The following is a 72,089-nucleotide window of genomic DNA, read 5'->3' on the forward strand; positions in this document are numbered from 1 at the left end:
AAAGTGTGTCTGTTGTGTGTGTGGAGGGAGAGAGAGAGAGAGAGAGAGAGAGAGAGAGAGAGATAGATTTTGTCACAAATTGCAGAATTCTGAAAATATATATGTAGACTTAAGGAGAACACAACTGTTTAAAGCTAGAGTATATGCTAGAAGGTGGCTCCATTAGTAATATTTAGTATAGTGTCTATGTAATAGTATATATAGTGAAATGGGGAAAGATAAGAATCTCAATTCCATGAGAGTGTGTGGATGTGTGTGTGTAAGAGAGTGTGTTTTAGCGTGAGGGAATGTGGGACGTCCTCTTTCTTCTAAGCACCCTCAGTCTCCTCTTCCTCGAACTCGCCCTCTTCATCAGCAGAGGCATCTTGATATTGCTGATACTCAGACACGAGATCATTCATGTTGCTCTCCGCCTCCGTAAACTCCATCTCGTCCATGCCTTCACCTGTGTACCAGTGCAAGAAAGCCTTGCGTCGGAACATGGCCGTGAATTGCTCGCTCACACGCTTGAACATCTCCTGAATGGATGTGGAGTTGCCAATGAAGGTCGCCGACATCTTGAGGCCCTTGGGTGGGATGTCGCATACGCTGGACTTCACATTGTTCGGGATCCATTCCACGAAGTACGACGAGTTCTTGTTCTGCACATTCAGCATCTGCTCATCCACTTCCTTGGTGGACATGCGTCCTCTAAACATTGCGGATGCTGTCAAGTATCTGCATGATATATCCCACATGCCAAAATGATCATATGGATGTATGTGTTGAGCAATTATAACACACACATACACATAACATACATACACTCACACTATCACGCATGTGCACATACATATAACACACAGTGCATTCACATGCACATACATGCACGTGTTTCAATTATAACATACATATGCACATACACTCACACCCGTGCACATACATGTGTGTGTTTCAATTATAACATACATATACACATAACACTCATATACATAGCACTCACATGCACATACATTACCAATTGCACGCAAGTATGTCTATTCAACAATAATGGTGCAAATTCATTGCATACATACACAAAGTGAATGCCTGCATTTCACAAGTGATGGCATTACCTGCCATGGCGAGGATCAGCGGCACACATCATGTTCTTGGCATCCCACATCTGTTGCGTGAGCTCCGGAACGGTGAGGGCACGGTATTGCTGGGAGCCACGGGAGGTGAGAGGAGCGAAGCCCACCATGAAGAAATGCAACCGTGGGAAGGGTACCAAGTTCACCGCAAGCTTGCGAAGGTCCGAGTTCAGCTGACCAGGGAACCGAAGGCAGCATGTCACCCCACTCATGGTTGCCGATATCAGGTGGTTGAGGTCACCGACTGCATTTAATCTAGTCACATACTAGCTTGTGCATCAAAAAGGACATGTGTAGTATGCATGTGCATATATATATCAATGTGCATACATATGTATGTGTTCATATATATATATATATATATATCAATGCATACATATCAATGATATACATATATATGTAAAGTATGTATGTGCATACATATATCTCACATATGCATGTATGTATGCACATAGTTTATCTACAAACATAGATGTATCTCACATACCCTTCAGATTGACATACACCCACACACACACACACACCCTTACAGACTCTTTATATATCATGTGTCATGCATGAGAGGAAAACATGAGTAGACACTTTACAAGTTGGTGTGGTGAGCTTCAATGTCCTGAAGCAGATGTCGTAAAGCGCTTCGTTGTCCAAAACCATGCACTCATCAGCATTCTCCACAAGCTGGTGGACAGAGAGGGTGGCATTGTAAGGCTCAACGACGGTATCGGACACCTTGGGTGAGGGCACGACTGAGAAGGTCACCATCATTCTGTCAGGGTACTCTTCTCGGATCTTGGAAATCAAAAGGGTGCCCATGCCGGAACCGGTGCCTCCGCCCATGGAGTGGCATACTTGAAAACCTGAAGAATTTGTACAAAATTGAAAGAGAATTAATGTTGCTCAATAGCATGATTAAAACCAGATTAATATTGCTCATTAGCATGCCCAATGCCCAGACAGGATTAGTGTTCCTCATTAGAATGATTAAAACCAGATTAAAATTGAAAGAGAATTAATGTTGCTCAATAGCATGATTAAAACCAGATTAATGTTGCTCATTAGAATGATTAAAACCAGATTAATATTGCTCATTAGCATGCCCAATGCCCAGACAGGATTAGTGTTCCTCATTAGAATGATTAGAACCAGATTAATGTTGCTCATTAGCATGTCCACACACAAATCTGTGCGTCAAATTGAACATGGAAAAGTATATGAGACATACTACTGACCTTGCAGACAATCGCAGCTCTCCGCTTCTTTGCGCACAACATCAAGCACAGAGTCGATGAGCTCCGCCCCCTCTGTGTAGTGGCCCTTTGCCCAATTGTTACCAGCACCTGTCTGGCCGAAGACGAAGTTGTCTGGGCGGAAGATTTGGCCATAGGGGCCGGAGCGGACACTGTCCATGGTGCCTGGCTCGAGGTCCATGAGGACGGCACGAGGTACATAACGACCGCCGCTGGCCTCATTAAAATACACATTGATGCGCTCTAACTGCAGGTCGGAGTCACCATGGTAGGTGCCGGTGGGGTCGATGCCGTGCTCGTCGCAGACAACCTCCCAGAATTTGGCTCCAATTTGGTTGCCGCATTGCCCACCCTGGATGTGCAGAATCTCTCTCATTGTCGCTGTGGGTGGGGGTGGTGGGGGGGGGGGGGGGGGGCGATGCGTGTGTGTGTGTGTGTGTGTGTAAAGAAAGAAAGGAACCCTACTCCTATGTAGCAAGCTACCTGCTGCGTATGGCGACCTTGGGCGTAACTGCGATCCTGGAGAGGGGGACTCTATTATCGCTGCGTGGCTAAGATATGGAACGAGGCTGCGGGTGGCTTAGTAGCGGTTGGATGCTCGCCCCAACTGTAACCGTCTTGCCTCGTCCCTCCGCATTTTGTTCTAATAAGCTCAACATAGGCCTATATGCGCTCTTTGTTAGGGCCAAGTTCCAACCCATATTTACTTGGTGAGCCTAAGATGGTTTTCCGAATTCTTGAGCCAAAAAGAGGCCGCTTGGCATGATCTCAGCCATTAGCTTTAACCCGAATCGCAGGCAAGCAGCTCCCAAGGAGGTTTTTTTGTCTTTTCTTGACCGTGCACTCGTAATTGCTTTTTTTTCCCCCCCAACACCCTGCACGCACAACAGAGCCCCTCCACTTCTCCTAAACTATGCCTTGATTGACATTCGTCTACCTGCAGGTCCCATGCTAGAAATTTTGCCAGGCAGCAAGGCGATATGAGGAAGCTCGAACCGAACACACACACACACACACACACACACACACACACACATGTGGGCTTCAAAGGAGCATGTTCCCAACAACGACATGGCCAGGAAGCTCTGGGCTGTTTTTAGCGGATGCGAAACGAGGGCATTTTCCCAGATGTAATCACCTATGCTTGCATCTTGGAGGCATGGCCCTACGCAAGAATCTAATATGGGTAATGTTGATACTGTGAGACAGGCTTGCATGCTTGGCACTACCTTGATCGACATGTATGTCAGATGCGATGTGCTTCAAAAAGCACAAAAGGTTCTTGAGGAGCTACCTTCACGGAATGATAAGTCTAAGAATGCACTAATTGCGGGATTTGCTAAACAGGAGCAAGGCCAGGAAGGTATGGGTTGTTTTCAGCTAATGCAAAGCAAGTGCATCTCTCTTTACATCTTGAAGGCATGTGGCAATTTGGAAGACACTAAGATGGACAAAAGAACTCATGCCGATATTGTTAGTCAAGGCTGTTGAAAAAAAAAAAAGTCATGCTTGGCACTGTCTTGGTTGACATGTATGCCAAATGTGGTAGATCCGAGAATCCTCGGGTTGTTTTTAGCAAATCTGAAGTGACCAAATCTCTCCAGATGCAATCCCCTATGCTTTGGACTGTGACACTATGCAAGACGCTGATATTGGCAAGAAAATTCACGATGGTATTGCTAGTCAGGGCTGCTACAAAAAGAAGTTGCGCTTGGCATTTCCTTGGTCGCCATGTATGCCAAATACGGTGTACTTCAAAAAGAAAAATAATTACTTGAAAAGCTTCTTGTCCAGATGTGAACTCTTGGAACACGCTGATTACAAGATATGTAGAACAAGGCTTGATTAGGAAGCTCTGGGTTGTTTTCGGCAGATGCAAAGTGAGACCGTCTCTCTGAATGGAATCACCTATGCTTTTCCTTCTAGTCTATGGTTACATCTTGAATTTCACAGGGGCTGTGTGCTTGGCATTGCCTTGATTGACATGTTGCGTACCCTGTTTTTGCTAGATATTATGTAACCTATGTCGATCTCCCTGAATCAATTTCTTCAATCAGTAGACATGGATTAAACATCACAACTTCATGTGGATGATCAATTCAAACATTGAAGGGCATGTGCGAAATGGTCAAAGCCCACATCTAAAGACATGTGGCATTACACAAGATGTTGATATGGGAAAAGGAATTCACTATGATATTTTATGGCAAGGGCTGTTAAAAAAAGACATCTTGCTTGGAAATGCCTTGGTTGACATGTATGCCAAATAATTTGGAAAGCTCAATAAAGTTCTTGACAAGCTTCCTGTCTAGAACATTGTCTCTTGGAACGCATTGATTGCGAGATGTTCTCGACAAGGACAGGGCCAGGAAGCTCTTGGTTGTTTTTAGCGGATGCGAAACAAGGGCATTTCCCCAAATGTAATCACCTATGCGTGCATCTTGGAGGCATGTGCCCCTATGAAGGAGTCCAATATGGGCATTGATATGCTGTGAGACAGGGGCTGTGTGCTGGGCACTACCTTGATCAACATGTATGCTAGATGCGGTGTGCTTCAAAAAGCACAAAAGGTTCTTGAGGAGCTGCCTTCACGGAATGATAAGTGTAAGAATGCACTGATTGCAGGATACGCTAAACACAAGCGAGGCCAAGAAGCTATGGGTTGTTTTCAGCTAATGCAAAGCAAGTGCATCTCTCTTTACATCTTGAAGGCATGTGGCAATTTGGAAGACGCTAAGATGGACAAAAGAACTCATGACGATATTGTTAGTCACAGGCTGTTGAAAAAAAAATGTTATGCTTGGCACTACCTTGGTCGACATGTATGCCAAATGTGGTGGGGCCAGGAATCCTCGCGTTGTTTTCGGCAAGTCTGAAGCGAGCAAATCTCTCCGGATGCAATCACCTATGCTTTTTTCTCGAAGGCATGTGACACTATGCAAGACACTGATATGGGAAAATTCACGATGTTATCACTAGTCAGGGATTGCCTCAGCCTGCTAAAAAAAGAAATTGCCTTGTTCGCCATGTCTGCCAAATATGGTGTACTTCAAAAGCACAAAAACTACTTGAGGAGCTTCTTGTGGGATGTGAACTCTTGGAATGCATTGATTACAATATATGTGGAACAGGGCATGACCAAGAAGCTCTCGGCTGTTTTCAGTAGATGCAAAGTGAGATAGTCTCTCCAAATGAAATCACCTATGATATGGTCTTCAAGGCTATGCTTACATCTTCAATTTCACAGGGGGTATGGTCTGCAAGGCTACGCTTCCATCCGGGCAGATCTCTTGGATGCTTTATTTGCAAACCATGAAGCCATCCGGGAGGTGATACAGTTACATTAGTGGCTGAATGTGAGGAGGGAAATGACAGAGGAGAGTAGTCAATATGGAGGTGCCAGCCTCCATGAGAGCAAGCGTGTGAAGTTGAGTTGTTGCGTTTAATTCTATTGATGTGGTCATCGAGATTCGGGTTGGCTCTACAGTAGTCCTACGTGCTCTATTTTATTGCAACTTCATTTTTCACGGCAATTGTCGGGCAACAATCTGTTGCAGTTGCTCGCTCATGCCGAGGTCGCTTGGTGATGGGAGTTTTCCCCATGGCTCTTGTGCTAGTCTGGGCATCTTTAAAAAAAAAAAAGTGTTTTGAGGTGGTTTAGCACGACATAAAGATCAAAAGCAAAGTGCATCAAAATAAATAATAATAAACAAGAAAAATTTGTTTCTTCTTCTTGGGTCATCGTAAAGTTACTCAATCCCTACATTTTGAGTTGACGACATGTTTTTTGTAGATCCTGAAGGTCCATTTTTCTCCCACTCCTTCAAGCTCCTCCACGACTCATTGGATAGATCTTTGAGGTCGATGGCATAATTACTTCTATGTTAAATTTCTAATTCTTCTTCTAGCTATAGTCTTTTTTTAATAAACTCCTAGAGGGTCTCTAGGGATCACTTTTATACTCTTAAAGTCTTCTTTGTGCCCTTGACTCTTACTTTGACCCGATCACTTTTAATCACACTGTTAGAATCTTATTGTCTGTCATTCTGATATGATTATGCAGACCTCGATTTTTAAATTTTGTGTTTGAAAGATGACGATGTTTTGTGCCACTTGGGTATTTTCTTTTTTCCACGTCATCCCTAGAGCTTCGTGTTTACTATCCATTGGATTCTTTTTGTCGTCAAATTTACCTGCGCTCACCAATTGGATGTTACGCACTTCTTTCACGTGAACTAATGCAACGTTGGTCTTAACGCGTGTTTTCTATCTGACAGAGACAAGATATATTCACAACAGTGGACATTTCAACTGCACAAGCATGACTCCAACTCAACAACACTGCAAGGTCCGTTATTTGCATTCAATTCCCCATGACTATGGGTTTGCTTGGCGCAACACATAAATGCTACAGGGTAGGGCACGGCTTCCGTTTCTTATAATTTTTGGAGAGACCACAGTGCCAACTCTCCACCATACTTTTGTATGGCACTTTTGCATGACGTGCACCATATACTTTGCATTTTCAATATGTGATCCTTCATTGCAAGACAAATGTTTAACTATTCACATTGCTTTTCTGTAGCTTCACTCAAATATCGGCCTACAATTTGGACAATCGAAACATCCCTATACATCATTACAAGTCAGTAAAACATTTTATTTCTTATTGCAGTTCATTGATGCTTTATCCAATTGCTTGTTATAGAATTTTACACATTGCTTCCTTTAGTTTCGTTTACATGCATGTTCAGAACTTTACACTCAATGTCGATTAGCATCTGCACATATTAATTAGAGACGCAAGTCTTTGCATACAATTGCTAGCCAATGCATGTAATGTACTACAATAGTGAATGCACCTTGTGTATCTTTACTTTAATTCTAAATAATTGATGCCACGCTATATATATATATCCTTGTCTCTCCTATACCAAGTCTATCAAAATCATGTTTGTTTAATGTTTCCTTAAGTTTAGTTTAGCTACATGTTTTCCTCACTAGTACATACTCAATCTCAATCATCATATCTATATATCAATATATACACACTTCTTTTCTCACACATGCTTGATGTCAATATGTGTATGCCACATTATGTTTTATAGATGTTCTATAGCAAAGCCCACCAAGCAAGACTAGTTAGTGCAATTTGAAGGTAAGAAATAAACTCCCTATGTGTGTGTGTGAAAGAGGGGAGGGGGGGGGGGGGGGGGTGGGGTTGGGGGTTGTGTTCTTTGGTTTAGTTCAACTGCGATGGACCAAAGAGTGTAAGTGAGTTTTGACAAAAGAGAAGTCTTTTTTATGACTTAAATTACCCTTCTGTCTACTAAGCTGGCTACCACTCTTACTCGTTTAGACGTTTCTTGTGAGTTGAACCTAACACTTTGGGGATGTGTTTGATTTTGTTCATACGCTCTAGATCAAAGAGTGTAAGTGTGTTTCGATAAAAAGGCAATCCCTTTTAGGACTTAAATTACCCCTCTTCTTAACTAATTACCTCTTGTTGGGCTAGCAGTGCAAAAGACTTCAAATCGACTCAATTTATCTTATAAAGTTTTCCTCGCGTAGATTTTTCAAGTTTTGAGAGAAAGTGTTTTTGACCACTTCAAGTCTTTAATTTCATTGATTCGTGGGACAATTACCCAAATCCCCATGAAATTTGTAAACATTTCCAATATACCCTTAGCCTTCAAAGATTGAGAAATATCCCCCATTTACCAAAATGGCCATTCAATATTCCCAAAATACCCCCAATAAGTCCCACAAACATCTCTCAGGGCATTGATTTGCGCTGCTTTTCATTGTAAGATAGGTTCTAACTTCTCTCTTAACAAAAGCTCACAAACCTAAAATATTTGATGATATTGTGAGCTATGCTATTGAGCCTAGACTCTAGTGATGCGTGTTCCACTAGAGGGGAAGGGCACTTGAGCAAGACACTTAGTATGAAAGGATCAAAGAGCAAGAGGTGTTATGTCATTCATTGTACATTAGAGTAGAAGTTTGGAATAGGACACCTATACGTAAAGATTTTGCTAGGAAAAATATTGAGGTTGGTGTTAGAAAAAAAACCGGGGTACAATGTATTTTAACCGGCTAAAATCATAAAATCCCGGTTAGATTTTGAGCTTGCCTTGAAGAAAACCAACAAATTTACACAAGTTTTAGTATAAATACCAGCAAAAGCTTCAAATTTTGACCTACAAACTTGTAGAATTTCAAGTTTGCCCTTATTTTCTTCGATTAGGAAAAATGTATTTTTCTAGCCCTGATTAAGGTGTATGTGCCCATGTGTCTGGCTGGTTACACTTCTCGGCATCCTCCTTTATTTCCTATAAACGAGTAGAGTGATAAGGAGAAGACATCGTGTTCTTGTCTGAACATGTATTCCACATTGGTGGGGACACAAGGTACCCTCGAGCCTCTATTCTTGCCTAAGGGCTCGTTCAAACTGTGCGTGCATCCATGGCATGACACCCCTTTTTCACTCTCCAACTCATTCACATTGCTGGACATTCAAATATTATGCTAAAAGCATAAACTTAAAGCACCCAATGGCGATGGGCAAGCTGATTACACTAATGGCTTGGGAGTTGTAGATCTAAGGATCGACGCATGCCCGTGTTTCCCGTTCCAACAATGAAGCTAGAAGTCCTTTTGTTCCGGGGGTTGGAGGCCGTCCGAATTTGTGGCGAGTCCGAAACACTGTTGCAAATTTTTTTGCGAATCGCGAGCTGGCACGTCTACGGCGAACACCATTGTTGAGGCAATCTAAACGCTACCTAAGTATTCTCGTTCCTTATTAATTTTTGCTTTTGCTTCTCATTTATTGGTTCTAACATGTGCATAATGAGCCATCCCACCTCCCCTTTCCCTTCATATGAAGCGGCTTCAATGCATTCTGAGTTAAATGAGCACACGTTGGTCCCACACATAGAGCTAATTCTAACCACAAGATCAAATATACTGATGCACATTAATACTACCAAGTAGCATCTCATTGGGTATCTTTCTTAGAAAAACTACTTACATTATCGAGTTGAGTTGATTCCAAGGTCCACCCACGTGACTAAAGAGCATGGGGTCTTCAATGAAGACCCCATCATGGAATCGACTGCAGGCATACGCGTGCATCTCAAGGACGATTGGCGGCCAACCAAAAAGCGAGGTCAATGTTGTTGGGGTTGATGGTGTGTGTGTGTGTGTGTGCAGACATAACTTACACAATGAGAGAGAGAGAGAGAGAGAGAGAGAGAGAGAGAGAGAGAGACTACTCGTGATTTTGACTCAAAAGGTGTTACATTAAAAGTACATACCATAGCATAAAAATATGTACATAGAGGGCTTTATTTATAAGCCTGGAGTAGATATCCGGCTGGACTCGCTCCTCCCTTTCTACTTAGCTTACACATAGCCATACAGCACATAGGCCAAATGCCAAACACTAAGCTATACAACTGGAGAGGTGTTTCCCATGGTTACAAAAGGACATGTCTATCCCAACAAATGTCGCCCCTGCAATTTGAACCCACGACCTAGGCCATGGCAGCCGTGCATTTCATTGTCCTCAAGGTGCGAAATAAACCCTATAAGGTAAACTCCTGCAGGGAAAAGTAAACCAGGGCAAAAAAAGTAAATTCAAACACGTCCGTTTAAAATAGGATGTCCGAGCCTACCTCGCCTTTTGCACGCATAGTTCCTTACCATGGATCCCATGACAGGATCTTCATTCAAGACCCCGTGTTATTTAGTCGTGAGGAAGGTCCACCCCAAAAGTTTTACAGGTCTACTTTCTGAAGGCATATTCACTTGGCCTAATCATTTCAAAAATGTGGCCCATTATTATTTATTATAGGTGGGATGATAATTGCAAAGCTCTCAAAGTGTAGAAATTATTGGAAGGAGTGGCTAAATCTTTGGTTTTTCCAAAAATCTAACATGGTGAAGGTATAATAGCATTTAATTAAACATCAGTTAAACCAAAATTTTGAACATCAAAACCTTACACAATCAACACTTCATCAACTTAATCAATTGAGATAAAAGCTTCACGAGCCGATCGCTTAGCCTTCACTGATGAAGAATCTCAAGGAACGTAACAAAGAGTATATTGATTAGTGCACAATGGAAAGATAAGTTAGCCCTAGGGCAATGGGCTTATATACAATGCACGGGGGAAAAACCTCCTAGTGAGGGAAAAAATGCCCCAGCGGTCATAAGTTTGTTCACACACAATCACTACCACATGTATATGGTAACAAATCCCCCCTAGGAGTGATGTGCCATGCCCTGAGTGCATGATCATTCACAAAGGGAAGCAAGACCAAAGCTTTGCAAAAAGCTTCAAACTTCTCATAAGGCAATGCCTTTGTGAACAAATTTGCAAGGTTGGCTTATGCGCCATCATGAGGCAATGCCTTTGTGAACAAATCTGCGAGGTTGTCCTATGTCGGCACATAAGCCAAGTTGATCTCTCCCGTTGAGAGTCTCTCTTTGACATAGTGATAATGCACCTCAATGTGCTTTGTGCTGTTACCATATACATGTGGTAGTGATGTGTGTGAACACACTAGGACCGCCGGGGCATTTTTTCCCTCTTTAGGAGGTTTTTTTCCCCCGTGCATTGTATATACGCCCATCACTCTAGGGCTATCTATCTTTCCATTGCACACTAAGGAATACACTCTCTATTGTGTGCCTTGAGCTTCCTTCGTCTTCTCCAAGCTGTGTGTGTTTCTCTGCAACCCTAATTCCAACAATTGGTATCAGAGCAGGTCACGTCCTCCCGGGCTTAGTCGCCAGCTGCTCCAGCACACGCCTGCTCACTTTCTCCGATTTCAGTGAGCTTTGGCAAGCGTTCGCAGGTCGACAAATTTTTTGGGAGAGCTCGAAGAGCTTGGTCTGCTCAGAATTTTGATTTGGGCTCATTTCGGCCTCCGTTTCCACTACGGGCAGTACTGCACAGGTTATTTCGTCATTTTGTGCAGATTTTCTGTCAGTGTCGTTTTCTGCAGAACAGGTTCCTTATAGTCTTCTACGGTTTGTGCTATATAGCACAAGTTGTTCCCGCTCCATTTCTCCTATTTTCGGGCAGTTTTCACATCAGGTGCAGCATTTACCATGGCTGACAACAACAACACAGATGTGTTCAAGATGTTTGCTGCTGAGGACAGGTTGGATGGGGACAACTACCCTATGTGGGCTTATATGATGCAACACGTTCTTGTGTCAAAAGGTGTCTGGAACATTGTGCAGGGCATTGATGTACGTCCTGGTTCTGAAGATGTAGGCGATATTGAGGATGTTGCAGGTCTTGCTGCAAGGATTGCAGCTGTTAGAGTGGTTTTGCCTACAGCAGAACAAGCTCGTTGGGATGTTAAGGATGCGCAGGCTCATGCATTGATTGCGTTGTCTGTGAAGCGCACCATTATTCCTCACATCCGTTCAGCAAAATCTGCAAAACAGGCTTGGGATATTCTAGCAGGTCTTTATGCAAGCCGCAATGAGGCTAAAATTGCTTTGCTGCGTAAAGAGCTAGAGTCGAAGATTATGCATGAGGAAGATGATATGGACACTTTCCTTGCTAGTGTCAAGGATATCAATGAGCAACTCATTTCTGCAGGTGAAGTCATTTCTGACAGTTCCCTTGTGCAGACTGTTCTTGATGCCTTACCAGATTCCTACCAGACTTTTGCTAGTACTTGGAGACTGATGACCCAAGGAAATCCTGAAGTTGTCAAGTTTGATGCATTATGCACATTGCTGTTGCAAGAGTCACTTTCTAGAAAAAACAGGACTAGGCAGCGTGCAGTTGAACAGGCTTTTATTGCTTCTCAAAGAAAGGGTGGTAACAGTAATGCAGCCACTTCTTATGGTTCTGCTGCGAGTGGCAAAAATTATGTTCCTAATGCTTCTGCTGGCAGCACTTCGTCTGGCAATTCTGGTGATAAGGGCAAAAAGAAGATGCGTTGCCATTATTGTAAAGCCAATGATCACTTGATCAAGTCGTGTCCTAAGTTGAAGGCCAAAGAGGCTAAGAAGAAAGAGGGTGGTTCCACTGCAAATGCTGGTTCCACTACAAATGCAGCCATTGTTGAGTCTTCTGTGAAAGGAGATTGTGATGCTGATGTTGATGCAGAATGGGCTTTTAGCGCAGAGTGCACTTACAATCCTGCAGTCCATGATGCATGCTTGTCAGTTGCTGCAGATTCACATGTGTGGTATTTCGACAGTGGTGCTACAAAGCACATTACCTCACATCGTGAATTGTTTACCTCTCTCGAGTCTGTCCCTCATGGGAATTCAGTCACTTGTGCCAACAACGCCTCTTATCCAGTTCAGGGAGTTGGAAAGATTGTGCTCACTGCTGCTAATGGCAGTTCCTTCACACTTGTTGATGCACTTTATGTACCTGGGATCAAGAAGAATCTCTTGTCTGCATCCGCACTTGCTAGACTTGGACTTGTAGTCAAATTTGTGGATGACAGATGTACAGTTCATGATCTCAGTTTTGGTGATGAAATTGTTGCATCTGGGCTTTTGTGCCGTGGGCTGTATAAGCTCACTTTGTATGACAAGTGTGGACAAAATTTTGCAAATGCTGTTGCAGATTCAAGGGCTATTTCAGATGCAAAACTTTGGCATGCACGTTTTGGTCATCTGAATTTTGCCAGTTTGCTGCGTTTGCAGAAATCTGATATGGTTGCTTCTTTGCCGCCTCTTGAAGCACCTATCAAACATGTTTGTGAAGGCTGTATTCTGGGTAAAATGCAGCGTTCTAAGTTTCCAAAGGATGGTTCAGTTAGGGCCACATGCAGGTTGCAGCTTGTGCATAAATACGTTTGTGGGCCCATGCAAACTCCGTCCTTGGGCAATTACCTGTACTTCGTGACTTTCATTGATGATTACTCCAGGCATGCATGGGTATTTCCGCTTAAAGCAAAGTCCGAAGTTTTTATGTGCTTCAAACAATTTTTGGCTATGGCTGAAAATGTCTCAAAATGTACTATGGGCACCCTCCGTTCCGATCGAGGGGGGGAGTATATGTCTCATGAATTTAATGCATTTCTGGCTAGTCGTGGGATAAAACACCAATGTACAGTGCCTTATACACCTCAGCAAAATGGTGTTGCTGAGAGGAAAAACAGGTCACTAACGGAAATGGCACGATGTATGGTCAAAAGTCAAGCTTTGCCGCATTCTTTTTGGCTTGAGGCCATCATGTGTGCCACTTATGTACTTAACAGGTGTCCTACGAAAGCTTTGCAGTCTATTACTCCATATGAAGCATGGCATGATAGAAAACCTTCTATTGAGCACATGCGTGTTTTTGGCTGTTTGGCATATGCTTTGGTGCCACAAGTGCAGCGCAGAAAATTGGATGATAAGGCTGTCAAATGTATTTTTGTTGGTTATAGTGCTGAAAGCAAAGGTTACAGGTTGTATCATCCGCAAACAAAACGTATTTTGGTTTCACGGGATGTAGTGTTTGTGGAAGATTCTGTTCAACCCTTGCTGTCATGTACTAGAGACAGTAATGTAAGCTCACAGGACATTTATGACACTTTGTTGCCTCTTTTCAGTGGTGGAAATACGAATGTAAGTTCCAATGAGGTAAATGTACAGCCTATGGGGGTTTCTGAAAATGTTTTAGAACAGCCTATTACTGATGCAGATGTACATGATGTACTTGATGAGGAAAGGGCTGAAAATGAGCAGGCTAGAGGTATGCCAAAATGGCTGGTGCACACTTTGCGTGACAGTAAATTGGATGCACCTTTATCTAGTCGTACTCGTTCAGGCTCTCGCCATGCATCTTATGCGTCAGATTGTTATGCTTTGGCTGTGTCTAGTTTACATGATGTTGAGGAGCCTCTGTCTTTTGATGAAGCACAGAATTCAGAAAATTGGATTGCTGCCATGAAATCAGAATATGATGCACTTATAGAGAATGACACATGGACTTTATGTGATTTGCCTCCTGGCAAAAAGGCCATTGGTACCAAGTGGGTTTACAAGTTGAAACGCAAGCCGGATGGTGAGATCGATCGCCATAAGGCTCGACTTGTTGCAAAGGGTTATGCACAACAAAAAGGCATAGATTATGAAGAGACTTTTGCTCCCACTTGTCGTATGACTACTGTGCGTTTTCTATGTGCATTGGCAGCTCATTTTGGTTGGGATGTACATCAATCAGACATTGTTACTGCTTTCTTGAATGGTGACATATTTGAGGAAGTTTATGTAACGCAGCCTCGCGGTTTTGTCATAAAAGGACAAGAGGACAAAGTGTGCAAATGTAAGAAGGCTTTGTATGGGTTGAAGCAATCTCCTCGTGCTTGGTATGAGAAAGCTGACACTCATTTGGTTAAACGAGGCTTTCGTAACAGTCCAACAGAAAGCACATTGTATGTAAAGCGTGAGGATGATGTATTTCTCATTGTGGTTCTTTATGTTGATGATTTGCTGATCACTGGACCAAATGAGAGACATATTGCTGAATTTAAGGCTGATTTGAATGCTACTTTCAAGATGAAAGATTTGGGGCTGTTGCATCATTACTTGGGTATACAGTTTAAGCAGTGTGATGGTGGTATTGCCTTGTGTCAGAAAAGTTACATAGAGACATTGCTATGTAAGTTTGGACTTGAGGATTGCAAACCTATTGCCACTCCCATGGAAACAGGTTTGAAGTTGAGTCTACATGATGCTGGCGATCCTGCTGATGTCACTCTTTACCAAACTGCTGTTGGCTGCCTCATTTATGTATGCAACACGAGGCCAGATATTCAGTTTGCAGTCTCGCAGGTCAGCAGATTTATGCATAGCCCAGGGTCTAAGCATTGGCAGGCTGTCAAGAGGATTTTCCGCTACCTTAGTGGCACTTTACATCTTGGCTTATTTTATCCCAAGGGGGGATCATTGCCGCCAGACTTACATGCTTTTTCGGACTCAGATTGGGCTGGTTGTTTTGACACGCGAGTGTCCACAAGTGGTTTTTGTTTCATGCTTGGCAGTTCATGTATATCATGGTTGAGCAAGAAGCAACCTACTGTGGCCACTTCGAGTTGTGAGGCTGAGTACAGGGCAGTCTTCACAGCTACGGTTGAGTGTGTATGGCTCAGACGCCTTATGGCTGACTTGGGTGTTGGACAGGACACTGCCAACACTATCTACACTGACAGTCAGAGTGCATTGGCAGTTGCGAGGAACCCAGTTTTTCATGCTCGCACAAAGCACATTGAGGTGCATTACCACTATGTCAGGGAGAGGCTCTCAGCAGGAGAGCTCAGCTTGGCTTATGTGCCAACACAGGACAACCTTGCAGATCTTTTCACAAAGGCATTGTCTCGTGAGAAGCTTGAAGCTTTCCGCAAAGCTTTGGGCTTACTCCCCTTTGTGGACTGATCCTGTCCTCAGGGCATGGCACTTCCCTTTACTCATGTGCCAGCTCTCGTTCACCGCATCACTCCAGGGGGGATTTGTTACCATATACATGTGGTAGTGATGTGTGTGAACACACTAGGACCGCCGGGGCATTTTTTCCCTCTTTAGGAGGTTTTTTTCCCCCGTGCATTGTATATACGCCCATCACTCTAGGGCTATCTATCTTTCCATTGCACACTAAGGAATACACTCTCTATTGTGTGCCTTGAGCTTCCTTCGTCTTCTCCAAGCTGTGTGTGTTTCTCTGCAACCCTAATTCCAACATGTGCCAGCATGAAAAAGAGGGTTTCTCGCAATTGCCAATGCGCTCTGACTGTCAATGTAGATGATGTTGGCAGTGTCCTATCCAACACCCAAATCAGCCATAAGACGTCTGAGCCATACACACTCAAATGTAGTTGTGAAGATTTCCCTCTGTACTCAGCCTCACAACTGGAAGTGGCCACAATAGGTTATTTCTTGCTCAACCATGATATACATGAACTGTCGAGCATGAAACGAAAACCACTTGTGGACACTCATGTGTCATAACAACTAGCCCAATCTGAGTATGAAAAACCACTTGTGGACACTCGTGTGTCATAACAACTAGCCCAATCTGAGTCTGAAAAAGCATGTAAATCTAGCGGCAATGATCCCCCCTTGGGATAAAACAATCCAATGTGTAAAGTGCCACTCAAGTAGCAAAAGATCCTCTTAATATCTTGCCAATTCTTAAACCCTAGTCTATGCATAAATCTGCTAACTTGTGAGACTGCAAACTGAATATCGGGCCTCGTATTGCATACATAAATAAGGTAGCCAACATTAGTTTGGTAGAGAGTGACATCGCGAGGATCACCAACATCATGAATACTTAATTTTAAACCCATTTCCATGGGAGTAGCAATAGATTTACACTCCTTAAGTCCAAACTTGCATAGCAATGTCTATATATAGCATGTTTGACACAAGGAAATACCACCATCATATGTCCAAGTAATGACGCAAAAGCCCCAAGTATTTCATCTTGAAAGTAGCATTGAAATTAGCCTTAAATTTTGAAATATTTGTCTCATTCAGGCTATTACTCACAACAAATCATCCACATAAAGATCAACGATGAGAAATACATCACCCTCATGCTTTACATACAAAGTGCTTTCTGTTGGACTATTATGAACGCCTCGTTTAACCAAAATGAGTGTCATCTTTCTCATGCCAAGCACGAGGAGACTGCTTCAACCCATACAAAGCTTTCTTATATTTGCACACTTTATCCTCTTGTCCTTTCTTGAAAAAACTATGAGGCTGCGTTACATAAACTTCCTCAAATATATCACCATTCAAGATAGCAGTAACAATGTTTGATTGATGTACATCCCATCCAAAATGAGGTGCCAATGGACATAGAAAATGAACAGTAGTCATACTACAAGTGGGAGCAAAAATCTCTTCATAATCTATGCCTTTCTGTTGTGCATAACCTTTTACAACAAGTCGAGCCTTGTAGTGACCAATCTCACCATCCGGCTTACGTTTCAAATTATAAACCCACTTCGTACCAATGGACTTTTGTCCACGACGCAAATCACATAAGGTCCATGTGTTATTGTCTATAAGTGCATCATATTGTGATTGCATGACATCCATCCATTTTTTTCACAAAGGATGTACCAAACTCTTCATTAAGACATTGCTCTAAGCCACTTGAATCACCATCATCATGACCTACACTAAAATTTGGCATCCTGGGGGCATCATCAACGTTTTCTTTCCCTTTCCTTGATACATTTATTTTTAGGGATTACTCTTTCACATAACCCTCCACTCCATGGATCATTACTCAAACTAGATGACTTATGATCCACTCAAAGCCTATGACTGTGCACCTGCATTTTTTGCAATCACATTCTTTTTTGCATAAACCCAAATATCATCTTTCACATCAAAATACTAGCTTTTTCACTTATGAAAAACATCCTTGCTCACCAAGACTTAATGTGTGACAAGGTGGTAATGTTTGTTAGGAAATAAGACGTAGCTAAATAGATAATTGAGTAGATTACTTAATGGAGAGAGACAGATTTATATACACGAGATTATAGAGTAGAGAGAGAGAGAGAGTACACACGATATACGTGGTTCACCCAATGTAGGCTACGTCCACGGGAAAGCAGCCAATCAATGGCTTTAGTACTTCAAAACAAGAAGTAGTTTACAAAGGGATTATACCCTTAATGGAGCTCCCGCCTTGCTTCACTCTCACCACCTCACACTCACCTTGTTGCATCAACTTCACACTATGAAATGTGTGTAGAAATGGCCTCCTTTTATAGGCCAAAAGGGCTGCCCTCTCTTATGAGAGACAACCATGTGTAGCCGCCCTTGTGCGAATAAGTCCAAATCGGACCCTCCAATCCGCTCATGTGTGGCCGCCCTTGAGAAGACAAGTCCGCTTTTGAATTCGGCCACCGGCCATTGACTTCCGACCACTGGCCATCGGCCATTGACTACCGGCCACCGGCCAACCGACTGGTTGTTTTCCGACCACTTTCTGGCCGCCGTCCGGCCATAATATTTTGGCGAAAAAGAATATTCCGGCCTTTAAAGTTGCCCCTGATTCTTGTCCGTGAAAATTTTGGTTTCCGGTGAGTGATTTTCCTTCACGCACGATGGCTTCTCCTCATAATGGGGGCCTTACAAATGTGCGCTTTTACCACAGAAAATTACAAGGGTAAATCAGGCTCCATACTTAACAATCTCCCACTTGGAGACTGATCTCCAAACCAAACTTATGACTGCTTTCCATTCTGGCTTCTTATCCTTGAATGCCGATTGAAGATGAGCAAAAGCTCAACTTCTCCTTGTTGACCACCTTTGTAAACATGTCTGCAGGATTTTCACTTGTATGCACCTTTCCTAGCTTTAGTTGTCCCTCTTCCAAAAGAGTGCGTATGAAGTGATATCTCACCTCAATGTGCTTTGTCCTTGAATGAAAGGCTGAGTTCTTCGCAAGATGGATAGCGCTTTGGCTATCACTGTACAAGATACAATTGTCTTGTTTGAATCCAAGCTCTTCTAAGAATCTGTGAAGCCACATAATTTCTTTGCTTGCCTCCGTCATTGCTACATACTCTGCTTCCGTGGTAGAAAGTGAAACCACTTTCTGCTGCTTTGAAGCCCAGCTTACTGCTGTGCCTCCAACCGTGAACACATAGCTTCAAGTATCTTTGTTACTTGCCATATCTGCATCAGCATACCCTTCTAGAAAAATATCAGTTCCTCCAAAATACAAAGAATTTGTTGTTGTCCCTTTTAGATACCTAAGTATCCACTTCACAGCTTGCCAATGCTATTTACCTGGGTTGTCCATGAACCTACTCACAACTCCCACTGCATGTGCAATGTCTGGCCTTGTCCAGACCATAGCATACATTAGAGAACCTACCGCTGCAGCATATGGAACTTTAGACATATAGGCTATCTCCTCTTGTGTCTTTGGACACATATCCTTCGTTAGTTTAAAATAACCAGCCAAAGGTGTAGAAACTGGTTTTGCATTTTGCATTGCAAACCTTTCTAGTACCTTCTTGATGTAATCTTCTTGAGATAGCTTTATTGTCTTCTTCGTCCTGTCCCTTGATATTTTCATACCAAGTATCCTCTTTGCAGCACCTAAATCTTTCATTGAAAAAGATTTGGACAGCTCCTCTTTTAGGTCTTTGATGTCCTGCATGTTAGCACTTGCAATCAACATGTCATCAACATACAACATTAGGATGATGAATTTCCCATCTCCCAAATTCTCCGTGTAGACGCAGTGATCCGAGTTGCATCTTGTGAATCCATGATCCAACATCCATCGATCAAACTTCAAGTACCATTGTCTTGATGTTTGCTTTAAACCATACAAGCTCTTCTTTAATCTGCAAACCATTTTCTCCTTGCCTTTTACTTCATACCCCTTTGGTTGAAGCATGTAGATTTCCTCCTCTAAGTCACCGTGAGGGAATGCCGTATTTACATCCATTTGCTTGAGATTTAGATCATGAGCAGCCACAAGGCTTAAGACAAGCCTAATTGAGTTCATTTTTACAACATGAGAAAATATTTCATTGAAATCAATACCTTTCTTTTGAGAAAAACCTTTTACCACAAGCCTAGACTTGTACCTTTTCTTCCCACCTTCTTCTTCCTTTAGCTTGTACACCCATTTGTTTTGAAGTGCCCGCTTACCTTTAGGCAACTCAACCAACTCGCATGTTGGTTTGCGATGTAGTGAGTCCATCTCCACTTGCATGCTCTTCGTCCATTCTTCTTTGGATTCATGTTGCATAGCTTCTTCATATGATTCCGGCTCTCCAGAATCTGAGATCAAGAGATGGTTGAAGGAAGGAATAAACCTTTCTGGAGGTCTACTTGCTCTTGTAGATCTTCGGGGAATAGATTGAGGCTCCTCATTTGGTTGACGTTGTTGCAGATTGTCACCGTTTGCAGTCCTTGAGTCTTCACCATCCTCAAGCTCCATGTACTCATCACCTGTTTCTTTTGTTTGTTTTCTTTCCAAGTAATCTTTGTACATATTTTTTTCGTTAAAAATTACATCCCTACTCCTTAAGATTTTACCATCTTCAGGATTCCATAGGCGATACCCAAAGTCTCCTTCTCCATAGCCAATGAAGAAACACTTTTTGGACTTTGCATCTAACTTTGATCTTAGGATTCTATCTATGTGCATGAAAGCCTCACACCCAAACACTTTGAGAAATGCATAATTCACTGGTTTACCTGTCCATGCCTCTTCTGGAACTCCCCCATCCAATTCCGTTGAGGGTGACCGATTGATTAAGTACACAGACGTACTTACAGCTTCTGCCCAAAGCTCAAGTGGTAGGCCTGCATGTAGCCGCATGCTTCGTGCTCGTTCCATGATTGTCCTGTTCATCCTTTCCGAAATCCCATTTTGTTGAGGTGTCCTTGGGGTTGTCCTTTGCCTCCGAATGCCATCGCTAGCACAAAAGCTTTCAAAAGCTTGGCTGCAATATTCGCCTCCATTGTCGGATCTGAGGCATTTAACCTTGGTACCTATTTCATTCTCCACAAAGGCTTTCCACCTTTGAAATATGGAAAATACATCGGATTTATTCTTCATGACATAAACCCATGTTTTTCTAGTCGCATCGTCTATGAATGTTACATAGTACAATGAGCCACCAAGTGATGGTGTACTTGCAGGACCCCAAAAATCAAAATGAACCAACTCAAGTTTTTTATTTTTTCTTTCATTTCCTAATTTTTAAAATTTTACCCTCTTTTGTTTACCATAAACACAATCTTCACAGAACTCTAAGTCCACTTCTTTCAAACCTGATAGAAGCTTCTTTGTTTGAAGGATTTGCATTCCTTTGGCACTCATATGCCCAAGTCGGTAGTGCCACACCGCACTGTCAACTTCTGTAGTTGCTGCATAAGCTGAAGGTTGCGTGCTAACAGTACACAAGTAAAGTGTACCGACTTTTTCACCCTTGGCAACCACCAAAGATCCCTTTGAGATCTTCCACCGTTTGTTTCCGAATGCAATGTTGTGACGTTCATCGTCCAATTGTCCTGTAGAGATCAAATTTTTGCGAAGAGAAGGAACATGCCTAACATCTTTAAGCTTCCATTCATTTCTGTTAGCAGTTTTGAAAGAAACTGTACCTTTGCCGACAATCTCACAAGCTTCATCATCTCCCAAGTATACATACCCAAAATTACCTTTGGTGTAGTCTTGGAAATGTTGCTTGTGTGGTGTCGCATGGAATGAAGCCCCGGAATCTACTATCCAGGAATTGGACACATTGTCTAATGAGAGAATTAGAGCATCTTGCTCTACTTTACCTGCCACATTGGCCTCCGATGTTGGCTTGTTGTCTTGAGACTCTGTCTCCTTCTTCTTCTTGGACCAACAATCCTTCTTGACGTGGCCCTTCTTGCCGCAGTTCCAACATTCAAGAACTGACTTTGTGCGTGACTTGCTCCGCCTTGAGCGATCACGACCCTTTTGGTTTTTGAACCTCTCCTTAAGCCTTCCTCTTGTTTCCACTGATAGTGCAGCACTTGATGATTCTCCTGTGCTTCTCCTTCGCATTTCCTCGCTTAGGAGAACACCCACAACATCATCAAACTCAAGAGTATTTGTGCCAGAGATAGAATTACTTACAGCCATCACAAGGCTGTCCCAACTATCCGGTAGAGATGATAGTATAAGGAGAGCTCGCACTTCGTCATCGAAATTGATTTTCACTGATCGAAGTTGACTTATGTTTGTGTTAAAGTCATTTAGGTATTCTGCAATTGAACCATTCTCTGCCATCTTTAGATTGAACAAGCGCTTCATAAGAAATACCTTATTGGATGCCGATGGTTTCTCGTAGAAGTCGTCAAGTGACTTCATCAAGTCCTCTGTGGTCTTCATTTCCGAAACATTGAAGGCCACCGTTGACGCCAAGCTTAACCGGATTGTTCCCAGTGCCTTTCGATCAAGGACAATCCATGCTTCATCTGCCATTGTTGTGGGCTTCTTCGCAAGACTGCCTAGCGGCAAATAGAGGTCCTTCTGGTAGAGATAGTCTTCAATCTGCATCTTCCAATGTTGGTAGTTTTTGCCGTTGAACTTATCAATCTTGAGCTTCCCTTCCTCCGCCATAACTCCCACTCAATTCAAGGAATCCTTTCCTTGAGATAATTTAGCTACGAGCAAACCTTGCTCTGATACCAATTGTTAGGAAATAAGACGTAGCTAAATAGATAATTGAGTAGATTACTTAATGGAGAGAGACAGATTTATATACACGAGATTATAGAATAGAGAGAGAGAGAGAGAGTACACACGATATATGTGGTTCACCCAATGTGGGCTACGTCCACGGGAAAGCAGCCACTCAATGGCTTTAGTACTTCAAAACAAGAAGTAGTTTACAAAGGGATTATACCCTTAATGGAGCTCCCGCCTTGCTTCACTCTCACCACCTCACACTCACCTTGTTGCATCAACTTCACACTATGAAATGTGTGTAGAAATGGCCTCCTTTTATAGGCCAAAAGGGCTGCCCTCTCTTATGAGAGACAGCCATGTGTAGCCGCCCTTGTGCGAATAAGTCCAAATCGGACCCTCCAATCCGCCCATGTGTGGCCGCCCTTGAGAAGACAAGTCCGCTTTTGAATTCGGCCACCGGCCACCGGCCATTGACTTCCGACCACCGGCCATCGGCCATTGACTACCCGCCACCGGCCAACCGACTGGTTGTTTTCCGACCACTTTCTGGCCGCCGTCCGACCATAATATTACGGCGAAAAAAAAGTCTCGGGGGCCTCCGTCCCCGAGGCCTTTAAAGTTGCCCGTGCTTCTTATCCGTGAAAATTTTGGTTTCCGGTGAGTGATTTTCCTTCACGCACGATGGCTTCTCCTCATAATGGGGGCCTTACAAATGTGCGCTTTTACCACAGAAAATTACAAGGGTAAATCAGGCTCCATACTTAACAATGTTTGTGCCCCTTTTACTCAAGTGAATAACAAATGAACACACATTGTTTAGGGTCCAACTTTGTACTACACAACACATCCAGCACATGCACATAAGAAATACATGCAAACACTTATGTGTCCCAAAGTAGGTTTTTGCACTAGTGAACTTTCAATATTTGGGTGTCATGTTATGTAGAGTAGTAGTGCAAATCCCGCTCATATTGAAGACAATCATTGAGACTGCCTCAACCCAATAACAATGAGGCATGTTCTTTTCATTCATCATTTCCCTTTCACCTTGTGCAATGTGATTAATCTTTAGCTCATCAATTTTTTTTTCTATGGTGTTTATATGTATGAGAATTGCCTTTGAATTCCATGCTTTGTTAGAAAACTATAGAACCCATTGGAGAAGTACTTCCTCCTCGATCTAACATCAAATAATGTATATGTATATATATTCCCTGACTTTTCTTAGGCATAACCTTAAAATTATGAGGACGTAATTTTTTCGGCGAGCGCTTTTTGGAATTCAGCGAGCAAATTCCAAAAACATTCTCTCCCTTCTCAACTTTGTTCTCTCTCGCTACCACCCAAGCTTCTTTTTCTCCATCGATCAATAATTGTAATCCTTGAGCAATAAGGGTCTCTCTCTCCCTCTATCTCTTTGCAAAGTTTCCTTTCTCTCTCTCTCTCTCTCTCTCTCTCTCTCACACACACACACACACACACACACACACACACACAAGGACATGTAAAATCCATTTTCTCTCTCTCCCCTCTCTACAAGCCCCTCCAACCCCCCCCCCCCCCCCCCCCCCCCTCTCTCTCTCTCTCTCTCTCTCTCTCTCTCTCTCTCGCACCTTCACCCCCCGCTCTCTCTTTCTCTTTCTCCATGCATTCCCCCTTTTCTCTCTCTTCTCCCTCTACCTCCACCGCTCTCTCTCTCTCTCTCTCTCTCTCTCTCTCTCTCTCTCTCTCTCTCCACACCCATAGTCCAAGTGGCATGGCCACGTGGACTATCGGCCACCCGTAGTCCACGTGGCAAAAAAAAACGCCATGTGGACTACGGGTGGCCGATAGTGGTAGTCCACGTGGCCATGCCACTTGGAGGGAGAGAGAGAGAGAGAGAGAGAGAGAGAGAGGAGGAGGAGGAGGAGGAGGAGGAGGAGAGAGGGGGTGGAGGTGCAAGAGAAATAGAGAAAAGGAGGGATGGAGAAGAAGGAGATAGGAGGGGGATTGAGAGAGAAGAGAGAGAGACAGAGAGAGTGAGAGAGAATCGATGGGTTGGGGGGGGGGAGAAGAAGGAGATAGGAGGGGGATTGAGAGAGAGACAGAGAGAGTGAGAGAGAATCGATGGGTTGGGGGGGGGGGGAGAAGAAGGAGATAGGAGGGGGATTGAGAGAGAGACAGAGAGAGTGAGAGAGAATCGATGGGTTGGGGGGGGAGAGAGAGAGAGAGAGAGAGAGAGAGAGAGAGAGAGGGAGGGAGGTGCAAGAGAAATAGAGAAAAGGGGGGATGAAAAAGAAAGAGATAGGAGGGGGATTAGAGAGAGAGAGAGAGAGGGGGGGGGGGGGGTGTGGAGGTGCAAGAGAAACAGAGAAAAGGGGGGATGAAAAAGAAGGAGATAGGAGGGGGATTGTAGAGAGAGAGAGAGGGGGGAGGGGGTGGAGGTGCAAGAGAAACAGAGAAAAAGGGGGGATGAAAAAGAAGGAGAGAGAGAGAGAGAGAGAGAGAGAGAGAGAGAGAGAGAGAGAGAGAGAGAGAGAGAGCGCCAATGGGTGGGGTAAGGGAGAAGAGAGAGAGGGAGAGAGAGAGAAAGACAGAGAGGGAGAGAGAGCCCCAAGAGAGAGAAAGAGTTGAGAAACGAAGAGAGAAAGAATCCTTTTGAAATCTACTCATCGGATTTTAAAAAAGAAATCGCCAAAAAATATCCCCCAAATTATGAAAGTGAGTAAACATCTCACTTTTTTCCTTCATTAAGTACGCCCATACCCTCCTTTTATGCTCATCGATGAACATAACATAAAACCTACATCCACCCATAAAAATAGTCTTCATAGGACCCCATACATCAGAATGCTCTATCTCAAGCATACTTTTTCTTACATGCTTGTTTTCTCACTTTTTTTCCTTCATTAAGTACACCCCTACCCTCTTTCTATGCTCATCAATGAACATAACATAAAACCTACATCCACCCATAAAAATAGTCTTCATAGGATCCCATACATTAGAATGCACTATCTCAAGCATACTTTTTCTTACATGCTTGTCTTGAGCAAACATGACTTTGCCTCTTTCCAAACAAACAAGCCTCACTAACCTTATGTGTTTCATCCATCTTAAACACTAGAAAACCTATCACAAGCTCTTGATTTTTCATATTTTCAAGCCTTTGCACATATGCATGTCCAATAGGCTTACGACAAAACAATATATCTACAACAACTCTTGACCATTTTACAAACATGGCAGCTTCTCTTGTGCATCCACAACAAGAGTGAATATTTTACCCATCTTTTTATCTTGTGCAACAAGCCTTCCATTCTTCTTGTATTCCTCAACATGTAAACCTACAAACCTTGCTCAATTATTTTTCCAATACACAGCGAGTTCTTTTTAATATTGGGCACACACAATACCTCAAACATATACTTCATCTTAGTGCCACTCAAGTAGAAAAAGATATGCTTCAATGCCTTGTAATGCATAGACCCTAGGCTATGCATAAATCTTCTCACACTTGTGAGACTGCATGCTTAACTTCTAGCCCCATAATGCACACAAAATTCAGGCAACCAACATCTTGCTTGTAGAGAGTGACATCCAAGTGGTCTTCAACATCATGAAGACTAAGCTTCAAGCCTTGTAGTAGCTTCTCTAGAGACACATACTACAAGGCTCATTTTATTAGTATGCTATCTCCATGAATTCCTTTTTACATGTAGCTCAACTCCCATAGTCAAAATTATAAGTCCTTACCTCTTTGGTCACCTCCTCAACCACCAAAAACTAAGCAAATACTACCTCAAGAAACAATCAATATTATCAAATCCCACATCATGGAGCAAAAGGAGGTAAACGACAAGATAACGTGGGCCAAAAAAGAAGATGTGCCCAATACTAATGTGCTAAAATGTGCAGCTAACTCAAGAGAGAACTTCAATGTGGTACAAAATGGTATGAATATAGCTTCTAAACTTACCTCATGTGTAGTAAGTAAAGCATGCGTACCTCAGAGATTACGGGAAATAAAGTTGTGAAGCCACAAATTGAACCTTGGATCCATCAAAGACTATTGAAGTGATGCAAGCCACCCATCAACAAGAAGATCATCAAGGAACACCTCATAAAATTGAAGATAGTAAAGATGGAGCTTTAACCTCCACTACCAGCAAAGGCTCAAGTAGTAGTGTGAGCAACACTAAAACTAATGGAGGAGCAAGATAAAATCTAAATCCTACCAACTAGGTTGCTAATTAGTCTAAAAGACACATATGGGCTCGAATGCATATGCTCAGCCTCAGTAAATGAAGGGGTTAAATCAATTTTTTGGCTTACAAGACGTGGGTTCTTCTTGGTGAACTAAAACTAAAGCCTTTTAACCAGCATTAGCTCAAAAAATCTTTCTCACAAATGTATAGGTATGATGGAGACAACATTCTCTATTGGGTCTTACATTATAGAAGGTAGCATGTTTTCTCATCTTTGGGAGCTTGATGGCCTCGTATCTCCTTTTGATCAAGGATTCTTGAACACATAGTTTAAACAGAAAGATGAATTGGGTCTTACATTATAGAAGGTAGCATGTTTTCTCATCTTTGGGAGCTTGATGGCCTCGTCTCTCCTTCTGATCAAGGATTCTTGAACACATAGTTTAAACACAAAGTTGATTTTGACCAAATGCTAGGTAAACTTTTAAAAACATCTAGTTGGTGCATCCTTTGGTCTCTCCCTCGTCTCTCCTCAAGACCCAATCCCAAGAACTTAGTGAAGCTAGCCCACCACACGCCACTAGTATATTCCCATACAAAGAATCCACATGTACCAAGAAAAATGAAAAGCTGCCTCAAAGCACATCTTCACCAAATAAATCACCCTTGGGGAAAACAAGTCCAGAAATCCTTAAGAAAGTAGTGGAGATGAGTTTAAGACTACACAAGTATGAAAGTGATAAAGTCTAACTTCACAAAGCTCAAGAGGTGTCCCAAAGATGTGATGGGAATGGGATCGTGCTAGCTAGGGTGGATGAAAGTGAAACAACGTGCACTCTAGTGAGCGTGTGTTGGCTAGATTATGTTACCATATACATGTGGTAATGATGTGTGTGAACACACTTAGGACCGTCGGGGCATTTTTCCCCTACTAGGAGGTTTTTCCCCCCGTGCATTGTATATACGTCCTTCATTCCAGGGCTACCGATCTTTCTATTGCACACTAAGTAATACACACTCTGTTGTGTGCCTTGAGCCTCCTTCGTCTTCTCCAAGCTGTGTGTGTTTTCTTGCAACCCTAATATTAACAATTGGTATCAGAGCATGTCACGTCCTCCCGGGCTTAGTCGCAAGCAGCTCTAGCACGCGTCTGCTCACTTTCTCTGGTTTGTGTGAGCTTCGGCAAGCGATCGCAGGTTGACAAAAAATTTGCATAAGCTCCTAGAGCTTAGTCTGCTCAAATTTTTGATTCGGACTCATTTTGGCCTTCGTTTCCACTACAGGCAGTACAACACAGGCTATTTCGTCATTTTGTGCAGGATTTTTGGTAGTGTCATTTATTGCATAACAGGTCCCTTACAATCTTCTATGGTTTGTGCTATATAGCACGTGTTGTTCCTGCTTCGTTTCTCCACGTAGTTTTCACATCAGGTGCAACATTTACCATGGCTAACAACAACACAAATGTGTTCAAGATGTTTGCTTCTGAGGACAGATTGGATGGGGACAATTACCCTATGTGGGCTTACATGATAAAACATGTTCTTGTGTCAAAGGGCGTATGGAATATTGTGCAACGCATTGATGTACGTCCTGGTTTTGAGGATGTAGGTGATGTTGAGGATGTTGCAGGTCTTGCCGCAAGCATTGCTGTTGTTAGAGTTGTTTTGCCTACGACAAAACAAGCTCATTGGAATGTAAAGTATGCGCATGCTCCTGCATTGATTGTGTTGTCTATGAAGCGCATTATTACCCCCCACATTCATTCAATGAAATTTGCCAAGCAAGCTTGGGATATTTTGGCTCGTCTTTATGCAAGCCGCAATGAGGCAAAAATTGCATTGCTGCATAAAGAGCTAGAGTCAAAGATTATGCATGAGGAAGATGATATCAACACTTTCCTTGCTGGTGTCAAGGATATCAATGAGCAACAAATTTATACAGGTGAAGTCATTTCAGACAGTTCCCTTGTGCAGACTGTTCTTGATGCCTTGCCAGACTCTTACCAGACTTTTGCTAGTACTTGGAGGCTTATGACCCAAGGAAATTATGAAGAAGTCAAGTTTGATGCATTGTGCACATTGCTGTTGCAAGAGTCACTTTCCAGGAAAAACAGGACTAGACAGCGTGCAGTTGAACATGATTTTATTGCTGCTCAAAGAAAGGGTGGTAACAAACATGCAGTTACTTCTTATGGTTCTTCTGTGTGTGGAAAATCACATGTTCCTAATGCTTCTGCTGGCAGCAATTCACCTGGAAATTTTGGTGATAAGAGCAAAAAGAAGATGCGTTGCCATTATTGTAAAGCTAATGATCACTTGATCAAGAAGTATCCTAAGTTGAAGGCCAAAGAGGCTGGTTCCACTACGAATGCAACTATAGTTGAGTCTTCTGTGAAAGGAGATTGTGATGTTGATGTTGTTGCAGAATGCGCTTTTAGTGCAGAGTGTAACTATAATCCTGTTGTCCATGATGCATGCATGTTAGTTGTTGCAGATTCATATTTGAGGTATTTTGACAGTGATGCTACAAAGCACATTACCTCACATCGTGATTTGTTCACTTCTCTTGAGTCTATCCCTCATGGGAATTTAGTCACCTCTGCCAACAATGCTCTTATCTGGTTCTGGGAGTTGGAAAGATTTTTTTGATTGCTACTACAAATTGTAGTTCTTTCCCACTTGTTGATGCACTTTATGTACCTGGGATCAAGAAGAATCTTTTTTCTGTATTTGCACTTGCTAGACTTGGTCTTGTAGTAAAATTTGTAGATGACAGATGTACACTGCATGATCTCAGTTTCGGTGATGAAATTGTTGCATCTGGCATTTTATGACGTGGGCTGTATAAGCTCACTTTGTATGACAAGTGTGGGTAGAATTTTGCAAATGCAGTTGTGGATTCAAAGGCTATTCAGATGCAAAACTTTGGCATGGACGTTTTGATCATCTGAATTTTCAAGTTGTTGCGTTTGCAAAAATCTAATATGGTTTCTCCTTTGCTGCCTCTTGAAGCACCTGTCAAACACGTTTGTGAAGGCTGTATTTTGGGTAAGATGCAACGTTCTAAGTTTCCAAAGGATGGTTCAGTTTTAGGGCCACATGCAAGTTGCAGCTTGTGCATAGTGATGTTTGTGGGCCCATGCAAACTCCGTCCTTGAGCAATTACCTTTACTTTGTGACTTTCGTTGATGATTACTCTAGGAATGCATGGGTATCCGCTTAAAGAAAAGTCCAAAGTATTTATGTGCTTCAAACAATTTCTGGCTATGACTAAAAATGTCTCGAAATGTACTATGGGCACCCTCTGTTCCAATCGAGGGGGGGAGTATATGTCTCATGAATTTGATGAATTTTTGGCTAGTCGTGGGATAAAACACCAATGTACAGTTCCTTATATGCCTTAGCAAAATGGTGTTGCTGACAGGAAAAACATGTCACTTACAAAAATGGTATGATGTATGGTCAAATGTCAAGCTTTGTGGCATTCTTTTTGGCTTGAGGCCATCATGTGTGCCACTTATGTACTAAACAGGTGTCCTACAAAATCTTTGCAATCTGTTACTCCATATGAAGCATGACATGATAGAAAACCTTCTATTGAGCACATGTGTGTTCTTGGCTGTTTGGCATATGCTTTGTGCCACAAATACAACGCATAAAATTGGATGATAAGGTTATCAAATGTATTTTTGTTGGTTATAGTGCTAAAAGAAAAGGTTACAGGTTGTATCACTCACAAAAAAGCATATTCTGGTTTCACGGGATGTTGTGTTTGTGGAAGCTTCTGTGTCTTGTTGTCATGTACTAGCGACAATATGTAAGATCACATGAAATTTCTGACACTTTGTTGGCTCTTTTTAGTGGTGGAAGTACAAATGTAAATTCCAATGAGGCAAATGTACAACATATGGGGGTTTCTGAAAACGTTACAGATCAGCTTATTACTGTTGTAGATGTTACATATTAGCCTATTACTCATGTACATCATGTAGATGTACATGATGTACTTGATGAGGAAAGGGCTGAAAATGAGTAGGCTAGAGGTATGCCAAAATGGCTTGTGCATACATTGCGTGACAGTAAATTGGATGCACCTTTGTCTAGTCGTACTTGTGCAGGCTCTCGCTAGACATCTTATGCATCAAATTGTTATGCTTTGGTTATGTCTAACTTACATGATGTTGAGGAACCTCTGTCTTTTGATGAAGTACAGAATTCAAAAAATTGGATGGCTGCCATGCAATTAAAATATGATGCACTTATAGAAATGGCACATAGACTTATGTGATTTGCCTCCTCGAAAAAAGGCCATTGGTATGAAGTGGGTTTACAAGTTGAAATGCAAGTTGGATGGTGAGATTGATTGCTATAAGGCTCGACTTGTTGCAAAGGGTTATGAACAACAAAAAGGCATAGACTATGAAGAGACTTTTGCTCCCACTTGTCATATGACTACTGTCATTTTCTATGTGCATTAGAAGCTCATTTTGGTTGGGATGTACATCAATCCGATATTGTTACTGCTTTCTTGAATGGTGACATTTTTTAGGAAGTCTATGTAATGCAGCCTCGTGGTTTTGTTAAGAAAGGACAAGAGGAAAAAGTGTGCAGATGTAAGAAGGCTTTGTATGGGTTGAAGCAATCTCCTTGTGCTTGGTATGAGAAAGCTAGCACTCATTTCGTTAAACGAGGCTTTCGTAACAGTCCAACAGAAAGCACATTGTATGTCAAGCATGAGGGCGATGTACTTCTCATTCTTGTTCTTTATGTGGATGATTTGCTGATCACTAGTACCAATGAGGCACATATTGCTGAATTTAAGGCTGATTTGAATGCTACTTTCAAGATGAAATATTTGGTGTTGTTGCATTATTACTTGGGCATACAGTTTAAGCAGTGTGATGGTGGTGTTGCCTTGTGTCAGAAAAGTTACATAGAGACATTGCTTTGCAAGTTTGGACTTGAGGACTGTAAACCTATTGCTACTCCCAAGGAAACAAGTTTGAAGTTGAGTCTTCATGATGTTGGTGATCCTGCCAATGTCACTCTTTACAAATTGTTGTTTTCTACCTTATTTATGCATGCAACACAAGGGCTGATATTCACTTTGGAGTCTCACAAGTTAGCAAATTTATGCATAGCCCAGGGTCTAAGCATTGGCAAGTTGTCAAGAGGATATTTCTCTACTTGAGTGGAACTTTACATCTTGGCTTGTTTTATCCCAAGGGGTGATCATTGCCGCCAGGCTTACATGCTTTTTTGGAATCAAATTGGGTTGGTTGTTTTGACAAGTGAGTGTCCACAAGTGGTTTCTGTTTCATGTTTGGTAGTTCATGTGTATCATGGTTGAGCAACAAGCAAACTTTTGTGGCCACTTCCAATTGTGACGCTGAGTACAAGACAATCTTCACAGATACAATTGAGTGTGTATGGCTTAGACGCCTTATGGCTGATTTGGGTGTTGGAGAGGACACTGCCAACTTCATCTACATTGACAGTCAGAGCGCATTGCCAGTTGCGAGGAACCTAATTTTTCATGCTCGCACAAAGCACATTGAGGTGCATTAACACTATGTCAGCGAGAGGCTCATCTTTGTAAATTTTTGCACTATCAAATTAGGTTCCAAGATCAATTAACTTGGACTCATAAACACGATCTTGAGTATTTGCTAAGACATCACAAGCTCACCACAAACAAGGGAGATGTAATGCAAAATACACTTGTGTTTATTCATTCATGAAATGAGCTTTAAGTAGATCTATAGCCTTGCACCATAGCATGTGGGATAATTCCACCTTTCCTCTCCTTGACTCATACTCTAGGACACTAGTACACAGCTCACACTTTACACTTTTCTTGTTGAGGACTGGACTAGGAAGAAACTGAAGAAACTGACAACTCTGGCACACTCCAATCCAAGAGCAAACAGAACATCTCCAATCCTAGAGACCAACCCCAATCCACGAGACAAACTATCTCTAATCCAAGAGATACTCAAACACCTCCCCTCAAGCAAATGTATAAAACTGAGACCAAACTAGTCCAAGCTATCTCCAAACAAATACAACTGAAGGGGAAAGGCAAAACAAAAGAATTAGAGAATGTCGTCGTAGACTAGAAGGCTATTGTTGCCTTCTTCTTGATCTTCATCTTGGTCTTCTTCTGCCAAATACACTTTGGGCCTTGGATTTTTGTTGGTGCTGCCTTTGTCCCTTTTAAAACACTTGGAAGGAAGGTGACCCTTCTTCCCGCAAATGCTGCAAGTCCTTGATGCTAGACAGTCCTTTGCTATATGCTCTTCTTTGCCACACTTGAAACACGTTTTGTTACTAGAGCCAACTGCAAAAGCTCTTTCCCCTAAAGAAGCATTCCTCCCTTTCTTGTTCTGCTCGGACATTAAAGAGTTGATGACATCTTGAAAATTTGGTGTTGTATCCTTCTCCTCAATGATGGTCATGATCTAGTCAAAGCTAGGTGGTAAGGCTGCTAGAAGAACCGCGATTTTTTCCTCCTCTAGAACTGCATTGTTTACATAAGCTAGTTGTGTGGTCATGCTTTTGAGGCTATTAAAAATCTTGCAATATATTCGCTATTTCCATTTGAAATTTATATAGATCTTTCTTTAAGCTTACTTTGCTTTTCTTTTTCCTAGCTCTAAGGTTTGTTTCTAGTGCTTCCCATGCATCTGATGAGTAAATTGTACACCCATGGGACGAGGGCCTTGTAAGCCGGGCGGGAGGTTGGGTGATTTGGAGCACAAGGAGCCCCAAGGTGGAGGCTCGAGGCTTCTTGAGGCGAGTTGGGCCATGAGAAGGGGGCCTCTCTGAGGCGGACCTGACTTGCCTATTGAAAATAGTTTGGCACCTTTTCAAAGTCTGTGATCGGACGAGGTGTCATGCCGTTTGCGGCCTGTCGCACATGTGCAGGCAAAGATATCCGTCGGACGGAGTGTGAGTAGAGCTGCCAGTTGGTGTCGGACCCGCCCGTCCCTTGCAATGAAACTCGCCACATGCTTGAAGTCCAACGTGGGCGGACGTCCGATCTAGACAGTTGACTTTAGAGAAGGGGGGTGGTGATCCTTCCCACGTGGATTTTTAAAAGTAAAGCAACCTCAAAAAATCCAAAAAATGCCCCTTAGCATTAAATGCTTAAGTTTTCACACACACTCACAAAACTTATTCAGTTGCGCATGTCTGCAAAAATGAGGAATTAAGCAATGGGGTTGCCAAGCTAATTGAACATGCCAATGCACGCTGATTTTAATAATCTAGGGTTCTACAAAAAGCTCTTAAGATGGTCTATGCACACACACCAATTGCAAACGCCAATTTTTCTAAAGTGAGGAGTAGCTATTGAATGCAAATGCAAGTTCCTGATGGAAAATTAATGAACTTTGATGCTAATTAGGCTTCCAATTGGCCAGTGAGTAGTGGCCCAAGAGTCTTTAACTCAAGAGCATGCTCATGCTAGCCAATGTATTACTAATTAGACATGAGATATGCAATAGGAGAATAAACCTAATGGATCTAGCTAATGATGATTAAGGAATTCTAATCATACTAACACACAAATGCATAATAACGAGCCTAGCTAGAATACCCCTGCTCTGATACCACTTGATGGGAATGGGATCGTGCTAGCTAGGGTGGATGAAAGAGAAACATCGTGCACACAAGTGAGTGTGTGTTCCAAGATCAATTAACTTGGACTCATAAACACGATCTTGAGTATTTGCTACACCATCACAAGCTCACCATAAACAAGGGAGATGTAATGCAAAATAGACTTGTGTTTATTCATTCATGAAATGAGATTTAAGTATCTCTACAACCTTGCACCACATCATGTGAGATAATTCCACTTTTCCTCTCATTGACTGATACTCTAGGACACTAGGACAAAGCTCACACTTTACAAGATGGTTATATCCAATTCTACCCCATGTTTAAGCATTGTTGCACCCTCCATGGTAATGTCTTCTTTACCAAAAGAGTCAAAGAGAATTCACACAAAAAATGAGCTTCATATGGCTTTGGCTAGAGTTGAATCTCACCAGTATTTAACAAGCTTAAAGTACTATAACGCACCAGAAACTTAAAAGTGGTCATTTTCAAACCCATTACCAGCATTCCCAACTGCTATCGTAATGATGCACAAGAAATTCAATCTACATTGGTAGAAAATCATAAAGTTAAAGGAGCCTCTCAACCTCTAATATTACCATGGTACCTCCTACCAAGATTGCCATTTTGCTCATATGTGCCAATGGAGCAAGTGTCCAATGCCTAGCTCTAATTGATTGCAAGGTGAAGTGCAACATGTCTCCAACCAAGTTTGGAACATACTTGGAAAGCCTTTGCTTCAAAAAGAGACCAATACTATGGTTGCTTTCCATTTACATCCAAAATGAATTCAAGATGGTGGTACTTCAAGTTATGGCTCTAGAGGAAGTGCATGAAGCATTATTCCTTGGTTGAAAATGGATGTAATAATGCCAATACTATGAAGGAGCTACGAGTCTCTTACTTTCTCTTCCAAGGAAAACAAAATTGCAATTACAAGTAGCATTGGTGGAGCAAGAGCAACCAATGACAACCTCAATGTCTTTGCATAGTAGCAAACTAAGAAAGGAACAAGGATGCCTTGAAGGCATTCTTCAACACAATGCCAATGAAAATCAAGATCTCTCAAAATGCAATAGTTGTAGGCTATGTATAGCCAATATTTTCCAACCAAATTTGCCTTTGAAACTTCATTAAAATTGGTTGTTATTACATTCATGTCCTCAAAGAATGTGTTCTTTTTGGAGTTCTTTAAAAGGGAGAATTAATTTTTGATTGAAAATTGGGTAATCCTACATTCGTATGCTCAAAGAATTTTTTTCTTGAAGTCATTTAAGAGGGATATTTGTTTTTGATATTTTACAAAGAGTAGCACCAAATTCACCCTGCGTCATAAGTGTCAGCCTAGCTTGTGGAAGCATGGAGGCTATAAGTATGGGTCAAGAACAAAATATCATGATTTTGAAGAGAGTTTTTTTTTACATTGGCAACATGCTATGGACATATATGTCAAAGGAGGTTGCTTGGTAGACGGGTAAGCACTTGGATCATCATGAGAGATTGTAGGCAAGGGCATTCACTCATCAAAATCTCTCTATATCACGTACATTCAAGAGGTTGTCAATAGTTCAATAATACCTTGATATGCATATTTCAGTTAGAACGTGGGACTATTTAGAAACAAATCCACCTCCCTCTAATGTATACATTAAAATATACATTCTCGACCATTAAAAGTCCTCTCCAATTAACTCAAGTGATATGATATACATTTTAAAAAGTGGCTGCCCCGAGAAATTTGCTTGCAGTTTGAGGTGGAGGAGCTCATCTAAAACCGATTGGTCTACTTTAATATGGGCAAAGTTAGTTCTTTAAGGAGGTAGAGATGATCAAGGTCCCTCATGTGTGAAAGGTTAGTGTACACAAAACCATGTGTTTCACTTTTTTTTGTTTCAAAAACCAAGGTCTTCAACGTAAGTCAAGTCCTGCACATAGAGTATTTGTTCTAGCAATTGCAAGCTAGATGGTAAATTGTGTTCTAATAATAATGTTCAGGAAGTTCTTTCGTATTTGAAATTCAGGGAATATTTTGTGGACTAGTGCCCATTGCTAATGTATTGATGAATTTTGGAGTTGTTAATTTTCATATCTATCAATTGCAAGCTAAATGGAAAATTGCGTTCTAGTAATACTGTTTAAGAGTTTTTTTTCTATTTGAAATTCACAGACTACTTTGTGGATTGGGGCCCATTGTTTGAATCATAGAGTTGTGATGTTCATACCTAACTGTTTGACCTGTTTTAGTGTCTTGAAAGGGAATTCCTATGGTCCATTTTGTGGGGCTACTTCTCAATACTTTGAAAATACCATTAGTGTCATTGACTAGGCTATCTAAAATGTCAATGTTGCATGCACAAATTTCCACAATCAATACTACCTTTAGATTAATCTTTTGTTAAAGACTTGCTGTTAGCTTTGGATCTATTGGTATTTGTATGGTTTTTTTGCTACAAGTTTTTGTCCTTGTGTCTTGTGTTTCAATATATATTGATCTATCCATGGTTGTGTTGAAGACATGCTGATTGTGTAAATTGTTATCTTTGTTTGCATAGTAAATGTGGGATAGTGTGACTGGATGGGGGACTAAACGCACAAATTTGTATTAAGAAATAAAATGCCTTCACTAGTGTGTTCTAAAATGCATATCCTATTGAGTATGTTGATAAATGTTTTATTGTTCTTCCTCAGAGTGATTGTTAACTCATAACACTTTCTACAAGCATGCTAGAAAGATGTGAGATTAGCATCAAGCAATTGAGATTTTTTCTAGGAAATCCAAGAATCGTGTACTAATCTACATTAGCAAACATTACCACATAGGATGATATCAACACCACCAAATGGTTGGTCACACCAACTTATTTATTGTGTGAGAGCCTACCATAGTGAAGATATTGCTTCCAATCAAAGTTACTTCAAGAAAGATGACTAATTGGAGATCTTGGTATAATAAGCATAGTGCAATCAACGTCTCAAGTGAGAGTGAGGTGTTGGATGATGTAGTTAGTGGCAAATGAAGTCCTAAATGAACAGTGGTTCCATCGTTATTGAAAGAAACTTTCCCTATGTATGCCATTAGCAAATCTTTTATTGTTGTTGGGTTGGAATGTGATCAATGGTTATAGAAATGTAGCAATCCTTGGATGATTAATAGAAGGGTGAAAGTGTTGCCTGTTCTTACAGCTCTAGCTAGGAAAATATGGAGTGCTTATGTGGGAAATATACATTTTTTGGCATTATATCATCAAATATTAAACATTGCTACATATTAAATTGCAAAATTCTCTCATAATAAGTATCGTTTAGCTAGCTGAGCTTGTGACTTATGAGTTGTCTTTACAATTGTCTTGTAGTGTTGCTTCCTTATTATATTTAGATTCATTGTCAGTAACGATATATTTATTTTGGTCATATACACCTTTCCATGTAAGTCCATTTTTAAGATGTTGTTCTTTATTATTTTTACATGGTAAAAAGGGAAGGTGATGCTTCCTATTTGTTTTGCAACATTATATCTAGTATACTGCATATTTTTTTATTTGGTTTTTTGCATGTGTTGTTTCTTTTAGTGCATATAGCAATGAATTCTACTGATGATATGTCTCTAAATTGATGAGGTCGTGTGCTATACAAAATTCTCTTAGGATAAGTATCATTCAACTGGTTGATCTTGTGACTTATGAGTTGTTTTTACACCTATCTTATAGTGTTGCTTCCTTATTGTATTTAGATTCATTGTCAATAATGATAGATCTATTCTGATAATATACATCTTTCCATGTAAGTATGTCTGTTAGATGTTGTTCTTTATTATTTGTTCAAGGTTGAAAGAGAAGACATTACTTCCTATTTTTTTGCAGCATTATATCTAGCATACCATTTTTTTTTTGTTTTTTTGTATGTGTTGTGTGTTTCAGTGTACATAGCAATGACTTCTATTGGGAAGCGTTTTCACTAATCACAAATGGTGTAGCATTAGGTTATGGAGGATAGAGCCTTACATTTACCATGGTGTTTGCGTTAGTGCTCGAGAGATGGAGATTAGGGTTAGGCTATGCCAATTGCAAAAGCATTAGGGTAGAGTATAGACACAAATGATAGAACTCAAAAGTATAACTGATTCATTAGAGAATAGCCTCTTAAGTAGGCTTGGTTCTTTACAATCATTGGCTAGAGAGGCTGCATCCTCTTGCTATTGGACCATGTCATCATCTATCCTTTCTTAGGTGGCTAGAGGGCTTTCTCCATTTATATGCATGTATAATAATAAGGTCTTTACTTCCAAATTTCATACAAGTACTAGGATGCATTTGAATTTTTCAACCATCGCTCATTATTTAAGATATTCAAGTTCAAATTATGAACCTTAAGACTGAGAAAACCTAGAATAAAAAAATTATGGTACAAAATTCTGACATATTTAGCGATACAAATCATTAATTAACTTGTTGCAAGATTTATTTACCGATTGTAGAATTTTTTTTCTATTGACAAGCGCAAGCGCAAGCGCAAGCGTACCCCAGTGGCCTCTACGCCAGGACGCTGCACGCAGAACTCGTCACAAGGAGTGAACAAGGGGCACAACCTAGCTTTGAGTGATTAGGATAACGCGGACAACAGCGATTCAAATAACACTAACACAACACACCGCAGAGAGAGAGAGAGAGAGAGAGAGAGAGAGAGAGAGAGAGAGAGAGAGAGAGAGAGAGAGAGAGAGAGAGAGAGAGAGAGAGAGAGAGAGAGACGTAGACGTAGATGATGAAAACCCCTCGCGATGTGAGGGAAAACTTGATTCAAGGTGGTATTTACTAAACCCTTTGTTTTGAGGAGATGGAGACCACGGAGAGAGAGAGAGAGAGAGAGAGAGAGAGAGAGAGAGAGAGAGAGAGAGAGAGAGAGAGAGAGAGAGAGAGAGAGAGAGAGAACCTATCGTGAATTCTCTAGGGAAATTTCATATGTACGGAGATCCTACTCCTGTGTGTAGTGAACCTTGGAGTCAGTGTGTATGCATGGCTTCTCTTTCAAGTGCTGCCCCCCGACAGTGACCTTTTAGTGCTCTTTTATAGGTGCAAGCCGCATTAATTTAGCATAAATTGATTAGGTTTAGGGCCCTAAGCTAGAGAGACAAAGAAGGAAGCCCGGGGTTGATTGGTGCTTTGTTTTGGGAGAAATAAGAAAATGATGTTCTCCTAGGTGGGCCTTTGTGACCATCACCTAGAGAGAGGTGGAATATACAAAAGGTTTTTTACAAAGTTTGGCTTGGAAAAACGGAAAATGGATTACCCTACGGATGTTTACTGAAGAAGTGTGTCGTGGATGAGATGCTAGCAAATTGCAGGCTTTATTGGTGCATCGGTGTAGCACGATCATCAATTTTGGTGTCGGCAGGGGCATGCCTTCGGCGTCTTTCTTTGAGCTGTTGTCGCCGTCACATGATTTTGGTGTCTTTTGTTGATGCGTCAACGTCCGCTTTTGTTGCTTTTCCTGCTTTTGTGCGTGTTGTGTGTGCACGTTGTTGGTACATATAGTGTATATATGTGTATGTACATGTATGTGCTTGTGAGTGAGTGTGTGTGTGTGTATGGAAAGAGAGAGAGAGAGAGAGAGAGAGAGAGAGAGAGAGAGAGAGAGAGAGTGCGAGAGATAGAGAGAGAGCTAAGGTTGAGTGTGTGTGTGTGGGGGGGGAGAGAGAGAGAGAGAGAGAGAGAGAGAGAGAGAGAGAGAGAGAGATGTACCTCAATGGGTAGAATGGCCTCTTTTCCATATACCGGATGGAAAGGGGTGAAACCTAGTGATGTTTGGAATGTCGTGCAGTAGGCCCAACGAGCGGCCATAAGATGCTTATCCCAATTACTTGTATGGTTATTCACCTGCTTTGTGATGGTCTTACAGATGCGAAACATGTTATGTCTCTACCAATTGAGCCAATCGGAACTATGGTACAATTTAGTACTGTAATTTCAAGTTCTACATTCATTGCATATGCGAGACCTTAGATATATATTAATTACCTCAGTAGAGTATGTATACAATTCCTCCACTCACAGAAGTATTGGAAAGACACCTTTTAATTCTCTTTACGATCAAGAATGTTTATCACCTCTTAGCTTTTTTGACCCCATTATAAGGGTAGAAACCTCAAAGAACATGCTTGAAGAAATGGAAGCTCAAGCCAAAGCTATTCAAAGGGATATTGAAGCGGCTCAAGAATGACAAAAGAAGTACACAAACTTGAAGAGATTGGATCGGATTTTCAAGGAAGGTGGCAAATTTTTATTACGGGTAAAGACCAAAAAGAGCAATCTGTCCCTCAGAAAGTATAAGAAGATTAGCTATGATATTGTAGACCTTACAAAATAATCAAGGTTGTAAGTGATCAAGTTTATAAACTAAAACTTCCTTCCCATCTCGAAGTGCATGATGTATTTCATGTAAGTCTATTAAAACCTTATGTACATAACTCTAATCATGTCTTTGATGATGAAGAGATCATTTTACCTATTCAAGATTTCTACAGCTTCAACCTGATATTATCCTAGAAACTCAAGAAAGAAAGCTTAGAAATAGATCTATCAGAGAACATATTATCTTATGGAAGGATTTCCCTATAGAAGATGCTACTTAGGAAGATGACACAACCCTTCTCAAGGATTACCCTTCACTGTTCTTGAGATGAGGCATCTCAAATTCTAAGTTGGGAAGATTGGAAGGTCTCTACTTTCAAATTTCACATAAGTACTATTACGCATTTGAATCTTTCAACCATTGCTCATTATTTAAGATATTAAAGTTCAAATTATGAACCGTAGGCTCAGAAAACTTAGAATTTAAAATTTACGATACAAAATTTTGACATGCTTAGCTATACAAAACACTTACTAACTTGTTGCAAGATTTATTTTCTGATTGTAGATTTTTTTATTATTGTAAAGTTATTTAAAGACTATAAAGTTTAACTTAAGTATGTAAAGTAATTATCATTAAAAATAAATAAAATAAGAAAAAAATCAAAAGGTACACATGGGTGGCACGTGGAGGGACCTGGAATCACCTGGAGTCATATAGGAGGGGACAAAGTGGGACATGCAGGCACATGGAAAGGAGAGCTTGTCTTGACTAATCTTAATGAGGGGGGACTATGTGGCCTTATCTGTTTATGATGAGACAAATTAGTCAAGCTGATGGGTACCACAAGAAGACCATAAAGGCGGCTATGAGTTTTAATGGTAATTTTTTACAATAAAAATTATTAAAAAATAAATTGATAACGAGTTGAACACTATTTTTAACTATAAATAAATCAGCCATACTCACACTTTGGATATATAGATTGCTTCTATAATGCTAACAAATTGCTACAACTTCTCTTAGAGAGAAGGCTTTCACAAGCCACTAAGAGTGCAAAAGCTTGATTGGATTAGTAAGGTAACTGTTAACTAAATATTTAATTTGCATTATAAAAGATGCATGTGTATTCTCTCTTATTCTAATATCTCTAATTGTACCTACTCTCTCTAATTATTTTCTAATTATCAAAATTATTAGAAGTAGCCTAACTATTAACTTATGAATAGTTAATTGGAATTGAATGCATAAGAGTCTTCATCAAACTCTAATTATAAGTGAGATTTTTATTCATCAATTTTATTATTAATTAGATTAATAAGTATTTTGAATAATACTAAAAATTTGATATAATTGAAGTATAGATTAATGAAAATTGATATTAGAGTTGTATTAAAAATGCCATGTATAAGAGTAATGCATCTCTAAATTATTAATTTTGTAATTTTCACACTTAATTTTTATTAATTAATATAATTTTTTCTAATCTATAGAAATTAAGTTTAACTCATAATTTTTTAAGATCAATCTCATACTAATATAGTTGTGGACTGAGTATTTGTAATTAATTTTATAAAATTATATCTTTTATGTTTAATTTCTAATAAATTTAAAATTTAAATTATTAATTAATTATCTAATCTTATTAAAACTTATTCTAATTATCCCAAGTCTCTAACAATCTTTAAAAACTATAAAAAAAATTTATAATTTTTGAAGTTAACTAAATAATTATAGCTTTTAAATTAAATTATAAATTGAAGCATTTTTATTAATATTATGATAAAATTGACTCCAATTTTTTTAAAAAATATTATAGAGTAAAATTCAGATCTAAAGTAAATAGGAAGATTTAGGAGAAAATTACAAAATATAATTCTCTATAAAATAACTTAAGGTAATTAGAAAAAATTATAATAATTTGTTCTAATAGATATTTTGACTAAAGTAGGCTTATTTTAACATTGAAAGTGAGAAAAAGTTTAGTTAGATTAATTTAAAAATATTCAAGAAAAGTACAAGGTTACTTATATGTAAAATAGGCCTAGGATAAAAAAATTTAGCCTTAGATTAATTTACTTGATGGTTATCATGGGAGAAAATACTCTTATTTAGATTTAAAAGCAATAAATAAGAAATATATAATAAAAAAATAAAAGTAACATTGCATATGAGAATAGAAATAATGTAAAAATGACTTTAGTTCTCAAGGAAATGACTATAGAAATTGATCAATTTAAAGTTCTAATTGTATAGTCTAAGTGTAGTACAAAAAACATGGCTTCAAAGTGTGCTCAAACCCAAGGCGTCAATGATCATGAAGCTGGTACAAATAACATGGGGACTCCTACAGAACATGCTATGTCTCACAAATCAAGCCAATGGGAGCTATGGTACATGTTAGTACTGTATTTTCAAGTTATGCATTCATTGCATATGTGAGACCTTAGAGATATATTAATTAGCTTAGGAAAAGAAAACACGGACCAAAACCAAGGGGCTTAACCCCAAGAAACTCGGCATATATAAGACAAGTAGGAAAGAATGTCTAGTTAAGCTGTTTGTCATAGAAAAGAATATATGTTCAATACTTCTTGGTATGGTTTCCCTCAAGATTAGCGCTGACATTAGGTGCTAATTATCAAGGCAAGTGGCACAACTAATTATGCTGTGGTGAGAGTCCACCCAGGATGGCCCAGTTGGATGCTATAGTTATATTTTGCCATGGCGTGAGGATGACGCCCAGGTTGGTACCGTTGTTGCTGTGGTGGAACTATGCTCATGTTGGCACTGCAAGTACTTTTCAAGTGGTATAGGACGCTATGGATGACAAGGGTTTTTATGAATAATATATATGCAGATTGGACTATGCAAGTAGAGACTCTTAAGTGAACCTAATTCAAAAGTTGTTGGTTTAAAATGGACTACTTCTTGTTTGGCTACTGTTCGTAATAATTTTTGAAAGGCTATTTTAATGAATGAGTAACATAAATAAGGTAAAGGTGTATGTTTAAACTATGTGGTAGTAATTAGGTAACAAAATATGGGTGAGTGCAGTGTGGAAAGTGGGAGAATGACTTCCAAAACCAAAGCTAGAGGGTTCTTAGGTATCACAGGGTGGTACATGATCGTTATAAAGGATTATGCTCTTAAAACTACATCACTAACCGACTTGCTAAAGAAAGGAGCTACGATAATTTGGCAAGAACAACATGAAGCTTGCTTCAAACAACTTAAGGAGTATCTTGATTCAAAACCTCTTCTAAAACTTCCAGACTTCACCCAAGAATTTGAAGTGGTCACAGATGCCAGTAACCTTGCATTAGGAGCAGTCCTTACTCAATAAGTAAGGCTATGATTCAATCATAGGCATAGTTTACTTGACTACTAAGATGGATCACTTAATCCCAGTCAAGACAACTGTTACAACTTTAAATATTTCTTGTCTCTTTGTGAAGGAGATTTTTAGGATCCATGGTCTACCCAAGAGGATTGTCAACAATCGTAATGCCAAGTTAACTTCAAAGTTTTGGGTATCATTGTTTCAAACTATTGAAACTCGGTTATGTTTTAGTACTGCTTATCATCCTCAAACTGATGGCCAAACTGACAGACTTTATCAAGTAATTAAAGACATCCTTAGAGCCTACTACAATATCCCTATTTTTTAAAACAAATTTATATTTATTTAAATAGGACAAATTCTGATAACAAGGACACTACCCCTTTTGATCCACATGCTTAACCAAAAGTTACTATCAAGGTAAGAGATCTTTTTCCATTTTCAAGATCTTTTAATAAATGAGTGCTAAATGCTCAAATTTTGCAATGCTTTTCTTTACAACAGAGAATCTTGTGGTGTGAAAATAACTACTCAAAGTTGAACTAGTTCAAGACAGCACTCGGGTAGGTAGTTAATAGCATGGTAGAAGTAAATACTAATCTATCCTAAGTAGGATAATTTTTGGAATAGATGTAGTTAGGCAAGTATCGATATAAGATCAAGATAGATAAGTGCTCTATGTTTTTATTAGGTAAGTACCCTACAAGTGCAAGGAAACCAAGCCTTTTATGAGTGCATGGAAGTGGTAGAACAATTTTATGATCAACCACGATGGGTAACTTTTACTATAATGGTCAAGCCCCCAAAAAAATTGTGTAAAGTTTGATTGCTTAATAGTAATAATCATATGTAACGAGAAGTGGTAGAAATAGACTTGATTACCCTTAATGATCCCATGAGAGTCTTAAAACAAAAAATGCTAGGCCCAAGTATTTTATGTACTAAACATTGCATCTGACAAAATCCCCAATAGCTAGGTGACCCATTTTTGGGAAAAACCAAATATCAAAACTTCAAAGCCACTAGTATTGTCAAGGTCTAAAACACCCAACATGGAAGTTTCAACACACCAGCAGATCACAAGCATCATTATATTTTTATAAGAGTATATAAAAAACCAATTGGCCACCAAATCAGACATCATTATACTGCTATGAGAGCAAATAAACCACCAGCTCGCCACCAAATCAAGCATCATTATACTGCTATGAGACCAAATAAACCACCAACTTGCCACCAAATCAGGGGGTTGGAGCCACATATGCTCAATCGATGCCCCAAAAAATTTTATACATTTGTGAACGACAGATCTCATACCAGATGACAGTATATTGCATTTTTTTAAGTTAACAGAACACAACAATTATTCTTTCAAAGTAAGTGCGGCACCAACCTGTGATGGAGGGTTTTGATCAACCAGCTCCATAGTGTTTATGATTAAGCAATCAAGCGATAGCACCAGGTGCAGTAGCAAGCATTCACCCACACTCAACTCTCTTTCCAAAACACACACAAATATGCCAAGGCTAAGTGAGAGGGAAATCATCCCTCACCTTCATTTATAGTGTTTGAGGGATGAGATTCCATTAATCCTGAGAGGAGAGAATCCCACTAGCCAAGCCTCCACAATCAGATCAGAGCCCAAGACCACCCGCTAAGTAGAGTAGGTTTAGTAGGGGTAAATAGAGTAGAAACAATGATGTGACGCGATACCTCAGAGAGCTGCCAACGGCCTGTAGTATGCAACCTGCCCAGGTACAAGCTGGAGGGAAGAGAGTAGAGTTTTAAGGTTTATTACCTCAAACAGATAATTATCATGCCAGTTCAGGGGGAGGGAGAGTATTAAAATCTATGTACCCTTTAAGGTACAAAGCCCACCCATTTTTTAATAGGGTGATAGGGTAAGTTGCCATTTTGTAATTAGTGAATAACATTTAAGAGATGTTTCACATGTTACCAAGCAATTTGGCGGGTAGTACCAAGTACTCACCCAAAAGTCCTTATTATGGTGTAGATTCTGAGTGGGGGAAAGGAAAAGAGGGGGGGGGGGGGGGGGGGGGGGGGGTGTAATAGAAGAAAATTATTTTATTTATATTTAGCAATGGTCAGATGTGTGTGTGTGTGTGTGTGTGTGTGTGTGTGTGTGAGAGAGAGAGAGAGAGAGAGAGAGAGAGAGAGAGAGAGAGAGAGAGAGAGAGAGAGAGAGAGAGAGTCTCTCTATATTCTCACTTTTTGGGTTTAAAAATGAAGTAGGCCCATCTACTGGTACTTCCTACTGGCTCCGCTTTATTTTATTATTTCATTCAAGAGATTCCTTTGAATCCAACCTTGGAACTCATATCCCTCACCCTTGAAAAGGGAATGAAAGATTTGAACATGCACAACCTCAGTCAATTTGCACCCTCCAACAATTCTTATTAGCCAACCCACCATCTAGCTTATCTTGTTATGATAGGCAAACCATACATTTGAAAAGACTCTCGTAGTAGCCAACTCCATTGCATGCACCCTTACCTTCACACAACATCTCTTGCAACAGCAAGCTCCCATGCACACGGCCCTTACCCTCGCTTGACCCCTCCCGCCCCTTCCTTGTATGTCCTTCACCTCACCTAACTCTCCCGTGTCACTGTGTTGCCAATAACAACTCTCTAACTAGCAACCTTACCCTACAGTTCTTCTCGTGTAAGCCCGCCTGCCCTCAAGACGGTGCTAGCACCCATATGATTGGCACAGGCTCTTCCCTTCCTCAAAAATTGTCTCCACTCTCTCCAAATAGCTTCAGACTAGCAATCTTTGTATGAGTTCTCTTGGTAGCACTACAACACAACTGCAAATGTGCATTGCAACACACTAACAATTTGTGCATGAACTCTCTTCAAAAAAAACTCACAGCCACAAACTCTTTGCATAAATACTCTCACCGCACATGGATCTCCACATGTTCACAGACGTGGCTAGCCGCATGAGAGAGAGAGAGAGAGAGAGAGAGAGAGAGAGAGAGAGAGAGAGAGAGAGAGAGAGAGAGAGAGAGAGAGAGAGAGAGAGAGAGAGAGAGAGAGAGAGAGAGAGAGAGAGAGAGAGAGAGAGAGAAATATATTTGTAGTCTACCTCATGATTGCATGCACAATGATATGAATCTGGGGTGATTCCATAAGAAAAATGATTTTTGAAAATCGTTGAGAAGAAGGACTCAGACACTTAGTGCAATCTCCCCTTGCGGAAGAGTGAGACTTTCCTTTTGTACGCATTTATTTATAGATTTCTTAAATGCTCAAAATGATTATAGAGTGTTCACCCGACAAAGAACCAATTATCATATAGCAAGTCCAAATTCAAGTCCAAATCCAAATCAATTTCATTATATATATATTCGGATAAGAAAATCATATTAGGGGTAGTGGTGGCCAGTTGGTCCGTCAATGGCATTGCTAGCACTCCTGAAGCTGGCCTTTGTGCATAGTTTTACTCATTCTATCTTCTTTGAATCTCCTGATGCTTAACCTCTTGGCCTTCCTTATGCCCTCTTGATCCTCTCTTACTTTTCATGCTCTGAAGACCTGAGAAAAGTGCGAGCCTTGCGAGGACAAGAAGAGATATGGCTTAAGGCTACGGGAGAGAGAGAAAAATCTTATAGTATCCAAGGGAAGAAGAAAACTTAGGGTTATTCTAGATTAATCTTAGGAGATAAATGGTTTGATACTATAACCATTGCTGATTATCACAGCTATGGAAAAATGAAAGGGTTACGACTTAATCTTGATGGCATGAGCAAGCATCCTCCTCTTGTTTTTCTACTGTAAGCTACCAGCACTCATTTGCGTGCCCACTTTTTCCTGCAGCTTGTCAAGCCTTTATTAATTCTTCTTTCTAATTTTTGAAAAGAACACCACATGTAGTCTGTTTCCTTCACTCACACGCATAGTGCCTACGGCTTTGTCATAACTTGGCCACCAACCTTGCATGTTCACTCACTCCTTTCACTCACTCCCCTTAACCTACAAAAGTGCTCTATGATCCCTAGCTTCTATACCACCCCTAGCCTAGAGCTTATATACCTATTTTGGCAAGCTCTTTTTGAGAATATGGAGACACAGTTGAGATTTTCATCCTGATCTCTTCTCTGAGAGGTAAGAGCCATTGGCTCAAACACAATTAGTAAATTCTAAGTAAGATACTATCTATGCTCACTTAGGGGTAAGAGCATTTTCTTGAAAACAACTAAGCAAGCCCTATTGTATGCTCTAACTACAAATAGAGCCTACTTGGAGGTAGAGTATCATCTCATAACAACCAAGAGGTTTGTTTGTTGTGCTACTCTTGTTCTCTTGGAAGTAAGAACGAAGGTTCAAAAAAACCAAGAGAACTCCTCACAAAAAATCATGATTGGAAGTAAGAATAAGTGTTCAAAGAACCAAGAGACCAATTACTTGTGTTTGGAATTAGGGTTGCAAGTAAACACACACATCTTGAAGAAGACAAAGGAAGCTCAAGGCATACAACAAAGAGTGTATTACTTAGTGTGCAATGGAAACATGAGATAGCCCTAAAGTGATGGGCGTATATGCAATGCACGGGGGAAAAACCCTTCTAGTGAGGGAAAAATGCCTCTGGGGTCCTAAATGTGTGTGTTCGCACACATCACTATCACATGTATATGGTAAAAAATCCCCCTGGGAATGAGAGTTGGCCCCTAGAGTATAAGGAAGTGCCATGCCCTAAGGACATGATCAATACACAAAGGCGAGTAAGCCCAAAGCTTTGCAGAAAGCTTCAAACTTCTCACAAGACAATGTCTTTGTGAAAAGATCTGCAAGGTTGTCCTATGTTGACATAGAAGCCAAGCTGATCTCTCTTGCTGAGAGCCTCTCCCTGACATAGTGGTAATGCACCTCAATGTGCTTTGTGTGAGCATGAAAAACTAGGTTCCTTGCAGCTACCAATGCGCTCTGACTATTAGAGTAGATGAAGTTGGCAGTGTCATGTCCAACATCCAAATCAGCCATAAGGCGTCTGAGCCATACACACTCAACCGTAGCTGTGAAGATTGTCTTGTACTCAGCCTCACAATTGGAAGTGGCCACAAAAGGTTGCTTCTTGCTCGACCATGATATACATGAACTGCCAAGCATGAAACAAAAAACACTTGTGGACACTCGTGTGTCAAAATAACCAGCCCAACCTGAGTCCAAAAAAGCATGTAAGTCTAGCGGCAATGATCCCCCTTGGGATAAAACAAGACAAGATGTAAAGTGCCAAGTTAAGTAGCAAAAAATCGTTCTGACAGCCTGCCAATGCTTAGACCCTGGGCTATGCATGAATTTGTTGACTTGTGAGACTGTATCCGGCCACGTGTTGCATAAATAAGTAAGGCAGCCAACATCAATTTGGTAAAGAGTGACATTGGCAAGATCACCAACATCATGAAGACTCAATATTAAGCCTATTTAATGGGAGATAGGTTTGCAATCCTCAAGTCCAAACTTACATAGCAATGTCTCTATGTAATTTGTCTGACACAAGGCAATACCACCATCACACTACTTAAACTGTATGCCCAAGTAATAATGCAATAGCCCCAGATATTTCATCTTGAAAGTAGCATTCAAATCAGTCTTACATTCAACAACATGTCTCTCATTTGGTCCAATGATCAGCAAATCACCCACATAGAGAACGACAATGAGAAGTATATCACCCTCACGCTTTACATACAATGTGCTTTCTGTTGGATTGTTACAAAAGCCCTGTTTGACCAAATGAGTGTCAGCCTTCTCAATCATACCAAAAATGAGGAGATTGATTCAACCCATAAAAAGGTTTCTTATATTTGCACACTTTATCTTCTTGCCCTTTAGTGACAAAACCGTGAGGCTACGTTACAAAAACTTCCTCAAATATGTCGCCATTGAAGAAAGCAATAACAATGTTTGACTGATGTACATCTCAACCAAAATGAGATGACAATGCACAAAGAAAACGCACAGTAGTCATACGATAAGTGGGAGAAAAAGTATCTTCATAATCTATGTCTTTTTGTATAGCATAAACCTTTGCAACAAGTCAAGCCTTATAGCGATCGATCTCACCATCTGGCTTGCATTTCAACTTGTAAACCCACTTTGTACCAATGGCCTTTTTGCTAGGAGGCAAAGAACATAAAGTTCATGTGTCATTTTCTATAATTACATCATATTCAAATTGCATGGCAGCCATCCAATTTTCTCAATTTTGTGCTTCATCAAAAGAAAAAGGTTCCTCAACATCACATAAGCTAGACACAGCAAAGCATAACAATCTAATGCATAAGATGCATGGCAAGAACCTGAACAAGTACGACTAGACAAGGGTGCATCCAATTTATTGTCACACAAAGTATGCGCCAACCATTTTGGCATACATCTAGCTTGCTCATTCTCATCCCTTTCCTCATCAAGTACATCATGTACGTCTGCATGGTCAGTAAGAGGCTCATCTGTAACATTTTTAGAAACCCCCATAGGTTGTACATTTTCCTCATTGGAATTTACATTTGAACTTCCACCACCTAAAAGAGGCAACAAAGTGTCATAAATGTCCTGTGATCTTACATTACTATCTCTAGTACATGATAGCAATGACTCAACAAAATCTTCCACAAATACAAAATCCCGTGAAACCAAGATGCAGATGATAACCTTTAACCTTTGATTTTAGCACTATAACCAATAAAAATGCATTTGACACTCTTATCATCCAATTTTTTTGCGTGTTTTATATACATTGTGACACATTGGGACTTTATGAGAGTTTAGACAAATAATTTTCTATATAGTCCTCCTCCTCCTCATCGTTATCCACATGCACGTATGTTTGATTGCTCTGAATCTACATAAATCCAAACCAAATTAAACAAATATCAATAGCTCAAAACAACTGATACAATATTATTTGTTTAAACTTACCACTTGTAGTGATCCAATCGCTGCATTGTGAGGAATGTGGTTGTTCTCCAACAACCATTGCCAAGTTTCAAATTCTGTATGCCACTCCAAAACTTGACCATCTCTCTAGTTGATTGTTTAAGAGTGATATTTTCCTAAGTTAGCAATAACAACAACAAATAGTCAACTAAAATCTTTATAATCACCAACTTAGGTTGTAATCTAACCAATCTTACATATCTGTCCTTCCATGATGCTTTGCCTCATGAGCCATAGTGCGTATAAGTTTGTTTGGACCGAGCTTTGCGTTGTTGTCTGTAGGATGAGCCCGTTGCAACCCGATCGCTCTTTCCTTGCATGCCCACTCCCATTCCACATCTGCCATGTTGCCATCATGATAGCTCTTGTCTAGATCTCTAACCTGGTTGGTTGTTGTGCGCCGTACATTGGACTGCTTGTTTTTAAAAGATGTTTTTATGTAGCCCTCCAACCACTGTTGTGAAAAACATGGATCAGGGGCATTTGGAAATCTAGCATGCAACACATCCTCAATGTACGTGCATGATCGAGTAGCTGGTCTCTAAATTTTACAAAACAATTCTTATACGTCAAATGTATAAGAATCTGAAGATGGCAGCAAAATGCCATGCCCTGTGCTGTAACAAAGTCCACCTCCCTGCCATAGTTTACCCTATAGTAGTGCCCATGTGTGTCTGGCATGCCTGCTATCCTCGTCTTGTGTGTCTGGGGAGGCACGCTCTGAAAAAGGGGACTTCATCCCCGCAGCTACGAAAAAAAGCAAAGCCACAAGATCCCCTGTCGCTCCATCTCTCTCGGTGCTCATTGCCCTAAGACGAGCGTCAACGCGTGCCGCTAGAAGAAGTGTGTCGATGGTGCTCGAGCGAAGCAGGAGTGAAATAGAGTGGCATGGGATCCTGTAATGCCATGAGAGTGGGACCCTCTCGATCAAAGGGGAGTAGGATAGTAAAAAAGGGGCCGTAGACTAAGGTGCCATCGGTGTGAGGCTCTACATGTAAGGAGTCCCTCCTTGACTCCCCCATGGTGTGGATTGTGGAGAAAGACCATAGCTCGCAAGCTGCTATAGAGTGTAGGGGCCAAACAATCCCTTTGTCAAATGTAGGCACTGGTCTTATAAAGAGAGTGCCCGCTATAGGTCTGGATCTGCCACCGATGGAGGAACCTAAGTAGAGTAGGTGTAGGATGGCCATCCCTGTAAATAACAAAGAGAAACCTATAACACTCATGGTCACAAAAAACTAGCCTCAAATAATCTTAATTTCTTTGCCTGGTCTCACCGCCTCAAGACTCGGGTCCACTAGAGGTGATGTCCACCCCAGGTGTGGGAGCCCACCTAAGATGTGAACCAACCAAAAGAAGAACCAGATGGCTGCTTCCCACTAGGTGGTCTCTTGTTTGACATCTACATTACAGAGAGCAATATGAGATTTATCTTTCTCCCTCTACTCACTCATCTATATTTATGTACACAAGTATATGCACACAAGCATGTAGATACATATACATACTTGTATACCTATGCAGGGGCTAGTAGTGCCAAAGGTCAAGTGGCACCTCTTTAGATATCATCACAGTTTCAACAGTGGTAAAACCAAAGGTACATTGTGGTAATCCAGGCATGAGTGGAGAAATGCCATGATTAAAAAAGGACTATACCCAAGAGGAAGCGTCTAACCTTCGAGTGCTATGCTCCCGTACTTAGTGCCTACATACATGCATAAACAAATATATACATACACACCCCCTATAATTTAAGTGTATACAATTAGGTACTCTCTATAATTAAGTATAATTTAAGTATACACAATTACGTAAATGTAGCCATCGTTCTAAGTAGAGATAAAGAGCTATGGTTGTAAATGTAGCCATCGTTTTGTGTTGTGCGCAGTGCGAGAGTGTTCTTTCTTCTGTAGAGTGCTTTGAAGAAGAGCTTCTTTATTGTGCTTCTTGTGCAACAAATCCTCACAACAGCTCCTTGTTTGATCGATTATTGTGCACATGCATGCATGCCTCCATTCTAAGGTACAGTACCGTTGAAAGCACTCCAACCTGATGCCGCATCCGTGGAGAGAAAGAGAAGGAGAAAGCGAGAGGGAGATAGGAAGAGAGAAAGAAAGATAGAGAAGGTAAGGAGAAGAGAGTAGAAATTCATCTCTGACTTCCAATTTTTTCACGTAAAGAAGGTGTTTTTCAAAACACTATACAAAAGCAAAAGCATACCCGCATTGCGCACACCACAAAATGGTTGCTTCCCCTAGCCATTGCTTCTCATCTCCTTGTAAGCTCAAATGCGTATACCTCTCTCTCTCTCTATTTATCTCTCTTTCTCTCTATCCGTATTTCTTTACCTCCATCTCTCTCTCTCTCTCTATCTATCTATCTCTTTCTCCTTCTTTCTCTCTCTATCTCTCTCTCCCTCTCTTTCCCTCTCCCTCTCTCTTTCTCTCTCCCAGTCAGCTTAGCTCCCATTCCCTTCGATGCGAGACAGGGCGTTGGGGCAATGGAGAAGAGTAAAACTGACTCTACACATTATTCTCACTGCAAGTTTGAGAGTCTGAGTACCACACACTACTAGAGTGCTCAACTTTTGGTCACATCCGAACTTGCTTCTCTCACATTTTCAGCCATGACTTAGACCTACACACTTTCCTCTCCCAGCCATAGTGTGGGCTCTCCATTTTTACTCTCATCACCACAATTTTGGAGCATCAAGAGTCACTCATCAGCCATACACATACTACATCACATGTAACTTTGGTCCCATAGGTCATATTTGACCTCCGAGGACGATAATAAAATATAACTATCTATCTATCTCCCTCTATCTCTCTATCTCTCTCTCCCTCTCTATATATATATCTCTCTCCCTCTCCCTCCCTCTCTCTCCCTCTCTCCCTCTCTCTCTCTCTCTCACACACACACACACACACAATATGCAAGTCGGCTCTGCTGATGGTTCAGTACACGGCTCTACTGGTGGTTTAGTACACAAGCTGGCAACCTCTTGCAGTTCCATCTTAGTGGGCACGCCAGCAGTAGAGGGCGGTGCATTGGTTTCAGCCGCCAACAACAGACAGCGAGAAGATTACTAAGAAAGGTTTTTTCAGGCAGGCAAAGATTAAACTCTTTGCGCCTTAGGTCTTTTAGACAGGGTTCACACAGAAGAGGCCATCACAACTGAACATGTCTTTTGGTACCCCAATCTCCCGCACAAGCAAGAGTTTCTTAGCAGTAGGAGCTACACCAAAGAAGGACTTTTCCGCTTAACAAGAAGCACGGATTTGAAATCTGGAGGCTAAAGTTCAAGAACTCATCGAGGAGAACAAAAAGCTGAAGGAACGCTTACATAAACTTGAGGAAGGGAAAGAAGTAGAGAGCCAAGCTCTGCTTGCAAAAGCACAGGAAGTCAAATTTCCCCTCGTCGAGTGTATCATCACAGTCCAAAAGAAAGCTCGCGAGGAAGACCCCGAAAAGATTGACACCAAAGTTCAAGCCGCCCTACAAGAGTGCCGACTGCAAGACTCTCTTGTCCTCAAGGTCTAGATTGGGGAGCTCCACCCACCATGGTGCAATGATGAAGACATCCTTGAAGAATCCATCACCAAACTTAATGGCATCCTTTAACCAATTCATATCAAGCCCGAAACTATTTCTTGGTTCAACGACACGTATAGGCATGTGCTGCCCAAGCAATGTATCCTCACTTTCAAGGACAAAGAGGAGTGGGTCAAGTTGCTACGCCAATCCCGACTCACAAAGCAAGAGAACAAGAGGCTGCACAAAGCCCGCAAGCAAGGTAAATGGGAAGTCTATCGAGGTGGTAAAGCCATCATCCAAGAATTTTGAACTCCCAAACCAAATATCTCCTCACCTAAGCATTTTATTTTTTTGTTTAGGTTTGTTATTTTCTTACATTATTTTGATGGACCCTCAGTCTTTAGCTGATATGTATCAAACATCTCTACATACTTGGAGCAATTGTTATGATTTGTTTTTGGTCGCATGGCTCATATTTGACCTTCATGGACGATGATTTAATCTATCTATCTCCCTCTCCCTATCCCTCTCTTTCCCTCTCTATCTCTATCTCTATCTCTCTCTCCCTCTCTACCTCTATCTCTCTCCCCCTCTTTCCCTCTCCTTCTCTCCTTCTCTCTCTCTCTCTCTCTCTCTCTCTCCCCCCCCCATTCCCTCTATTTCTTTCATTTTTTAAACTCTATTTCTTTCTCTACTCCCCCTCTTTCATTTCTCTTGTTTTTTCCTCTTTTATTTACTCTAATCTATTTCTTTTTCTATTCTAATCGCAGTCCATTTTCAAACAAATCGACTCTTACATCCATTTGCAAACAAAGCTACTCGAGTATGCATTTACAAACAAAGCAAACAAGTTTACAATGACACGCGAGAAGGTTTATCTACTTCACTAAGCAACTTACATTAAAAAATCAAATACGTATTGCATCAATTAGTCAAATGAATGAGGTATGTACACTTCTTAATCTCCTATTGTTTCTATCTTTATGCATGTAAATGTGTATGCACTTGTGTGTGTGTGTGTGTGTGTGTGTGTGTGTGTGTGTGTGTGTGTGTGTGTGTGTGTGTGTGTGTGTGTGTGTGTGGAGTAGAATACAATAGGAAAGGGGGGCGAGGTTATGCGATTACCTTAAGTTGTAGAGATGGTTGACTGTTAGCTTGAGCGTCCTATGACAATCGCGGTAACCCCCCTTCAAAGACTCCTTCATAAACGACCCAAAAATGTGTGTGTGTGTGTGTGTGTGGGAGAAGGAGGAGAGAGATGGACAAGCGAGAGAGAGAGAGAGAGAGAGAGAGAGAGAGAGAGAGAGAGAGAGAGAGAGAGTGTGGGAGGTAGAGTAGGGAGGTTTGGGAAAGGTGCAGGTGCGATGGCAGAGAAGAGGAGGTCAAAGTATACTGCAAGTATATGGCATACTCTGTCCTTCTTTCTTTTTTAGGCACCAATGATTTCCGTGGATATTATCGTCGATATTACTGTGCCTATTATCGCGTGCATTACCACACCTATTATCGTGTAACGCTAGTTCAATGGATACAAATGTATCCGAGGTAGCAGGGGGGGTACAAACCACCCTCTCTACCCTAAGATAGACATAATTTCATACATAGCCTTTTGATTTTCTTTATGATTCTTTTCCTTTTTTTTAAAAATTTCTATTGAATATTTTATACTAACATGTACTTAATAATTAGAATATGTTTATTTATAGCACTTTTAAAAAAATTTAAGATGAATTTTAATTCTTTTGTACCATTTGCAATTAAAAATTAAGCCATTTAGTATAAGTATTGGTTGCACTTTATTTATTTTTAAATGTAGCACTCATTGCACTCCTTGGATAAGTTCTTTATATGGCTTTTTATACATCTCTCTCTCTTCATGGTGCTTCCTTGCAATTGTATTAATACACTTGCTTGTTGTAGTTTGATGGGAAAAATGTTGCCAAAAGATCACCACATGCCTCCGGATCGTTGACGAGCTAAATTGTATGTCATTGCACTTGGCATGGAGTATGAGTGCATCCATGCGTGCATCAACGATTTCATACTATATCGCAATGAGCTTGCACATGCTACCTCATGTCCCGTGTGCGAGGAAGCACGCTAAAAGATCGGAGTGAGCGGGGTGCACCTATTTCGTAAGATATTGAGACATTTTACATTAATCCCTCGCATTCAACACATGTTTAAAAGCAGGTTTACTGTGGAGATTCTCACGTGGCACACTAACCACCACTCAAATGATGAAATGATGCATGTCCCTGGCAATTCACCTACATGGAGGCACATCAAAACTCAATGGCAATAGTTTGGGTTAGAGCCTCGACACTTGAGGCTTGGGGTTAGCAAGTGATGGTGTCAACCCCTTTGACACTAAGTCTACTTCATGGAGCACTTGGCCTGTGGTGATTGTCAACTAGAATATTCCACCATGGGAGACAACCAAGAAGGGCAATGTACTTCTTTCCTTGCTTGTGTTAGGGAAGTACAAAGTGGCAAAGATTGTTGTCTACCTTGAAGCCCTCATTGAGGAGTTGGGGGAGTTATGGAGAGGCATCCCTCTTGTCGATGTCTCACTTGCAAAGGGGGGGGGGGGGGGGGGAGAGAAGCCGTTGTGAGAGGAATCCTTATGTGGACTATGCACGACTATCCTGGGCTTGGAGAGATTTTGGGGTATCTCCCTTCCCCTTCTCTCTCTATTTCTCTCCCTTTAGTTTGAAGCTTCTCTCTAACGATATGATATGTATGCAGGGTTGTCCACATCGTGCCACAATGCATGTCCTACTTGTAGGCCATCATTGGTGAAAGAGAGACCGGATGCCTTGCGCAAGGTAATCTATCCAGACAACTGTTGTTTCTTACCCCAAGGTCATAGCAAGTACAAGGCTCCAACAAATGGGAAGATGCCTCTAAATCTTACGATGGCAAATTGGGCAAATATTTGGGAAGAGCACTACAACAACAATCCGGCTTCATATTTTTAAGGTGTTCCGTATTGCAATGAATTAACAATACAATACCTCTTGGATCCCATGCACATATTCAAGAATGTAGCCCACACCCTGTGGGACCACATTATTGGTAAGAAAAACTCATTGGGGACGAGGGAGGGTTTGAGGGCCTTGAAATGTCTCCCCACCTCTACTATTGTTGTGCCCCCAATGGAAAGATTGTGCTCCTAAAGCACCATGGATGCTAGCCAAAGAAGAGTTGGACTAAGTAAAGAGTACCATTGTGTTTATTCGCACACCAACATGATACATGAGGTCGCTAAAGGGAGCTTTCACAAAAGCAAAGAAAGGTGGAAGCGTTCAATTGTATGGGTTAAAGTCTCATGATTGGCACAAGATTCTTTAGGTAATGTCCCTTTCTCTATTCTCTCTATTGTTTATTTTTTAGGACACATATGATTTGTGTGTATGACTTTCTCTCACTTTTCCTTCTTCTAATTTTACATTGTAGTTCATTCTGCCGATGAGTATGTGCATATACCGGGACAAGAAAGTGAGGGATGCTATTTTTAAACTTGGAGAGCTAGTAAGGTACACCAAAAGACTCCACTTAACTACACTCTGAGACTCTACATGTGGTCAGGCGAGTAGGATGCAAGGATGACTTCACACTTGCCAAGTGGAAAGGAAAGATTATTTAACATGGATATGAATATATCCCGAGCGGTCAATAACTTTTGTATTCTCAATGCAAAGGTTATGACCAAAGTGAATAGACTTGTGGACAATGGAAAAGGCAAGGCGTTTGCAAGAGAGAGAAGCACGGAAACAAGTACATGGAGGAAGGAGGGCACCCCCAGTGCCTAGACACCTTGCATGTTTCCCATATCTCATTAGTATGGGTGGATTCATGAGAGAATGACCGAAGCAAAAGTGTGCAGAGAAGACATCACCGAGAAGGAATGGGAGTATGAACAAGGCTACGTACCAAAGGTAGAGTACTCATATCGCTAACCATATTTTGTAATTGATAAAATATATTTTTCTCTTTGTAGCTCATTTCCTTTAACTCTGTGTGGTCAAAGGGTCGTCACTTTCGTACGTACCACATTGACGAGCGTAGAATCACCATGGACTGTGGAATCATGGGCAACTTTGACACAGATGGTGATGAAGCTAGGTATTGTGGAACTATTGAAAGGATACTAAAGGTTAATTTTAAGAACTTTCATACCTTCATCTTCGAGTGCAAGTGGTTTGCAAATGTGTCTAGACGGCATGAAAATGGCCTCTACATGGTGGACTTTAGTGTGCATCACACAGGGAGGTATGACAATTTAGTTTTGCCATGCAATTGTGAGCAGGTGAGTGACTACCTTTTTTATTCTTATTTGCTTGTAGCATTAATTATATCAATGTTACTCACTTTGAGCTTCTCTTCTATACGTCATCTATGTCCCAACAATCCACCAACCAAAACTTTGGTTAGTAGTTTTCATAACACCTCGGGGAGAACCATTTTTTCCACTAATGAAGTGGAGACCATCTTCAACCCTCTTCCACCTCCTACTTTGGATGAGGGGGAGACAAAGGAGAGGGAGATTGATGATTCAAGTCCGACGGCCGCAAGTCTTAGCGAGGATGATTTTCATGATGATGATGATGAGATGGAGAATGATGAATTCAAATATGATGAAGCCAACGCATCCACAAACGACAATTCTATTTCTCTCTTTATGATTTAGGAGCCATGGGCTTAGAATTGGATGATGCTTCTTATAGGGATCCTTTGGAAAATGATTCATAAACATTTTTTATACTTTAAGTTATGAAATTTTTTGGTCGTGTCATCCATTCATGTCTCTCTCCCCCCTCTTCCTCTCTAATTTTGTGAAGCATGCTAAATTATGTTAATCAAGTGATAGTGATTAGTTTAGCTGTAATCAAGTGTAATCCCACATAACTAACTATTGTTCCATGTTTTCGTATCTTTTTTAAAAAAATTAAAAATTTTATATAACGTTCTTTATTTTTTATTAAGGGGGAGGGAAACACCAAAATTTGAAGGAGAGGAAATGTTTAAGCCAAAATTTGAATGTTTAGACGCTAAACTGGGTTTTGAGAATAAATGCGATAATTTTTACGATAATAATAGAGACAACTGTCGCGGTAATAAGCGCGGAAATAAACACGGTAATATTTGAAATGAAAAAAAGGCCCTCCCCCATCCTCCTCTCTCTTCCCTCTCCAGTTGATTTTGGACTCTCTCTCTCTCTCTACAAAACGTGGTAAAAGGCCACGATAAACAATTAGAGATTCTCATAGTGGAAAGTGTCCATTTCATCTTCCTCATGCATAATCTTTGACTCCAACTCTTTACACAACAATGCAATTTTTGCCTCATTGAGACTTGCATAAAGACCAGCTAGAATATTCCAAGACTGTTTTGCAAATTTTGTTGAGCAAATATGAGGAGTAATAATGCGCTTCATAGAAAACTTAATCAATGTATGAGCCTATGCATCTTTTACATCCCAATGATTTTGCTCAACCGGAGGCAAAATAGCTCTGGCAATTGTAATCCTGCAACATCCTCAACATCGCCTACATCTCAGAACCAGGACGTACATCAATGCCATGTACAATATTCCAAAAGCCCTTTGACACAAGAACATGTTGTATCGTATAAGCCCACATAGGGTAATTGTTCCCATCCAATCTATCCTCAACAACAAACATCTTGACCACATCTGTGTTGTTGTCAGTCATGGAAAATGTTGCACTTGATGTGAAAACTGTTCAAAAAGAGGAGAAATGAAGCAGGAACAACACATGCTATATAGCACAAACCGTAGAAGACTGTAAGGGACATCTTATGCAGGAAATGGCGCTAAAAACAAATTTTCACAAAATGACAAAATAGCATGTCCAATATTGCTATTAGTAGAAACGGAGGCCGAAATGAGCCCAAATGAAAATTTTGAGCAAACTAAGCTTTACGAGCTCTCTCAAAGTATTTGTCAACCTGCTAACAATTGCGAAATCTCATAGAAAGTCAAAGAAAGTGAGCAAGCATGTGCTGGAGCTACTGACGACTAAGCCCGAGAGGACACAACCTGCTCTGATATCAAGTGTTGGAATTATGATTGCAAAGAAACACACACAACTTAGAGAAGACTAAGGAAGCTCAAGACACACAACAAAGAGTATATTACCTAGTGTGCAGTGGAAAGATAAAAATACCCTAGAGTGATAGACGTATATACAATACACGGAGAAAAAACCTCCTGATGAGAGAAAAAATGTCCCGACGATCCTAGAAGTGTGTTCACACACATCACTACCACATGTATATATTAACAACTTGGAAATAAGTACAAAGGCTCAAAACAACCAAGAGAACTTCTCACAACAAATCAATCTTAGAAGGAAGAATAAGTGTTCAAACAACCAAGAGACTAATTACTCCATTGTTATTCAAAAATCATTCTGAATAGGTTAAGTAAATTTCTATCATAATCCATAGAAGCAACCCATAATCCATAATTCTTCTCAAGTAAATTTCTATCATAATCCACAAAAGTAACCCATGATTCTTATACTAAAACCCAATACTCTAAAACTATACGATGTGCTAACCTCTAAATTGAACTCATGGTTCAAATGCTAGAAAATGGCTTTGCCATTCCACATTAATGTTAGCAATGCCAATGGCTATCCATTGACTTCAACTATTGTTAAGTATCGAAGAATTTAAAGCTTATTTATTTTCAATATTAAATCTATTCAAAAGGCAAACTAAAGTATCCTATATTCAAGATACACTTCAGTAGCCAATTTAGGATTTTTCTTTCAAAAAATCAATTGATTGGGTTAACGTTATAGCTTAAAGAAGGTGACAGATGCTAAATCGGGTAAAATTGATAGTATTTATACCCATTTAATTTGATATTTTATCAATAAAGTAATCAATTGATTACTTTATCAATCAATATGTTATTGATCAATTATTTTTTCAATCAATATGTAAAAACATATACGAGAGTTTGAAAAATAGTGATGTGTCACCATATGATATGTTCAAACAATATGATTGAACATATTATACAACTAGTATAATTCACATTTAAAATAGTTTGCCAATAATGTTTCACACAACCTAGATGTCAACTATCACTCAAAGAGAACGTTTTCTCTAGCTCAAACAAAACAATGCATTTCACTTTGAGGCAATGATATCCATTAAGTTATGAAGATAAAAAGAACAAGTGTTGAATATCTCTCTCTCAAACTAACTAACTAACTAACTAACTAACTATATATATATATATATATATATATATATATATATATATATATATATATATATATATATATATATATATATATATATATATATATATATATATATATATATATATATATATATATATATATATATATATAGAGAGAGAGAGAGAGAGAGAGAGAGAGAGAGAATCCATCAATGAGAGCCAAGGATAATGGAAAATCACATAAAACACCAGAGTACGTACTCTATTCTTTAAAAAACAGTAAAACAACCCGTTATATTTATGGGTCATGTTCCCTTGCATAGTCATGCAACTATGCAAAAGGATGTGCATAGTTCCACTACGTAGCTACTATGCAGTGTGACCATGCATGCACCGTGTCACCACCACCTAAGGTCTCATGCATCCCAAAAATATGTTTTTCTTGCAAGAGTATACAATGACTTTAATTCTATCTAAAGAATAAATAGCTAGAAGATTCCCTTTAACCAAACAAAAGCATCTCATCCCTCGCCTTGTCTATCTCCACATTGCCCATCTCCTTTTCTTCTATTGGCTTTAGCTATGGAAACATGTTCGTCATTGCACAAAAAAAAACACACACACACACACACACACTCTCTCCCCGGGTTGAGACAAGGGGCTACATGTGACTCCAAGTCTTTTTTACCTATCCCACTTCACCAATGACCATTCAACTTTCCCTCTCTTTAGGGCCTGTTCAGACTGCACACGCCCTCAGCATAGTCTCAAAAGTTGTCCACGCCATGGAACTCACATTGCGCATACAGAACTAAATTAATACATCAGCTATTGAAAAAAGTGAGTCAGTTGCATCGTGATGGTTAGCTCATAAGCCTCCTATTGCACTCCGTGTTGAAAAGTTGTGCACACTGTGGATAGTTGGGGGGTTGAGGGAGCCCGTTCTTTTCTGGGTCAGTCGTTGACCTTGCCCCTAAATACTTGGGTGTGCAATATAAATACTCTCTTAGACTTCCACATTCCATGCATGTGTATTGGTTACACAAAGTTTTAGTGCTATAAAAATAGGCACGTCATGATGGAGAGCAAGATGACAACCAATGATGTCATGGAGAGAGAGAGAGAGAGAGAGAGAGAAAGAGAGAGAGAGAGAGAGAGAGAGAATATGCGTGCGGGTCCATGAACGATAGCCAAGAATAAGGCCATATTGCTCAAAATGACAAAGTATTGCTTCATTCTAAAAAAAGATACATTGCTACATGTGACTCCATTTTGCTAATGACTATTTGACCTTCCCTCTCTTTTACACTTCCATGTTCCATGCCTCAGGACTAATCAACACAGACCTTCCCCAAGGTCAGGTGGTGCTCATCTATGCCATTGGATCGTGGGATGCACGGTTGTGGTGACAATGTGATCCTCTTCTATTGTGATCACAATGTGAACTTGCTCTTATCTAGGACAATGCAAGGCACGGGTTACTATGATCATCCACACACATGCGTGCACACACAGACCCTTGTGGGGGTGATGCAAGGGCCTACATGTGGCTTCACGTCTCTTTTATCTCTTCCACTTTGCCAAACTAATCTCCCTCTCTTTAGGGCCAACTCAGATTGCACACTCCCTTAGCATTTGTCCTTGCCATGACATTCACACTATGGATAAGAAACTAAATTAAAACATTAGCTGCTACAAACAGTGAGTCAGTTGCAATGTTGTGGTTAGATCTTGAGCCTCCTTCATGTCAAGTTCAAAGATTAATGCCCTACCACATTTCGTGTTGGAAAGTTGGCGGAAGTTGTGGATGTCTGCGGGGTTGAGGGTGGCCGCTCCTTGGTGGGTGCAAAAGTGCATGTGTAATCTGAATTAATTTTTTCCACATAAGCCCCTACCCCTACCTCTAAGTACGGGGGTGTGCACTCTCAATGCCCTCCTAGACTTCCATGTTCCATACCTACATATTGGTCACGTGAAGCTCAACACTACGGAAATAGGCATGTGAAGTTGAGCACTGTGGAAATAGACGATCGAGAGCAAGACAACAGCCAGTGATGTCGTGGATTTTTGAGAGAGAGAGAGAGAGAGAGTTCACATGGGCACCTGGTTTGCAACATGTTGCCAACTTTTTGTGTCCACATGAAGTATTTTGAACAAAATAATGGCAATATGTTGCCAACAAGTTGCAACTTGGCTCTATGTGAAGGGAGTGCAGCATAAGGGAAACCACATGTGAGGACAAATTTGAAAAATTGTGCTCGTTTAATTTGAGAAAAGCCAAACCTTTTTTGCGCTCTCTCTCTTCTCTCTCACTTATTCATTCCATTGAAAGGGTGCGCACATGTGTTGTGAGCCCCTGAGGTTTTCCAGCTTCCGCTTAATCCGGACGAAGCCGCTGGATCTGTTCTGCGCACATGTGTGTGTTGGTTTTCCGACTTTTGTCTGAAGCCCCTGGCCCCTATTGGCGAAGTAGGCTTTCCAGCTACAATCGCGCACCCGCAGCGGGTGACTATGTCGAAAGTCCTACTATTGCGCTGGGGCCGCTGCGGTTGGAATCTTTAAGCCACGTCATCAGTTGCAGCCGCTGCGGCTAGTGATATGCTGCATGTGCGAACCCTTTGAAGGAATTCTCTCTCGTGTTGCATCCTCCAACTTGACTTGGCAAGTTGCGGGTTGCCAACCTCACCATCACATGAAGGAGCTCATACATTGAGCTGCATGTCATCTCCTTTATCTCTTCCACTTGGCCAAGGACCATTTGACTCCCCCTCGCTTTACACTTCCGAGTTGCATGCGACTGTTGATGTATTTTTCGAAAGCAGTGGCACATATTAAAGGCCTCCCACTCGACACGAGACAGCCATTGCACAAATATAGAGGGTGGGAAGGATGCAGGTAAGAAGGAGGTTGACGATGAAGCTGATATCGCTTCTAAGCACAGCTATGGCAAAGGCTAAAGGTTGCGGCATGTGGCAAATTATAACTATGGGATGGAGGACTGCCAAATCGAGTCCAATGCCTCCTACGGCAACAGGTTTGAAGGGCACAATGACATAATTATTGAGCTCGTGGTGAAGACCCTTATCGGTGCGATGATCAGTCTTGAGGCTAAAAGCTCTGACACTATTGGAGATGTGAGGAGAAAGCTGATAGAGACAGGTTCCCTCACTCTTTGTAAGTGCAGCACGTGTCACATAGCTTCTCAGTACGCTCATCACAAAAAAGACATACCCCGGTGGGATTTTGGTGGGTTGCCACATCACCACTTATGCTTTTTTGTTGTGATCACATTAATTGTGATTATGTGAATGTGATTACAAAAAATTTCGCGTGATCACGTGAATATTAAATCCCTGGTTGTAACATATGTGTGTGTGTGAGAGAGTGTGTGTGTGTGAGAGTGTGAGAGAGAGAGAGAAGAAAATTGTCATTCTTAATTGCTTTGAGAAGCTTCAAGCTGTGTGCTCTAGATTTAGAATTCGAGCGCTTACATTTTGGATATTGCAACCCCTTATTTTGGAAAACCCACATTTGGCATGCTAGAAGAGGCTTTAAAAACCCTAGGCCATTGAAACTCTTAACAATTTCGTGATGTGGTCCTAGTAAGATGAGCTTCTGTTGGGGGTTACGAAATAAGGTAAGCTTGTGTTGGTGGTTATGAAATATGTATTTTTTTGCTTGTTGTTTATTTAGTGGTCCATAATAATAGGGTCTTGTTTATTTTATATTTGTGTGTTTCTAACTCGTTGAATGCCTCACTTTGGTTTTGTTTTATAAGCTACATCCCCAATCTTCTTAGAGATTTCAATAGGTCCACAGTAGGTGATACAATCTTTAAAAAAAGAAAAGAGGAGGCGAATGAAGGTAGGTGCTTCAGTCGTGCGAGGAGGCGGGGGGAGAGAGAGAGAGAGAGAGAGAGAGAGAGAGAGAGGGCAAGTGCTTCCATGGCGTATCGCTTAACATCCATGGCGGATGCGCAGACTCAGCAAGTGGCAGGATGCAGCATGCGGAGCCGACAAAAGCAAGATTTGTTTTATTTTTTCATTATACGTCAGGCCCTCTGGATCACGGAAGCCGGGTGTTGAATTGGCTACGGGAACAGGAGCAGGTTATTTGGTGGATTCGTGGGGGTTCAAAACCAGAAAACCCTTTTGTAAGGCTAGTGAAGCTTTCACTTGAGAGGAGCGAGTAGGGAAGCTCAGAGAGCATCTCAGCAGTAATGAATACACTTCCTATTTTCTCTGCGATGCTATGTCAACATATCGAATCCTTTGTTTGTACTACTTGCCATGCTCTTGCCACAACAATTACTCATTCTTTGGGGTCATCGAGGATACCATTCACCAGAGTTTTACTACTTGGAATCCACCCTCTGTCTTGATCGTCCGTCATCGAGGAGCTCATCCAAAAAATTAAAATATTTATTTCTTGTTGCAATATATGCTATGTTACGCTCTACTGAGCCTATCAGCAGATGTCTGCGCTGCTTGTGGATTCCCCCCCGGATTGCCCAACTCCATGCTTTGCTAAAGCTATGGACCTGCCTCTTCTAGACCGTCGTTTGCTCATCAGTACTTCATGCAACGTCGTCGTCTCTCCTCCGGCTCATGCCTCCATGCCTAACCTCTTCGCTTTCTTGCAAGAACACACACACACACACATAGAGAGAGAGAGAGAGAGAGAGAGAGAGAGAGAGAGAGAGTCTATGTTGCTGCTTGCGGGCCTGTAGGCCGCGCGCACGCACACACACACACACACACACAGAGGTAGAACAAGAGAAAGAGAGAATCCCTCTAAAATGCATGTCTCCTGGTGCTCTTGACGCATGTCATCTCTCTCTTGCAGCGTGGACACAGATCCAGGCCTCACGATGGGGGGGGGGGGGGGGGAGGGGGGGAGAGAGAGAGAGAGAGAGAGAGAGTTCCCACTACTTGCCATGCTCTTGCCACAAGTATCACTCATTCTCTAACTTTTCCCAATTCGAGGATAAAGAAAGCAGCCAATATGTGCATTAGACAAATACTCACTTTGACACCACAAGTGGAAACATGATCAAACAAAAGGTTGCAAGAGTTTTCATCACAATTTCAAGCATTTAGGGTGTCTATAACAATGGAAGGCTGCAACAATTAATTTCTTCACAACTTAAAGCATTAGGGTGTTCGCATTAGCTCTTGGAAGTCTCCAAAAAAGTGAGATTTAAATGCAAGCTTGTTGATCACCTAGGTTCTTTAAAATGTGCCTAGGATAGTGTCAAGGCATGCGTGCGAGGAGGGAAGAAGAGAGGATTTGGGGTGGACCACACGGTGTGGGTCTCTACTAACCTTTGTGTGGCCTGCTGGCTCACATTAAATAAAAACCATTACTTTGTTTTCTAGATTCTCTCCTCCCATCGTCCCTGGTCAGCACTGCTGCACCTCAGCCCCGCCGTCTGCCCCCTACTAACCTAGGATAGTGTCAAGGCATGCGTGCAAGGAGGGAAGAAGAGAGGATTTGGGGTGGACCACACGATGTGGGTCTCTACTAACCTTTGTGTGGCCTACTGGCTCACATTAAATAAAAACCATTACTTTGTTTTCTAGATTCCCTCCTCCCATCGTCCCTGGTCAGCACTGCTGCACCTCAGCCCCGCCGTCTGCCCCCTTCTCCTCACCCTTTCCTCCCTCCTTCGACCTGCACCTTCCTGCAAAAATACTCTCAACCTCAGCCCCGCCGTCTGCCCCCTCCTACCTCCTCCTCTCCTTACCCTTTCCTCTCTCCTTCGACCTGCACCTTCCTGACCCTTTCCTTCCTCCTTCCACCTGCACCTTCCTGTGCAAATACTCTCGACCTCAGCCCCGTCGTCTGGCCCCTCCTACCTCCTCTCCTCACCCTTTCCTCCCTCCTTCGACTTGCACCTCCCCACCCTACAAAAATACTCTCGACGAACTTTGTAGCCCATGACGCGTACGAGTTTGAGAGAGAGAGAGAGAGAGAGAGAGAGAGAGAGAGTCTCAACAAGAGAGGGAGATAAAATGGAAAGGAAGGGGCATGGCCTCCACCTGGATTGCACCTCCTCTTCGCTCACATATGAAGGCTCCAAGTCAGACACACCCATTGACATAACTTCGTCGCAAGCATATTTGCATTAATACTCTATTTTTTGAATTCATCTCAGCTAGTACCCCCTACTTTGGTTTCCTTATTGTGTATATGAAGGAGATGAAGTTATTGTTAGTGTTAAGTGGTTATGCCTAACATTAGTATGGTTAATCGTGAAACATGATAATAGCTTCATTTTTGCACAATTGAGTCACCGTACAACCCTTAAAGCGATGTGCACATCGCTTTGTAGCCATGATTTTTGTAAGAGTATTCATTCGCATTAAGAAAAATATGAACCCTCTAAGGACCCTTTGGGATTAAGGTTACTTAGAAGCCAGCCAATAGGAAGAGGGTGGTGGACGCACTCTACACCCTCAAAAAAGTAGGGAGACAAGGTAGCCTTACACCTCTTAATGGCTTCTTACATGGTGAGAAGGTTGGGGGGGGGGGGCATGGGGGGAGGGTTGGGGGGGAAGACACTTTGACCCCACTTCGTCACCTTTTGGCCCGGATTCAAAAATACAATAAAGATTTGAAATTTTGAAAAAAAAAATCAATACTCATATTTTTTCGCCTTAAAAGCTCCCCAAACCTATTTTATGGTCAAAAAAACATTTTTTTGACCTTTAAAAGTATAAACGTACACCTTAAAACCGAAAAAATAAAACTTTATCAAAAAAATCAAAACATCACTTTCCACCCTCCAAATCTATCCTATAAATAAAAAGTGATTTTCTCTCTCTGCATACCTTTTCCCATATTCTTCATTGCTGCAACAACCACATGCACCTTATAGTCACACATTCTCTCTCTACTAGCTTTCTTCCACCTCCATTGTAGCACCAAACAAGCTCCTCCCTCTTCTCTTCCCCCTAACCACCACATATTTTCACACCAAGCTAGCTCCTTCATCTTCTCTCACCTCCATTGCAACATGAAACAAGATCTTCCTCCTCCTCCTCCTACTTTCATTCACTCACACTACATGCAGACCTCTACTCTTGAAGGCAGCAAAAGGATGGGCTCAAAGGACATGTACGCCACAACATGAGGTGGAAGTGGTGAGTGGGTGCTGCAAGGGTTCGCCTCCAATATAAGGATAGAATGGTAAATTGTCCTTAAAGCTTACATTCAGAGCTTGATAGCATCTCCATCTCTAACTTTATTATGCTAAAGACAAACAAACTCTTTATGGCTTTGAGCACTTAGGGCTTCACACCTCTATTAGCAAAAAGTAAGCGAAGTTTCTTATATCATAAGGATGTGATATTTTGTTAGTGAATTTGATGCACCATCTAGTGGTGCATAGCATGCAATTGAGTCTTACAGTGCAAGTAAGGCTCACTATATATGGATAGTTGTCCAAGCTTCTCCTTTTAGTTTCTTCTTTGTATAATTGTCACTAGATTATTAGAATGATATCATTTTATAATTTCCCTTTGTGCTCACAAAATTTGGTGTTTACTACATAGTCAACTTGCTTTGAGGGGAGAGATGCAAGCAACCATGTGCAGAGATGGAAAACACTCTATTCTTGGTTTGTTAGGAACCGTACAATCCCTCCATTGCAACACAGTAGCCACATTCTCTTATTCCATCTGCATTGCATTCCCTTATTTCATCAACATTGTAGTACCCTCAATGCCACAATAATAAAGGCATAGATAGTGAGTGGCTACCACAAGAGTACCTTAAAGGTGCTTCGATTTTCAAGGTGGAGGATGAGCAAAACTTTCCAAGAATATCATTTCCTTGTATAACTGTCCTTATCTTGCTATCAAACAAGTACCACATGCCTCTCAAGAATGCCTTGTTGTTCCTAATGTCCCCCAACCTCTTTAATTGAAGATTTTAAATCATGCTGATGATGATGCTATGTAAAATGTGTAACACTATAATCGATTTCTTATTTCTAAGCTTGTCTTATCTTTATTGTGAAGATAAATTCAATGTTTAAAACTTTATTTGCTTTGCAACAAGGTATGTTCACTATTGGTGTAGATCTTTTCAAATACAAAATGCTTCGTTGCTGCAACTTTCAATAGCAAACTTTTGGTAGCCATTAGAGACATTATAATCATCAACACTATCTTGGATAATTTTACTTAATACTATAGTATCTGACTGAGCTCATTTGTGCTCAATAGTTGGGTGTAGCAAACTACATCATTATGTTAGGAGATGGGCAAATTATACCATTATGGTAAGAGATGGAGAATGGTCCCTTTTCTATCACATGTTTACCTTGGATCTCATCTCTTGACTATTGTCGCCCGGGGGGGAGGGTGACGATAGCTATCTAGGCCCCCCTTGGCTGGGGGGTTCGGGGACAGTGCCCCCAAAGGCCAAAAATAGATGCATTTTGGGATATGATTTTGTATGTATGAAATTCACCATGTGATTAGGAGTGTTTTGATACTCACTTTTGTATGAGGAATTGACACACATTGCATTTGTGGTAAAAAAATAAGCACTCTTCTTTAGCAAGATTTCTCATTAACATAGCTTTCTTCTTTAGCACAAAGAATTCTTCTTTAACCAGCGTGGATCAATTTGAGAATCATTTACCAACTTGTAGGAGATTATAGTATAGCAATAAAAAGAAAATCTTCTTTTACAAAATAAATTTATTATAGATATGGGAGTCTATTCCATGACTTTTAAAAAAAGGGTCCTAGGACCATGCTAAGGCCATAGGGACCCTCAAAAAGAGTGGCCACAAGGACTCACGAAACTGCCAAACAGGAACCCATATTTGTCAGTTTTGCACGCCCTTGTGACCACTCTTTTTTAGGGTCCCTAGGGTTCTAAGACCATGCTAGGGCCCTAGGTACCCTCAACTAGAGTGGCCACAAGGGCATGTGAAAATGCCAAACAGGAACCCTCGTTTCACCAAATGGTGCTCCCTTCTGGTCCCTCTTTTTGAGTGCCCCTAGGGACTTAGCATGGCCCTAGGGACCTTTTTTTCTTAGAATTCATTGACAAAATCAGTGAACACTTGAAACCAAAGTTGTGCTTATGAAGACCATTTGAAAACCGTACCTCGATAAGTCTATGCTAGAAGAGCTTGAAAATGCAACGTATACAAGATTGGGATACTTCAAATCACCCCTAAGGTCTTTGGAAACACCCAAGAATGATAAATTTAGGGATTACTTATCAAAATATTGTTCATCTTACCTTATCATAGCACAAGTTGTTGCTTTCTTGTTTTCGAAGAGTACATAATTATTAGAGCTTCACCTTAAGGTTACTTTTGAGAAGATTAATTCATTAAAGCTTCTAATTCATTTTATCTTCCTATGTGCCAAATCTCAATCATGTTAGAGTCCACCGACTTGTAAGAGACTACAATATATATACCAGCTTGTAGATCTCTCTCTCTCATTATCTCTCTCTTGCTCTCTAATAAGGAATCAAGTACTAACACGGGAAAATTCTTCTTTAACCCAAGAAAATTCTCTTTGATCTATAATCAAGAAACATAATTATATTAATATATGTTAAGTTCTAGATGGCACAAATGCACAAGTGCTACAAAGGTTTATTTCTTAGATATCATTTAGAGATTTGACTCTACTCTATTATACCTTTTTATGTATAAAATATCCAAAGCAAGAAGCAATTTAAACTTAAAATATTATAAATCTAATTCAGGTTACTGACAAATTCAAAATATGGTAGAGATAGGGTGCTCTTGCACAACAATAAAAACAAAAGAGTCCAAATTTCTTCTTACTAATCTTGATCAAGATATGGTCATGAAAACTATACAAGGGGTAGTGTAGTCATAATTATTGCATCCATTCGATGACATGGTGTACTCATTGTAACATATTACATAAATTATCTCTGGTGGGGGTGTTCCTTGTTAGGAAAGAATGTTTTGCTCAGGGAAATATTTTTTATCTTCTTGCTAAGGATCCCTCTATGGTAGCATAATGGCTGTTGTGGTGGGAGCTACATTAAATTAACCAATCAAATTGTTTGAGGAGAGATTTGTGCCACCAGAAGTGAATCATGTTATGCCAACAGCTTGAGCCATTGTCACAAAGGCCACCACTCAACTAACATAGTAAGTGGTCACCTTGTACCATGACGATTTAGAGACCTGCTCAAAACACACTTTCTAAGTACAAATTTGCAAGTATTTTCATTTAACTTGGACTAAACAATGCAAAAATATACATTGTGATGAGACTATCCACCTCCAATAAGCATGGAGTTAAAGAACCTA

General features: G+C 40.8%; 2 protein-coding genes across 3 annotated transcripts; one reads left to right on the top strand and one right to left on the bottom strand.

The window, feature by feature from the left end:
- Positions 1-67: 67 nt before the first annotated feature.
- Positions 68-2,981, bottom strand: LOC147434622 (tubulin beta-1/beta-2 chain). Of its 2 annotated transcripts, XM_086491082.1 has the most exons (5): positions 2,843-2,981; positions 2,342-2,711; positions 1,700-1,969; positions 1,095-1,356; positions 68-717 (listed from the first exon to the last, which is right to left on the bottom strand). In XM_086491082.1, exons 2-5 carry the CDS (start codon positions 2,538-2,540, stop codon positions 309-311), a joined length of 1,140 nt encoding a protein of 379 aa, XP_086347208.1. In that variant the 5' UTR covers positions 2,541-2,711; positions 2,843-2,981; the 3' UTR covers positions 68-308. The 2 variants fall into 2 exon arrangements, with proteins under 2 accessions (XP_086347208.1, XP_086347207.1); XM_086491081.1 differs by having other exon boundaries at positions 2,342-2,981.
- Positions 2,982-4,890: 1,909 nt separating this feature from the next.
- On the top strand, positions 4,891-47,185 carry LOC147434623 (uncharacterized). The gene is made up of 6 exons (XM_086489655.1): positions 4,891-5,152; positions 23,942-24,014; positions 24,064-24,292; positions 39,023-39,104; positions 40,047-40,090; positions 47,018-47,185. Exons 1-6 carry the CDS (start codon positions 4,891-4,893, stop codon positions 47,183-47,185), a joined length of 858 nt encoding a protein of 285 aa, XP_086345781.1.
- Positions 47,186-72,089: the final 24,904 nt, after the last annotated feature.

This window comes from Adiantum capillus-veneris, chromosome 19 (genome assembly GCF_014529385.1).
Source record: "Adiantum capillus-veneris isolate H3 chromosome 19, ASM1452938v2, whole genome shotgun sequence".
NCBI classification, from domain to species: Eukaryota; Viridiplantae; Streptophyta; class Polypodiopsida; order Polypodiales; family Pteridaceae; genus Adiantum; species Adiantum capillus-veneris.

Coding starts and splice junctions, on each gene's coding strand:
- LOC147434622 (XM_086491081.1), bottom strand. CDS start 2,735: ATGAGAGAGATTCTGCACATCCAGGGTGGGCAATGCGGCAACCAAATT. Junction 1,970..2,341: donor GAGCTGCGATTGTCTGCAAG/GTCAGTAGTATG, acceptor CAAATTCTTCAG/GTTTTCAAGTATGCCACTCC. Junction 1,357..1,699: donor GAAGCTCACCACACCAACTT/GTAAAGTGTCTA, acceptor GATTAAATGCAG/TCGGTGACCTCAACCACCTG.
- LOC147434623 (XM_086489655.1), top strand. CDS start 4,891: ATGTATGCTAGATGCGGTGTGCTTCAAAAAGCACAAAAGGTTCTTGAG. Junction 24,015..24,063: donor CTCTCTCTCTCTCTCACACA/CACACACACACA, acceptor GTAAAATCCATT/TTCTCTCTCTCCCCTCTCTA. Junction 40,091..47,017: donor AGAGAGAGAGAGAGAGAGAT/GTACCTCAATGG, acceptor TAGCCGCATGAG/AGAGAGAGAGAGAGAGAGAG.